Source organism: Anastrepha obliqua, chromosome 4 (genome assembly GCF_027943255.1).
Source record: "Anastrepha obliqua isolate idAnaObli1 chromosome 4, idAnaObli1_1.0, whole genome shotgun sequence".
Lineage (NCBI taxonomy): Eukaryota > Metazoa > Arthropoda > Insecta > Diptera > Tephritidae > Anastrepha > Anastrepha obliqua.
Window position 1 is genome coordinate 89,731,096 of NC_072895.1, and position 72,089 is coordinate 89,803,184.

At 31.8% G+C, this 72,089-nt stretch overlaps 3 protein-coding genes across 3 annotated transcripts; 1 reads left to right on the forward strand and 2 right to left on the reverse strand.

Moving 5' to 3' along the window:
- Nucleotides 1–21,100: 21,100 nt before the first annotated feature.
- Nucleotides 21,101–22,264, reverse strand: LOC129245474 (uncharacterized). The gene is made up of 4 exons (XM_054883653.1): nt 22,207–22,264; nt 21,651–21,823; nt 21,427–21,589; nt 21,101–21,378 (listed from the first exon to the last, which is right to left on the reverse strand). The coding sequence occupies exons 2-4, from the start codon at nt 21,726–21,728 to the stop codon at nt 21,203–21,205; spliced, it is 417 nt and encodes a 138-aa protein (XP_054739628.1). The 5' UTR covers nt 21,729–21,823; nt 22,207–22,264; the 3' UTR covers nt 21,101–21,202.
- Nucleotides 22,265–22,284: 20 nt separating this feature from the next.
- LOC129245475 (uncharacterized) lies at nt 22,285–23,280 on the reverse strand. Its single transcript, XM_054883654.1, has 4 exons — nt 23,043–23,280; nt 22,855–22,982; nt 22,712–22,777; nt 22,285–22,637 (listed from the first exon to the last, which is right to left on the reverse strand). Exons 1-4 carry the CDS (start codon nt 23,104–23,106, stop codon nt 22,422–22,424), a joined length of 474 nt encoding a protein of 157 aa, XP_054739629.1. The 5' UTR covers nt 23,107–23,280; the 3' UTR covers nt 22,285–22,421.
- A 505-nt stretch (nt 23,281–23,785) lies between these two features.
- On the forward strand, nt 23,786–40,115 carry LOC129244268 (uncharacterized). The gene is made up of 3 exons (XM_054881885.1): nt 23,786–23,924; nt 37,772–37,932; nt 39,654–40,115. Exons 1-3 carry the CDS (start codon nt 23,786–23,788, stop codon nt 39,711–39,713), a joined length of 360 nt encoding a protein of 119 aa, XP_054737860.1. The 3' UTR covers nt 39,714–40,115.
- The last annotated feature ends 31,974 nt before the right edge of the window (nt 40,116–72,089 follow it).

Below are 72,089 nucleotides of genomic sequence, written 5' to 3' on the forward strand. Positions count from 1 at the left end.
AAAGCTGTGTGTGGAAGGTGTGTTTTTGTTTAAATTTATCTCAACTACTTTCAAAAGCAATAGCGATTGAGTGGCAGCCTTTTTTGGTAAAAAAAGAGTTAAAAAAAGTGATTAAAAAATGAGTTATATTTTTTTGACAATTTCTATGTCTATTTGCCAGCGACTCGGGTAATACTTTTATTGTCTTTGAACTGTTCTAACCCTTCAACTTACCTGCATACACTTTAATCACGACAAAAACCAATCTAAAGGACTTACCATAAGTTCGGATATATCAATGGCACAGAACCGTGTATGATGGAAGAGTCTTGTCAAGGCCCTATGCTTCCCAGAGGAGTGAACAAGAAAAAAAAAATATCAGTCACCACTCAATATCATCCGTCCTCTGACCATTAAAATTTGTACTCCAAATTCTGGCTCAACTTCTTCAAGCAGAATGTGATAGATGACATTGCTTGTCTGCTTGTGGAAGACTTTCACTCAATTGCCGGTTGTGTGGGAATATTTGAAGATGCTTCAAAATCCTGCTTACACTTGTTCCTCTAATCAACCAGTATAACTACTGAGCTCGCTGGTGATACAAGACATTTGGAATTTCGACAGCACTCTTTCTAAAACTGCAGTTGCTTGCCGAAAAAATTGAAGGCTAACTGAAGAATTGCATCATCTTTGAGTAAAGTACTGAATCGATTATTTTCAACGTAAAGCGACTGCTCTTCGGCGGCACGTTTTTGAATGAAATTGTACTGAAAAAATACCTAAACACAAAAACTTAATTGAAGCGTGACTGTTGAGAATTCTCACATTTAATCAAGCATTCCACTGACCGGCTTAAAATGGCGCACCCTGTATAAATATAAATATAAAATACAAATGTACCTACAAGCGCCATGCAACAAACCATCAAATGCACAAACGTTTATTTTTATAAAATTCTGTAAGTAAAATATTGTTTAAAAATTCATCTGTATTGTCCTGGGGCAGATATAAGAGGAGGTGTGTATCTACTTTCACAACAAGTAGAAGATTGATAAGCACCTAGTTGGCGTTCGTTTCTTACTCTTGGATGTTCGTTGCTGTCCATTGCTGCCCATCTATGGCTCTAAGCATATTGCATGCGCCTATACCAGAGGATATAAATAATTTTTTTTTTTGCTACCGCCTCAACGTAATTTAATAAGGTCGTTAGCCATCATTACCCGCTGGTGTTTTTCGAGACATCAAAGCTGCAACAAATGAGAAAATTACATGCAAGGAGATAAATGAAAATTTAAATGTTTGTGGAAATTTAAGAAAATGAATGGAAATTTTAGCAGAAAAAATAGAGTAAAAATGTAATACAATAAATTATGATAAACGGCAAATTCTGCCATATTTTTAGAATTGCTGCTGCAAAAAAACAAAAAAAAAAAAACAAAAGAAAAAAAAACGCAGAAATTAATTCTGCTTTTAAATAATTTAATTCTGCTTGGAAATAAATTAAGTCATAACTTCACTCCAAGATTCTTAAGTCAAACCGAGCCGAAAATATTTTTTTGTTTAAATTAAATTCCTTGTGTATGAAAATTTGATAGTAAAAAGTAATTATATGTGAAATTTAAAAAAACTTTAACTGAAATAAAAATTTACTACTTGAGCGCGATTATTTGTTCAGTAATGTAGGAAAAAATTTTTACAAAAATGTTACTATATTAATTATGAAACGCGATGTCTCCCAAACTAACTTTCCCGAAGAGAGGACTAGTGTGCAGAGGGTCGCATATCTCTCCACAAGTAGTTGAAGGTATAGCATTTTGACTGAAGGTGTAATTAATTTATTGAAAACGTCACGTCACAACGACTTAAAATAAAATTAGAAGAATTTTATTAGTAGAATTTAACGGGGAGTATTTTTGTAGTAGATTTTAACCCTCTAATTTCTACTTTAATGGGCATTTTGGACCCGTTCTTAAAACAGCTATAATGAAAGGGCATTAAAAAGGCACTTAGAGGGTTGAAATGTTTCATGAAAATTGTAAACAGCCAATTTTACGAGAGGTCGCTGAAGATGAAGAATTCCTACGAGTTGAAATGAGTGCCAAAAAGGTTAGTTCGAGCTACTGTTTATAATTACACTTACTTACATATATTTACCCAAATAAAAAAAGACATTTAAATTTTTTAGGCCTTTTATTAAACTTCTTTTACATACAAAAATGAAAAAAAAAAATTTTTTTTTATTTTAATAATTTAAAAAATGGCGTTGAAGTTGACCGTCCCGAAAAGTTGGACCTGGACGGTGTAGTCGTTTTTGACTCTTCTATTTATCTGAAATACATAAACCAAAATTATTATTATGTCCCGCTAACTGGATTAAACAAAAAAAAAAAACAAATTTGACAAAATGGCGCGGTTTTGAATTTGACACTCTAAAAATCGGGTTTTTTTTTCAATGTTTCAATCAAAAAAATACAAATAATTAAAATAATAATATGATTCTAGTGCGGGCGATAGCCATGATAGTGAACAACATACTAAAATTTCAGACGATTCGGTTGAATTGTGTTTTTTTTTTTTTGGCAACACTAAGCCGAAAAAAATCGGTGAGTGAGTTTGAGGTACAGGAGCGCGCGGGCCCCTCCCTACCTAGTTAATGGGCTATAGAAGCCATAATTTTGGGAATCTCTGCATGAAAATTTCACAGTATACTCTTAAGGTATTATACTTTCAAAATATTGAAAAATCCAAAAATCGATTTTTTGAAATTTCTAGACCACCAGGTCCCTTTAAGAGAATTAGACCGGATCGGTTAGTATGGAATACAATTATTGGGGCTTCTGCGCTCTATGGGCTGGGTTAAAAATCGATTTGAAGTAATTGAATTTGAAAAAATCGCTGAAAAAGCATATAAAAAGGTTACCACATAGGAAGACGTGCCATGCAGCACGACACCTTGCTTTCTAAATAATGAAAGAAAGAGAGTTTTTAGTGTAGAAAATGGCCCATATTGCTTCACGAATGCAAGCTTTACAGATGAATAGAAATAATTGTTAAGCGGCACAGCAAAATCTCGCTTCGTAGAAGCAATAATTTTTCCCCAAATAATTCACGGCACCCATGAAGAACGAGCGTGCGGATCCCTACTGAAGATAAGCTCTCATACACACACAAACTACTTTAAAAATCTATTATTCAGTCTATAAATTTAAAGAGCACCTACGGCGTCCATATGTGCCACACGCAATGGCACCACTCGCTGGCGGCCCTGACCGCACAATGCGAAAGCAAATTGAAATCTATACAAAAAACGCAAAATGAAAATTATAAGTCTGAATGTAAGTACACAGTGAATTCAATTTTCCAAAGAATGTAGCATCGCCATGGAGAACAAGTTATGGTAGATGGCGCGTGGCTTATGGCCGCACAAGTGTACATAAATGCATGCATGCATATGTGTGCGTGTGTTCAGGGCAGTTGGGGGAAAACGATTTCTTGAAAGTGAGCATTTTCAATTGCAAGTCTAATCAAAATTCAATCAGTTCCATGCCACAATAAAAAGTAACACCACAAAATTGCAGCTGCATGCACGTGACAATCGCAAGAAAAGTTTGCGCTATTGAAAAGTAAAATAGGAACCAAATGTAATAAAATCGTCTGTTACATGTGGCAGTTGAGGTGCGAGTAACAATTCTTGAGCCACACGCGCATGCTACCTGCCGCCTGTTAAAGTGCAAATAAGTGTTTTTGCACTTTTTATTTTGTTGAAATGGGAAATAAAGTGTCACTGCATCGATAAATGTTTGTGAAGTTGGCTGGTGTTACAAATTCTTTTTATTGTTGCCACTTATATTTATGTATATGATATTGCACAGCTGTCTGGTCTTGTGCTCGCATGCGCTTTCGTCTTATAATTTCATTAAATTTTCTGTCTTTTCATTCAAACTACAGCCCATGCACGCTGCCACCCTGTGTTAATTTCCATGTCTTGTTTCGCCCCTCATTCATTCAGTCATTCAGTCGTTCAGTCATTCATGGCAAATGTGCATTCATTCATCATTTATTTAACATCAGTGACACCATCGCTCTAACGTCTTCATTGCCGCCCTATTGAAGTTGTTTAATTGCATTAGCCCTTTGAGTTGGCATTTAGTACGTTTGGATGCCTAAATGTAGGCACGGGAATGCTGATTGTTAATATAAAGGAAAAAAGAGACATATGGTATACATAACTGTGAAGATATCTGCTGAATGCGTAGTATGGAATGGATGCTTTCTTTTTACTTCAGGCAACTTTTTTTTTAATTTTTGAGTGCGACTAAAGCACTACTGTCAAATGATTCGTGCTCAAGTGTGCAATTGAGGTGCAAGGTGTTGGTAAATGCTCATTTTTAAGTGGGTAAATGCCGTAAATGCCCAAGGGAGTAAAATGAGAAGAAACGGAATAAAATAATTTTGAATTAAATGAAATAAGCCGTGGTAAAATTCAGTGCAGAGAAATAATTTTTGTATAGATATGCCAGGGAGGCAGGGTAATAATTTATGAAATTGAAGGGAGTAAAATAATTTAAATGAAGTTTACTTTATAGTATTGAAATGATATAGAATGAAATGAAGCGGAAGTTACGGTAGCGAACGAAATGGAATGGAATTAAATATAATTTGGGAAAATCAATGTAATTGAAAGAAAACTAATGGAAAAAGAGAGCAATGAATGAACAAATGAAATGGAATAAAATTTAAATACTGGGAACGAACGTAGTGCAATTGCACGAAATGTAATGCAATAAAATATGCTGAAGTAAAATAAATGTAGTGGAAAAGATAATAGAATGATATATAATGAAATGAAATTGATTGAAATAGAAATTAAAATAACGTAGTGGAAAAGAACTGAATGGAGAAGAGAAAAAATTTTCTGGTGACTGCATCATTCGCTAGGTGCTTGGCCGCGTTTCTTTTCCAATTTGTAGCGCGCGATAAGGGAAAGTAAAGTTTTACAACAAACACCAAATGACTTTTATTAAATTCGCTTGAACAGACCTCGTATATGAAATCAACAGTGATGCACAAACGCACTCGGCTGAAGTGGACATCGGAAGGAAATGGACTGGCAACGAATAAGAAAAATGGAATATAGTGGAACAGAATAAAAGGAAATGAAATAAATGAAACAAAAAAGGTAAACCTAAATGAAAAAAATACACAACGAAATAAGACCAAATGAAATAAAAAATAAAAAGTAAATAAAAATAAAATAAAATGAAATAAAGTAAAAAATAAAATACCAAAAAAAAAACAAAACAAGTAGAGTAAAGTCATATTTATTAAAAAACTAAAACAAGGTAAAAAACTAAAAGGAACTAAAATAACAACAAAAATTAAAAAAATTAAAGAAATCGAATAAATTAGAAAAAAGTAAGAACATAAACTTAAACAAAAGAAAACCGAAATAAAATAAAAATAAATTACAGTAAAAAAATACAAATAAATTATTATAATAGAATAGAATAGAATAGAATAGAATAGAATAGAATAGAATAGAATAGAATAGAATAGAATAGAATAGAATAGAATAGAATAGAATAGAATAGAATAGAATAGAATAGAATAGAATAGAATAGAATAGAATAGAATAGAATAGAATAGAATAGAATAGAATAGAATAGAATAGAATAGAATAGAATAGAATAGAATAGAATAGAATAGAATAGAATAGAATAGAATAGAATAGAATAGAATAGAATAGAATAGAATAGAATAGAATAGAATAGAATAGAATAGAATAGAATAGAATAGAATAGAATAGAATAGAATAGAATAGAATAGAATAGAATAGAATAGAATAGAATAGAATAGAATAGAATAGAATAGAATAGAATAGAATAGAATAGAATAGAATAGAATAGAATAGAATAGAATAGAATAGAATAGAATAGAATAGAATAGAATAGAATAGAATAGAATAGAATAGAATAGAATAGAATAGAATAGAATAGAATAGAATAGAATAGAATAGAATAGAATAGAATAGAATAGAATAGAATAGAATAGAATAGAATAGAATAGAATAGAATAGAATAGAATAGAATAGAATAGAATAGAATAGAATAGAATAGAATAGAATAGAATAGAATAGAATAGAATAGAATAGAATAGAATAGAATAGAATAGAATAGAATAGAATAGAATAGAATAGAATAGAATAGAATAGAATAGAATAGAATAGAATAGAATAGAATAGAATAGAATAGAATAGAATAGAATAGAATAGAATAGAATAGAATAGAATAGAATAGAATAGAATAGAATAGAATAGAATAGAATAGAATAGAATAGAATAGAATAGAATAGAATAGAATAGAATAGAATAGAATAGAATAGAATAGAATAGAATAGAATAGAATAGAATAGAATAGAATAGAATAGAATAGAATAGAATAGAATAGAATAGAATAGAATAGAATAGAATAGAATAGAATAGAATAGAATAGAATAGAATAGAATAGAATAGAATAGAATAGAATAGAATAGAATAGAATAGAATAGAATAGAATAGAATAGAATAGAATAGAATAGAATAGAATAGAATAGAATAGAATAGAATAGAATAGAATAGAATAGAATAGAATAGAATAGAATAGAATAGAATAGAATAGAATAGAATAGAATAGAATAGAATAGAACAGAGTATTAAAACAATTATTTTAAATTAGTGTAACTAACATTAAAAAAAAAAATAGCAATGAAAATTAGAATGAAATATAAAATAAAATATATTAGAATTATATAAAATGAAGAAATACAAAATTTTACCGCCTTAGCCGAATGAGGTCGTGCGTGACTACCATTCGGAATTCACAGAGAGAATGTCAGTTCGAATCTCGGTGAAACACCAAAATTAAGAAAAACATTTTTCTAATAGCGGTCGCCGCTTGACAGGCAATGGCAAGCCTCCGAGTGTATTTCTGCCATGAAAAAACTTCTCGTAAAAATATCTGCCGTTCGGAGTCAGCTTAAAACTTTAGGTCCCTCCATTTGTGGAACAACATCAAGGCGCACACCACAAATAGAAGGAGCAGCTCGGCCAAGCACCCAAAAACGGTGTACGTGCCAGTTATATAGATATATATATAATATAAAATAAAACAAATAAAATAAAATAGAGTAAAATAAAAACGTTTCAAAGCACATATTATCTACCTTCTTAGAGTAAAAATATGCTGCGACCGACGCTTCCAAGCAGATTTGAATGATGGGAATATCATGAAACCCAAAATGAAGAAAAGGTTTTTTCTAAGAGCGATCGCCCCTCGGCATGCAGTAGCAAACCGTCAAGTGTATGTCTATCAGTAAAAAGCTCCTCATTAAAAAAGCCGTCTGAGGATTGGAGGCGGCGGCAAAAAACTGTAGGTCCGTTCATCTCTGACAAAATAAGACGTGTCTCACAAATAGGAAGAGTAGCTCAGCCAAATACCCAAAAAAGGGTCAAGGGCCAATTATTATTATTATTACCAACCATAAATTAAATATACATACACACCTATATATAATTATGCTTTCATTTTTTTTTTTTTTAATTAAAAGCGCCTGTGGCTATGCTAAGATTTTTTGACATTTTGATTGGCATCCCGCTAGGACTCTTGGCATTTTTGACGTTGACCGCGCAGGCACAAATTAGCTAATTTACTAAATAAGTATGATCATTTTCGTGAATATTTTAGATGTAAAGTGTTGTCAGGGACTTTTTCCAGACATTAGAACTCTTCCCTCTTTACCTCTTCACACAAAATATCTTGACATCAATGAAATTTGTAAAATTTAAGCTCTAGCCAGTTGTATATAAAAGATGTTTGCAATACCCGCTCTAGAATTTTTTACCATTGTTTGAAGTTGGGCCCCACTGCTGAATCATTAACTTGTAAAAGAGTGAATAGTTTAGTTCTGACAGTGATTTGTGAAGCTTTAAAGCAATTTAATTAATATATAAATAAGCAGTTTACGCCGGCAGCTTACATAATAAACATGCAACCTTTCTCCGAATATTTGCCCACACACAGCTTTTGCGAAATGGATAGCAGCACATAATTTGAACTACAGATCAGCAACTTCCTTAGAAATTATTGCAATACAATCTTCATAAATCCCCAAACACACACACGCGCTCGTCTGTTCATACGGATTGAATTCCCTGCATGTGTGCATGTATGCATGTGTGTGTGTGTATGAGCAACTAAGTGTGTTATTTCTTTCAAACATTAAAAAGGCAATTTATGTGAATGAGATGCTGCCACTCCATGGAAACGCTATTCTTGGCTCCAGGAGTGTGGACCGGTCACATTGACTGTCAAACTAACTTTCTTATTCAAAATATTGGAGCGCATTCACCAATACATAAATAGCAGTTTAAAAATAGCCAAAAGTTCACGCAAACGAAAGGCAAAGGATAGAAGCTTACGTAGAAGATTTCGTTGTTTATCTTACGAGAAATATATTTTTCTTTAATTTTCTCTTCTTTTTATTTTTTTATTAGTTTTTCATTTTTTGTTTGTTTGCTTTTTATTGCATTTGCTTTTGTTGTTGTTGGCGGTAGTGGCAAGAATCAAAAATTGCATTGAGTCATCGGCATCGCCAACGCATAAAAATAGCAAAGGCAACGGCAACAGAGAGAGCAACAGCAATAACGAGAATTCGGCGTTCGTGGAGCAGCAACGGAGTGTGCAGCAGCCAAAGCCGTTTCTGAAGTGCTCCAGCCAGCGTTGCAGCCGACTTTGACGCCAACAAAATTTTACAAAAATTGGTTGCATTTGTTTTTTTGCAACGCTCCTCTTCCTCTCTCCTCACCTCTCCACCCGCTTACTCACTTACCCGCGTTTCATAATCCAAAGTTATTTTTGTCTTCAGTTTTTGTTATTTTTGTGATTGCCACACTAAAAATGATTCTTATTGTCGGTTTTGCCTATACGCTGATGTTGTTGTTTTTGCTTTTATTGTTATTATTGTTGTTGTTATTGTGGCGGTGTTGGCAGCAACATACATTTTAGGTGGCGCCATGCTGACGAGACAGCTGTCGCTAGGTAGGCGGTGGTTAGCTAAAGCAGCAGCGGCAGCAACACAAACACAAATCGCAAATAAATACAAATCCATACTTATGTATGTGCGTATGTGTGTGTGTGAATACATATTAGAATATAATGTTTGTGTGTATAAAAATATGAGTTTGTGATGCAACTGCACTGGTGCACGTCGCACGCTGGGCGTATTGCCATTTTTGCTTTTGTTTCTACCTCTACTGCTGCTGCTCCTGCTACTGCTGATATATGGCAAAGCAATTGAGAGCAACAAAAAAATAAAAATGTTGCAATAAAATATACTTGTATACAGTTATGTGTTACACATACCCGTACGCTGTCACTGCCCGCGCAAACCAGCCATAAGAGATTTGTTATTTTTAACATTTGCTTAGTAGTTACATGCGCTTTACTACTTATTATGTATTGTGTGTTGTTGTTGTTGTTGGCGCTTGTTTGTTTGCAAATACGACAAAGCGGCAGTTACAAACCATAAACAACACATTCATACGAGCACACGGATGTGTATGTATGTGTGCAATAAGCAAAGTGGACCAGCAGACAGGCACACGACTTAGCAGAGGGCAAAAAGTCGATTGATGTGAACGCCGTGGAACTGAGTTACTGAGTTTGGAAAAAAATAAATTCTTAAAAAACATAAAAAAATGCAAACAGGTTGGTTGGAAAGTATTCAAGGTAGAAATAAGGTATTGCAAATCTCTAAATGGGATTAGTTTTTCCATTCAATGTAATCTTCGCCAGTTTGAAAACATCTATTCCAATAAATATTCAGTAATTTTTTTTTTTTTAATGACAATTGTATTTACAGTTAACTATAAATTTTATTCCATCCCATTAATGATTTTCTGGAAGCTCTGAAATACTGCGCCACAGCTCAATGGCCTCTTCATTACCCAAAAAATGGTTTTCACAAAGGAAGTGTTTAAAATTTCTCAAGAATCAAATTATTTTCCATGTATTCTACCGAATCCCATGTACATTTCACCGAACCTAGGAGGAGCACAGGGCGCCAGAATAAACATTTTTCCACTGTGACGGACTCTATATTGCCATACGTCTATCTAATCTGGGCTGGAACAATAAAGTGTCATTTTAAAGAACTACTGCACAGGTCAGGAGAACAAGTACGTTGAGCACCGCATGTGCCTCTAGAACGATCCCGGACGATGCAATCTGCGTTATAGCTAGCAAAATGCGTATACAAATCTGGGCAAATGTGCAGAAAAGGCTGTACTGTAAGCAGAAAGTTCTACCTCGACAGCTGAATGGTAGTCAAAATGGGGCCAGTTACCAAAAGTCCGGGGACGCATAGGTTAATACCACGTTTTAACGAGTGAAGCTCTCGAAAACAAGGAGACGTTTATTTTTCCTGACGCAGCTATTAAGCTGACATCGCCTAGACTTGGCTGGTAGTCCTTATATCCCAAAATGCTTGGACGTAGAGAAGATTGACGCACAAGTATCTTCTTTTTGCATTCGGTTCACTACAGAACGTTACGGCCTAGCAAATAAAAATGGTATGTCTCTGACGCCCAATAATCTAATAAGTGGAGGGCTTTCGCAACATGAATTATCGTGGAGTTTCGCAACTTTGATAAGTGCCGTATTGATAAAATGCAGCAAGCCGAATAGCAGACGAATGTAACTGACGTTTGAAGTTATTATTCATGACGGCCTCCAGACGTAATTACCAAATCGGTAACCCTGTAAGATAAATCGTCGGACTTGAGGTGCTTTACGTGGAGTTGATACACTGACTAAGGCTTTCGATTGTTTTTACATCTCGTTAAAAAAAAAACTATCAAAGTAGTATTTTCTTCGGCTGAAAGCCTCGTTTTTGTATATTTATGTTATGCAAATTTTAAAATTAAATCAATAGATAAGATTGCGTTTATAGCATCCGCAAACATTAACTGTTTCCAGCTACTTTCTATCCATCTCTATTTCAGTTCGAAACCAAAAAAGTAAACAAGCTACTAGCCTCCTAAAAAAACAAATTTTTTTCCTCCCAAGTTAAAATTGTATCCAAACTACGACTTCTTAAACATAACTCCAATCCTTAGTTGTGTTAGTTCGGGCGTTCTCAAGTAGTTGACGAAATTCTTTGCGAAATAACAGAGAACATAAAATCTGCGGCCGATGAAATGTAGGGTAAAAAAGTTTTCAATTCTAGGAATGAGTGATTTAATTGTCAGTGTTTTAATGCTCGAAATAAAATGCTAGACCACCTTAAGCTCTTAAGAATATTCACACTGGAATCCGATAGAGTAGTATCCGATCCTCTCACTTCAAGTTATATAGTCAAAAGAAGTTACAGTGGCACTGCAGCCAGATTGAGCGTTTCAATACAATCAAAAAAGGCAAAGAGTCGCGAGCTCTCGTAAATTCTGTGAAAAGTTATGTCCAGGGTACATAATTCTCCTACTCTACCTGATTTTACAAACATTTTCAATCACTTTTATACCGCCAGTGTAATGGACTTTTTATTCCCTGATGTATGCCAGCCTTTTCAAACTCTGTCCTAGAGGCTCCTTTTGAAATGCACGCACTCTTATTTGAACTTAAGAAGACAAAAAAAAACTAAAGGACCTGGTCAGGATTGGATTATATATGAATTTTTTAAATCTTCACCAGTAGATTTCTTGTTTAAGACACTAAAAACGTTCAATTCAAACTACTTAAGGAAACATTTTCCCACCTCATTCTGAAAGGCAGTGATGGTTTGTCTATTTAAAAAGGGTGATCCCGGTCTAGCGAAAAATTATAGAGGACTCTCTCTGCTCGGCACGCTACATAAAACTGTTGCTGGGCTTCTGTTAACGCGTATTAATGTGTGGATTGATTTGATGAAAACCTTCACTGAATTTTAAGCTAGTTTTCGCTAGGGATACTCTAAAATAGATAACATTTTCAACCTGTCGTCAATTGTGCATTTGAATTTCAAAGTAAAAAAGAAAACTTTCGCCTTCTTTGTTAACTTTTCAAGTGCCTTTGATATGATACCTAGAAGTATATTTTTCACAAACTAGCATGTTATGAGCTCTTGATCCATATGAAACTTATGACTATTAAAATTGCTATACAGAGACACCTCAAATCAAATTTTGCTCCATTACGAATTTACTCCTCCCTTTTTATGCAGTTCAAGGGGTAAGACAAGGTTGTCTGTTAAGCCCAAGCTTGTTCTCTCTGCACTTGAATAACTTAAACGATTTCTTATCTGGTGAAGTTAAAGTGGCTATTCTTCGTATTTGAATGTTAATGTACGCCGACAATTTCCTGCTTTCTGCTGAGCCTCTGAGTAAGTTGCAGGATATGATCGACGCAATTCGCGATTATAGCCTTGAATGGGGTCTTATAGTAACTTTGACCAAGTCAAAATGCATGCATTCTTACAACTTGAAGTTTAGCAACGAGAATATCGAGATTGTTAACGATTATAAATATCCTAGCGTTCAGTTGACATACAAACTCTCATATGCAAAACACTCAAATGTGAAGCTTGCTGATCCTAAAACCGCTATCAATGCAACTTCGCTTAAATATATATTTAATCCTCGAATCTGCATTTGAAATAAACTGAAAATTTACGATGCGTGCTCAAGGTCGACCATATTTTATGAGGTGATTCAGTCGAGAGACTTCGGCGTTTCTTTAACAATTTATTTTTGCATCCAAAAAGTCATAGGCATCTGCCCAATTTATAAAAATTTTCACTTAGAGCATTTTGGTGAAAAGACGATAGATTTATCTAATATTTTAAATATCTTAAATGGCTGTGATTGTAGAGCTTTGTATAAATATTTACTCTTCTGTTTGATATATAGAGAAAGTTATCTTTTAGAATAAAGAACATAAGAACTAACAATACAGCCACCTAACAAAGCCGATTGTATAAGAGGTGTGTGCAAAAAGTATCACAAATTTTGTGTTTTTTCAAATATTATTTTTTTTATTCATTAATATCTATTTTGTCCCCTTCAAAGTAGTCCCCATGAGATATTATGCACTTGTTCCAACGTTTTTCCCAATCTTCGAAGCACTTTTTTTATCTTGTTCAACTTCTCCTCCAATGCCGTCCATAGTAGCGTCGCGTCGTCCTTTCATGGGCCTCTTCAGTTTCGGAAAGAAGAAAAAGTCACAGGGGGCCAGATATGGGGAATACGGTGGCTGTGGCATCATTAGTGTGCTGTTTTTGGCCAAAAAGACGCGTACAAGCAACGATGTATGAGCGGGGGCGTTATCGTGATGCAATAGACATTTTTTGTTCTTCCACAAATCCGGGTGTTTCTGGCTGATTGCTTGGCGCAAATTGCACATAACTTCCAGATAATATTTCATATTGACTGTTTTACCCTGTGGCAAGAACTTAAGATGCACAGCGCCCCTGCAATCGAAGAAAACGGTAAGCAAAACTTTTACATTCGACCGAATTTGGCGCACTTTTTTCGGTCTTGGTTGGTGCGACAGCTTCCATTAAGATGATTAAGCTTTGGTTTCCACGTCATAACCATAAACCCATGATTCCTCACAAGTTATGACCTTCTGGAGCAAATTTGGGTCGTCGCGGATAGAGTCCAACATCTCATGAGCAATGTTCCTGCGATGCTGCTTTTGGTCAAAATTGACCAGTTTTGGTACGAATTCTGCGGCGACCCGTCTCATGCCCAAATCATTGATAAAAATCGCATGGCACGAGTCTATTGATATGTCTAGGTTCGCAGTAACTTCTCTAACGGTGATTCGACGATTGGCCAATACCATTTTCTTCACTTCATCAATTTTTTCATCTGTTATTGAAGTGCTCGGACGTCCCGGCCTTCTGAGAACATTTTGTACCACCGATAAACGTTGCTTTCGTCCAAAGTAGCTTCTCGTCAACATTCGGAATGCATCCGCGCACTTAATTTCGTTTTTCACACAAAATTTGATACAGGTTTTTTTTTTATCCATCTTTTTGAATAGGTAAAAATTGAAGACGAGCCGAAACACGTGCAAGCAAAGCATCTGTGAACAATTAACTGAACATTCAAAATGGCCGACCTCGTGAGTGGGAGACATGATCGCCACAAAAAAATCGAAATTCGAATATGCGTAACCAGTGAAAATTCCAAATTTGCGATACTTTTTAAAGACAACTCGTATGACATTGCTAACCTCTCAGAGAACAACTCAATAATGCTACCAGGTACTTTACCCAGACATTGCAGACAGAGAAGTTAGTTACATGACTCCTTTACCTTTTGGAAAATGCTCGAGTGTTCATGTCTGAATATCACATTTTTATGTTTTATGAACTCTTAGACAATTTCCTTCTTTTTACGAGGTCAAGAATGTGTTCAGTGCAGTTTTTACTACAGTTTTTTCTTTTGCATATCTGCCCAGAAGTCTAAAAAGTTCAATGGCCCAAAAAAACAAATAGAAAATAAAAACATGAAAAGAAAATAAAATATTAAAATATTATGTTTTAATATAAAAAACTATTAGAATCCTACATTTTTAATATTACCACTCCCTATCTGATTTGCCACATCGGAGTGTACACATTTGTAATATAAAAAAAAAAATAATTGGCGTGTACATTTCTGTTATGCGCTTAGCCGATTTCGTCCTCCTACTTGCAGTGTGCGTCTTCATATTATTCCAATTTTTACCTCCATTTTTTCACATCTTTTATTTGCCAATCTTTTTTCGTTAACTAAACTCTTAAAACTAAAACACAAATTGAACTCGGCAATTCTATAGCTTTCTAGACCCTTCACGTGCGATTTATATGTGCGCCATTCATGCGCCAATATTAGGCACAAACTTAGCTGCGAGGAAGGGATGGCACAAAGGCTTGAAGCCTGGCCGTAGAACTTTTCACATCTATACAGACGGCCCTAAAACTTTAGATGGAGTGGGAGCGGGTATTAACTGCTCAAAACTAGAGATAAGGCAGCCTATCCAGCTGCCAGACCACAGTAGTATTTTCCAAGCGGAAGTTTTTGCTGTGGGGTAAGCCGCGGAGCTAGCCTGCACTGGAACAAGAAAGAACTCAACAATTAATATAAACGTGGACAGTCAAGCAGCAATAAAAGCAATAAGCTCATATTGTATTAAGTCCAAAAATGTTCGACGGAGCAGGGAGGCCATAGAAAGGCTAGCCGCAAACAGTAAGCTGCATATCTACCGGGTACCTGGTCACAAAGGCATTATGGGGAACGAAATAGTGGATGAGATAGCAAAAAGTGCCGTTAAACTAACTTTTGAACAAGAAAACGATATACCAAAACCGCTAAATGCAATATACAATGAAATGAACGACTACATGAAAAGGCGAGTGGAAGCTTGGTGGGCTAATCTGACCACATGCAAAGCAGCAAAAGTCATGTGTAGAACTATTCCATATTCCATCAAGAGAGGAGTGGACCGGGGGCAGCACTTGGGGACAGGGTATCATTAACCTGTTCACGGATGGCTCGAAGTTGGACGGCAGGGTTGGAGGAGGAGTTTTCTGCAAAGAGCTCCCTATCAAACTTAAATTCAGGCTACCGGATCACTGCAGTGTGTTCCAAGCAGAGGTGGCCGCAATTAAAGAAGCAGCTGACTGACCACTTACTTGCGTAATAACTGTTAAGAAGGTAAATATTTACTCCGATAGCCAAGCGGCAATTAGGGCCCTAGGCTCTATTACGGTGCACTCGAAACTGGTCAGGGAAAGCCTGGTCTCTCTCTCGATTGCATCAGAATTCTTCGATATCAACATAATTTGAGTACCTGGTCACAGTGACATTGCTGGAAACTGCGAAGCCGACGAGCTGGCCAGACAAGAGACCTGTGAGGTGGTGTGCCCGCGAAAGGAGAGAATCGGGATCCCCTTGACAACCTGCGCTCTACTCCTGGAAGGATGAGCTTTGCACCAACTCAGCGAGCGCTGGGTAACTACACGAAAGTGTAGGGTCACGAAGTCCTTCTGGCCACGTTTGGATAGGGGGCGTTCGAGGGATATTCTGAGCATGACGAAATCTCAGTTCTCAAATTTCGTGGGCATCCTCACGGGGCACTGCCGGCGGAGTACAAATGCCGTGAGACTCGGAATTATTTTGAGTCCTTTTTGCGTCAGCTGTATGAAGGATGTGGGGAAATTATCTCAGCACCTGCTCCTCAGCTGCCCAGCTCTCGCGGGACTAAGATTCAAGCATCTTGGATCTCACTCCTTTTCTGCGCCTGCTGATATAGCGGGTCTTGATAACAAAAAACTGATGAACTTCATCAGCAGCATAGAGAGGTTAACACAACCGCAGACCAGTCACCGTTCATAGTGCACAAACACTCAACCCTCCCCAACCCTTTCCCTTTCGTCCTATTGTTCTTTTCCTTCGCCTCTTTTTTCCCTCTTGCAATGGTATCACAAAGGATGAACCAAACTCTTTCGTCCAAGTAGGCCCACTCTCTAGGCAACCGTCACTACGTAACCTAACCTAACCTAACCTAACCTAACCTAACCTAACCATGTGTAGAACCAAAGACAAAAAACCGACTCAATTCGTACTTACGCTCTCGCGAAAGGACTGCAGAACTATCATAGGTGTGCTAACAGGTCATAATCTATTGGCTGCACATGTGTACAAGATAGGGATTGCTAACACGGACACATGCAAGAAATGCAGAGAGGATGTTGGAGAAACTTTAGAACACCTTCTGTGCGTCTGTACGGCATTGTTAAAAACGCATTTAAAATGACTGGGAACCTCATTGTTTGAGGGTCTGGAGGACGTCTCCAAAGCGAATCTCCCACCTCTGCTTTGATTCGCCAAAAGCGTTGACATCCTACATGATGTCTACTTTTGGTATTGATAGAGGTCGGTCTCCATCTGGTATCGCTAGGGACCAAAAGGTCTATGCGTGGCTTGTTGCCAACCAGGCTATCCTAACCTAACCTAACCTGAACAAATAACAGGCGTATCTGGGTTAATTTACCAAATCATAGACAACCAGGCCTACAGTTTTCCTTTTAATGAAATTCCCTTTGGGTAACTGATAGATTTCTTATGGATACATGGAATCCTCATGAAACGCATATCTCGTCATAAGTCTGGCATGATTTTACAAATAGTTTCACATAAAACGGCACCACCAACCTAAAATAAAATATTTTCCAGTATCGATATACCCTCGAGGTTTGAACAAAAAGACTCTGGAGAGTCACCTTTTGTGCTTTATTTATATTGTAAGTATGCAGCTTACCTTAGTTCACCGCAGTTAAGAGATCCAGGAAGTAGCAGGAACGTTCATAATATTAAATCGACAAGACAAACATTACCTTGCGTCCACGTAATTTATTATTACAATAGTTCAAGCCAACGTTACCTATAAGCATGCAATAAAACATCACGTTCGGTTTGCTGCATGCAATTGCGTGGGAGGCACCAGCCAAGCATAAACATGCATGCATTTTATGGACGTAAACACATACACAGCTTGCCAGTTTCCGTATTTTTGCAAGCGTGCAACTGTAATTTCACACACACACACTCGAACACATACATACATGCTCGTATGCATGTCAACGTACTCACAGCACAGGCGGCGGCATTACAATATGCAACTAAAGCAAGAACAAAAAGACAAAAAAAAAAAAAACAAAAAGCAAAAGTTGGTGTTGGTGTTGCTATGTCAGTGTCAGTTGCACGGCTACAATTACAGCATACGAGTACAACAATTTTATCTTACAACACTTACAATAATTCTTAGCACAATGTTGCACAAATAGCACTGCAATAGCTGACAACTATTTCCACGCAAAATGTTGCTAAGCAGCAACTTTTCAACTTCTCACGAGCAGCGCCGAAGAGCGGTGCCCAGCAACACAGCAATTGTGTAGTAACGTTGACATAACTGTACTTGCTGGCAGCAGCGCCACATTACGAGCCATTCAGTGCTACGCAGCAGCAGCAGCAGCAGCAGCAGAAGAAGAAGCTGCAGTTGGAAAGACAGGCAAAAAATGTTCAAAGAAAACAAAAATACGCGAAGTTACTGCCCACGCAAACATGAACGAGCTGGAGAAGAAGATGAAGAAACAGAAGTAATAAAATAAAACTTTGCGACTTGCTGTTGCCAAAAAACGAAATGACTCTGACTTGCAGCAGTAAGACGAATATATAACAAAAAACAACAAAAACAATAATAATACGCAGTTACATACAAGCATTTGGGCAGCAACAGCGAAGCTACATTTATATATACTCACACATACATTGACAATTGTTTGTGTGCTTCTAGAGCAGCCAGACTTTCATTCAACCGATTACGTTAGCTTCTTTTTCTATATCAAAATCGTGTGGAAATAAATGTACTGGGTCACGCAGGTCTGAATGTTGTAGTTTCAGCTACCTACGAGCCACGTCCAATTAAGTGGCTTCCGAAAAAATATAATAATAAAAAAAAGTTAGGGACTGGATTTAAAGCGAGAACTAATTTTTAAGACTGACTCATAGTTGGGGTCCCACGAAGCAGAATATTGGGTCCAATCCTGTACATAAATTTTACATACACACCACAAATGGTGTTCTAACCAGTACTTTTGCTGATGACACTGCTGTTATGACGAACGGACTTAAAAATTCCTTAAATAAAACAGGAAATACAAAGTTTAACCAACAAATAGCGAGGTGATCTTCAACCACACCCAAATGAACTGGCCTCTATTGTCATGTCACAATTCCTTGTCTTTTTAAGATTGAAAAGAAAACAGCGATCCCACAGAAGCCTCTTCTAAGCTCCAAATCGGCATGGATAAAATCTCGGAGCTAGCGCTTGAAAGTCGGCGAAAATAAATTTCCATACGTAACCTTTAGCACAACTGGAACCATAAAATGCTAGATTAGTTTAGGTTAGATTAGCCAGGTTGCTCGTCTAAGACAAGACACCCTACATTTGATTTTCATCCTCTAGTTAAGTTGCTTAAACCACTTAAATCTTTTTAAAAAGGTAACTAACTAACCCTCCAGGGAGATATTTGCAAATTTCCACTTAACCCTTTCGCTACATCTTTTTATTGCGCCATCCAAAAAATCCAAATTTTTGTCTAAGTATTTATTTTAGGACCAATAACAATACAAATAAATTTTTTTCTTTATTTTTTTGTTAAGAGTTTTTTTTTTAATGTTGCCATATGGCAACAAATGTTTTGTATTCGTTTCAATCGCAAATAAACTTCTTCTGCAATCTAATGCAAGTTAATACCTTACGAGAAATTTGTTGCCATATGGCAACAAGCTTAGTTTTAAAAATTAGCACAGCTTTTAAAGCTGCGAACGAAAAAATACTTATATGCCAAATGACAGATTGAACATTTTTCTATATACTTTATTCAAAAATTGTTGAAAACATTTGCCCAAAATGCCTCAAAAATCTAAAAATTAAAAATACAAATTTCAGAGTGAGTGTTATATGCCAGAAGGCTTTCTTTAAAAATGTTGAATTACCGATATAATGGGCGGTTATTATTTATTTTATTTCTGTTTAACCATTAAACTTCAATTTTTGAAAATATGTAACAAAAAAGTTGATATTTTTTACAAGAGAGTGTTGACGGCCTTTTAAAGTTTACTGTTGCCATGTGGCAACAATATCGCGAAAGGGTTAACACTCGAAGTATGTAAGTGGTCAAACACGGATTATGGTCATGGTAAAATCCTGGCTGGCACACTGGCCTACCCTTGCTATTACAGCGTTTACGACCCTTCTACCCTCAAGGGAGCAGATGTAAGACAGGGCAAGTTCATCCATGTATACACAGATGGCTCAAAGCTCGAGGGTAGGGTGGGCGGAGGTGTATACTCCGAATATCTGGGGATCTCCTTCAGTTTTCGACTCCCCGACTACTGTAGTGTCTTTCAGGCTGAACTGATGGCAATAATTAAAGCCGCGACACTAATACAGTGTAATGCGATATTCGGAAATGATATCTATATTTTCACTGATAGCCAAGCGGCGATAAAATCTCTCACAAAACAGTCGTCAACCTCCAGGTGGTAGCCATGAAATGCTGCACATCTCTTAACGAGATGGTTGAGACAATTCACCTAAAGGTAACATGGGTTTCTGGCCATTGTGACATTGAGGGTAACTGTAGAGCCGATGAACTAGCGAGAACTAAATTGACCGATGAGTATATAGACGAGGACAAAGGGATACCATTACAAACATGCAAGCTACTTATCCTTGAAGAAATCATAAGAGCAGCGAACGAAAGATGGAGTAATGAAAGCACCTGCAGAATCGCCCGACAACTGTGGCTGACTCTCAGTGCTACACGCACAGAGTCTCTGCTAAGCCAAAATAAGCATACACTCAAAAAAAAACTTCTTCGGTTCAAGTTAAAACGACTATTGAAATGAGGAAATATGGGAATGATTTGGCGCCTCTGAAAAGGCATCCTCTTTTCAGTATCTGATATTTTCTCAAAATGAAGAAAAAATGTTTACATGCTTTCGAGAAAAACTTTCCCGATTTAAGGAATTTGTTTTTATATTTGTAATAAATTTTATGTTTGAAATAGATAATATTTTGCTAAAAGAAAATAAAAATATTACTCATTTCAGACTAAAATTTGCTGGAATTAGGGAAACTGTTATTTTGTTTCTAGTAAAAATTTACTAAAAGAAAAATAGCTTTTTTCTCAATTTTAAAAAATCTACCTGAATTTTCAGATTATGAAATGTTTTAAATATTGAATTAAAAATGCAAAAAATTTGGTTTTAGTTTTTTATTTTTGCATTTGTAAGCATTGAGAACATTGCACGTGTACAGCCATTCCAATTATTTCTTATTTTAAGTCTTATTTTGTTTTTTCAAATCATTTAAAATTGCACAAATAGACCCATTTTTCTCGCGAGATTTCAAGGAAATGTTATAGAAATACTGCTGGACAAAAAGCCAAATGGACCTACATTCGGGCGGATACTCAAGGTTAAGTACATGGAATATTTTAAAACACACATCAATACACTTGATTAGGTTATCGAACTTATAAAATATATCGGCGAAATACACATAATATTCCTTGCAATAAAAATAATCCAATCCAATGGAACATATAATTGGCTGAATCGTACTTTTATCCATATAATTTGCATCTACCATTAATTTCAATTTTGACTGAAGTTCACTACATGTCGGTGCCCACAGTAAGAAACTATTTCTTGAATCTGCAATAGTGTACTTGATGAAGTGTTTTTTTTTGTCTGTTTGCATGTTCTATATGTTCGGCCAGTTGGAATTAAGACAGAGTGTAGAAGATAAAAAATGACTAAGTCTTTTGCATCTGAAATTAGATTGTTAAAAAAATGAGGGCTTAAGACATATTAAATACCAGCATTGATGCTTCCTTCTTTAAACTGCCTCCAAGTAGTTAAGCTGTTTGAATCTTTAATGTAAATTTCTAGCAAAGGTGGAATCGCTTGGCAGAAGCTCTCCCATTTATCAAATAACAAATTTTGCTTTTCGGGGTACAGCTTCTTAAAATCCAGTTCTATCTAAGATAGGAATGAAGAACAATAAATTATTTTTTATGTAAATAAAACTCACGAATTATACCATTAAATGTCCAAAACTCTGCTTATACTGAGGCCATTCTTCTAAAATTGTATTTAAATTGGCATCTTTTTGTAGCATTTGTCGTCGCACAGCAAAAGTCGCTTCCCATTTTAGTTGAACTTCATCGAATGGTTCAACGTTATACTTTAACCATGATTTTTCTTGAATGCAATCTAAATGTAATTTTTTTATTAAATGAAGGTTACATTAAATGCAGATTATAATATTTAATAATCTCTCATTTAAAATTTAAATTAAACCAAAATATACTCATGAGTTAAGAAAGCCATATCGTCGTTGCGATTGCAAAACTGCATAAAACCAAAACGAATTGACCAAAGAAACTGAAGTTTCACGTACAATCTTTTGCAGAATTACTATTTGTATATTGATCTCTGTCATAATATTAATAAATTATAAGTTCAGTGAAAAAATTGAGCTATACTTTTGTAAAAAATCAGTTTTCTCTTCCTTCACCACTTATGTAGTTTTGTATATTGGATATACGCGGTATTGCTTTCGCAACGACGATATATGTACCTATGTATATATATACCTGTTACGCAAGAATTAATCTCCGTTCCTTTTGTTGTTGGTTCTACATCTCTTTTGGAAATAAGGCCATCCCGTCTAAGTTTCAATAATACACTGTGGTACTTAGCATACAGAGATCCACCTGGCTTTTTTCCTTTCTTATGAATGTAATATATATCCTGTGTAAATGAAATCGAGGTTAGAAAACTTTTTTTTAATAAAAATTTTAGGTTGTGATCAGACTTTAGATTCACTCGTAAATAAATCCACAATTTTATTGGCGAAAGCTTCAAATGTTTTAGGGTTTGGATGTACTTCAGCAGAAATAAAATAATTTGCAACTGTTGCAGCTAGAAGTTTCCTATACTTTGGAGTGAGACACTTTTTTTGCGCATAGTATTTCAGGATTTGTGATCCACCCGCCGACTTACTGAGTATTGCTTCAAAAGATTCCTTATATGAAGTACAGAAATGTATATTTAAAATAAATAAATAACTAAAGTAAAAGTAATAAAAAAAACATTTACCTCGCCACGATATTCATTTGCCAATAAAGCGCATGCCTCAGTGTGAATGGCTTGTGTTTTTATTCCCTAGTGAAGTAAAACGAAGATTATGAATTTTTGCATGCATATCTGTATGTGTGTATATGCACAAAATAACAAAATACCTGTTGCGCTTGCCAATTGAGCAGATTATGCTCAAAAATTACCCTTGGTCCAAACTGCGATGTGTCGATCAATGTATCCAAATGGCTTGGCTTTAGGAGCTTCAATGATTCCTTAGTTAGACCGCTTTCTATAATTGAAATGATTAGCAATAACTAAAATGAGCAAAACAAAATATCCATAAACTTACCAATAAACACGTTCAAAAACGGTTCGCCTTCCAACTCAATTAAAATTTCTATTAATTCATCCATTGCACGACAAAATATATAATCACGAAGAAAAAAAACAATCAACTACGTATGTTCGTAAAAGCAATGAGCATTCGATAAGATAATTGTAAGTAAAGTAAAAAATAACAAAGAAGAATGTAACATCAAAATGAGGACTACGGGTTTATGTTTCAAACACATTTATAGTCATTTAAAAGAAAAAATACTCAAAAGCGATAAAATTTAATGAATTTGGAAGAGTTCAAAATAAAGAATGGTTTTCTTTATTTTAGGGAGGGAATTTTTTCTGAGTGTAGTCTTAGCGTCTTAGTGTCTGAAAAGAGATAGGGGGCTTTAGGAGAGATAGCGACAAGCCCCCCTCGCGGCATCATAATGGGCTATGACCCTGAGTGTGTACCACAGGACAATCGCTTCAACCTAGCCTTACTTAACCATAGACATTTCCGAAACGCTGTGAGTATTTTGTGAATATGAATTGACCATAGAACCCTATAGAATAGCCAAAGTCATGCCGCGTTCATACAACGCTACAGCCACTCTCTACTAACATTCGAAAGTATAGAATATAAATGAATAGTCGGAATGTTTACAGGCATTGTCATACACCATCCCAGGTTGCAAAAATAAGCCTAATGAAGTGTGTGAAGGCTTCCTCCGCGAAACTACGACGAAGCATTCCAGATGCTAAAATGCCCTTAAAATGCGCGACTCGACAGTTGAAGATTCATTCTCCTACTGCAGTGGGTTCAATGTTATCGAAACGACGCGATGGTGGCATGGCTCCGGCAAGACTATTCATATATGTTTATGTGGCTACCACAATAACAACAACAACAATAGTAAATTTGTATCACTAAGTGATAGAGTTAACACGATTTTTTATGCGGAGCTCTTCGCCATAACGGAAACAGTGGAAATCATATCCAAAAGAGGGTTCGAGAAAGTAAAAACAAAAATACTTTCGGACAGCCAATCGGTTTTGAAAGCTTTGAATAGCTTCACATTCAAGTCAAAAGTCCTAATAGAGTGTACCAATGCACACAACAAACTGGCTACTCATAGTCAGGTCTCACTCATGTGGGTACTAGGATATGAGGGACACGAAGTAAATGGGAACGCAGATTTTTATAACAGAAAAGAGGCAGAAGACACCAAATTACTGGACCAACCTAATTTTTCGGCTTTAACAAAAATACAATTAAACAGGGAACCAAAAAATGGACTCAAAAAAAAAAAAATCAGGGAACACTGGAACCACACAAGAGGCCTTAATCACTCCAAAAAGTGTGTGAACTTCAATGCCAACAGAGCAAAATCTGCTCCAAATCTATATAAAAAGGGCCTCAGATTACGTTCTGGAACACTTACGGGTCATTTCGCCTGTAATAAACACTTTAACACAATAGAGTTATCCAGTACAAGATCATGCAGGTTCTGCTGTGATGAAGAGGATTCTATGGAACACTTAACAATCAACTGTGAGGTATTAGGGCACAGGAGGCAAAGAATCCCCGGGCTCGTACCTACCAGAGTAGGAAGACCTACAATTGTCCCTCCTAAGGAGCTGGTTCGATTCCTCTGTATACTAAATAATTATAATTAAGTAATTAGGGGTGCACAATAGATCAATCTGGTCGCAGTGAATAAAGGCTTTAGCCGAACCCATACAACCATTACCACTACCAAGTGATGGAGAAGTACAGGATTAGTTCGTTTTTGGCGTGCTTAAACACCAGGCCGTTCATTCCGGTATCCTTGATCAGATAATTTTGCGGTTGCCAAATCTGTAATTACGTCTTGAATAGCATTCCACTATCGAGGAAAATACGCTCGAATTCAGTGCCCACTGATCAACTGTCGGTACTGTCAAAACTGCAGGCACTAGAGAGAGATTGCCAAACAAGTTACTTCGCCATCGTTGTCGTGTGGTTCAAGATTGGCTGTCTCCTAGTACCTAAGATGGGCTAGCAGAAATTGTGATAATGGGTAAAAAATTTGCTCTATGTCTAAGAGAAACTCTTCACTCAAACATTCACACCGGCCTTCTGAGATTTAAAATCCACTACATCTTTCACTTACTTTACTTACATTTTTAATTTATTGCAAAATTTGGAATATTTACTTATTTTCAATTTATTTATTTTTTACTTTTCTACTATTAAAAGTCAAATGAAAAAATCCTTACAGCAAAAACCATATAGCTGAAAATTTCCAACTTGCAAAAATTTCAAATTTTCATCCAAATTTAAAAACAATTTTTACTCTTTGTAAAATTCTGCGTATGCAGTTTTCTAGTCAATCGATTTTTGATTTTTTCCCCCTTTTTCTTGCTGTCCTATTTTGCTCGTTCCTAATTTTTGAAATTCTTTTATTTTTTATTTGATTGCATGGAATGAAATAGGCAACACTGTCTACAAAAAAAAAATGCCAAAAATCAAGCGAGCCTTTTATCCACTTCAAACTTGAACAATATTACGCCAAGTGTATGGGATATACATAAAACTGCATATCTAAAAGCTTCTGAAAAAAGTTTGCAATTTTTATGAAAATTTTTTGATTTTTTTTTTAGTTTTCAACAAAGTTAGCAATTTTGAGTTATATGGTTTTTGTTGTAAGATAGACTAAATTGTTTCCAAAAACAAAATTTAATAACTAAATAAATGGTCAAAACTGTTGCACTACATAAGGCGCCAACTGTAAATATTAGGAAAAACACGAGAACTAGGAGTACTCGCAAACAGATCGATATCTGAGGCTGCTTTATTGGAAACAAATATAAAATTTAAACTTTAGAAAATTTGTATTTTACATGTGCCAGAGAATATGCTGAATTAAAAACTTCAAGTTTCGTTATTCGATTGGAAATAGACATTTTTTGTTTAGTTTTGAAATTTTTTTTTTTAATTTTGAAAATTTAATTTTTTTAATTTAATATTTTTTTTCTTAAATCATCACAAAACCGTTTACTTTCAAAATTTACACTTAAATATTCAACACAATACATGAAATTGTGCATTTCGTGTTACAGAAAGAAATAACTCTCAAGCTGCTGCTGCTGTTAAGGCGATTTACCATCATCCCGTTTTATGCGAATTCGAGCAAATAAGTCACTCATACGCCCTGGTTTCCGCAAACGACTACAAACTTGCATACGAGTCTTACAGTTCAATTTAAATTGTAAAGCTTGCATTTGGAAAATCAACACAAATAATACATTTCGTTTATCCAACAATTTATAGAAAATTCCACTTAAAGCATTGCCGTGTAAATAAGCATAAAGAATAAAACGAGACAAGGCAAAAAAGTTGCGCCTAAAAGCCTGCCATACTCTTATTGAATGCGTCCTACATAGCAATGCGAGTCTTATGCCCACTGTGATTATTCAGTTTGCAGTGACACGCAAGTGTATGCGTGCAAGCGTGCGTAATGCGATGAATTTGATATGCACTCTGATTTTTTGCCCACATTTCTACTTTTTCTCCGTTTTTTCTATGGATTTGCGTGCGCGATTGCTTGCCGACTGGCTGGCTGTAAGGTGGACAATCAGTTAAGCAACGACATGCATGTTTACACATTTGGGCGGAAATTTTATTGCACGCAAACGTTCGCATTTGCAGATGTAAATGTATAATCAAAATAAAATATAAGAATTTCGAAATGAAGCAAAAGTAGAAATGAAAGCTTTCATAGTAAAATTTAGTATAAGATTATACGCATATGCCTGCACACAAACATAAGCGCGAAAAGATTTGCGAATTTCTTTCTACTAATTTGTTTATATTTTTATTACGCAAGCATTCACTTAATGTACTTCATAAGCATACTAACTTACTCGTCCACAAAACATTAATCCTGCGCTTTTGTATCTATACATAATATATGAGTGTGTGCGTGTGTATACAGTGAGGTAAATTTTTCGACATGTGACATAAAAAATTGTGCCAAAAAGCATAAATTGCCGCCAACAACCGGTCGACTAACCTATCCGCCTAATAGTCTCCGGTAATGTATATGCATGTGTGTGTGTACACCATTGAAAATTTAAACATACATAAGCGAAAAACTATAAAGATATATAAAGATATAACAGTAAAAAACTATAAAGATATAACAGTTATGCCGCTTAGGTTAGGACCACACCAAGCGTAAATTAAATGGATATATCGAGAGATTTTTTCTTGAATAGAGTAGACCTGTTCCAAAAACAAAATAATATAACACAAAATAAGTTATCGTGGAATATATTCGAATAATATAAATTAATGTAAGGAAAGCTAGTTTAATTTCTTAAAGAAAACAAAATAAAAAACTAAATAACGCATACAATTAAACAAAGGAAATATAATATAATCAGACAGAATAGAATAAAAACAAAATGGTGAATAAAGAAATATGAAATTAAAATTAAAAACGTAATCAAAAAAAAAATAATATTAGAAAAAAGAGTAAAAAAGTATTGTAGTAAAACTAAAATAAATTAAAGTAACACAAAATAAAATAAAATCAAAAATTTAATAGTAAAAAGCACTGTGTAAAAATGTTATATAACTCAAGTAAATTAACACAACATGAAATAAAAAAAAAATTTAATCGAACGAATAAATAAAATAAAAAGTGACGGAAATTGAAGCAAAATTAAGTAAATAGAATAAATAGAATAACTAAATAAATAAAATAGAGTAAAATAAAAAAGTAAAATAAAATAAAATAATGAAAAGTACAAAATAGCAGAACTAAGGTATATTAAAGTAACATAAAATAAAATAGAATAAAATAACTGTTAAATATGATATCAGAAAAAATAAGAAATAAAGATATATTAAAAAAAATTAACTAAATAAAGTAAAATAAGTTAAATCAAACTAACTAAAATAAAATAAGAAAACAAGTGAAATAAAAAAATAAAATTCGAACAACAATCAACTAAACCAAAATAAAACAAAAGTAAAGAATAGAAATTAGAAAAAAACTAAAAATAAAAAAGTATTAAAACTAGTTAATTAAGGGGACAGATACCTGTAAAATTTCGATAAAAACTCGAAAAATTAAATAAAATAAAGTATTATATAGTGAGAAGAAATAAAATTAGAGAACTAGGATTAAAACTAAAAAAATTACAAATTTTTAATGCACTAAAACAACACAAAATTAAGAACAATCACATTTAATTTATTTAATGAAATAAGAAAGTAAGTAAAATAAAATAAAAGAGTGAAATAAAAAAACATAAAGATTTGAAATTAGAAAAGAAGAATAAAAAAAAGATTTAAAATTTAAGCAAACTGAAATAGATGAAAGTAAAAGATACAAAAATAAAAAGAAAGAATAAATAAAAATTATAAAAATAAATGGACTTAAAAGAGTCTAAAATAATAAGAGTATAAATTAAATTAAAAAACTAATATAATAAAATAAAATAATAGAAACATTGAAAAATATTTATTGAAAAATGTATGTAAAAAAAGTTAAATAAAATACAATAAAATAAAAAAAGTATTATATAATAAAAGGAAATAAAATTAGAAAAGAAGAATTAAAAATAAAAAAATTATAAAATCTGTATGCACTAAAACAACACAAAATTAAGAACAATAAAAATTGATTGATTTAATTTTAATTTCAATTAAATTAAAAGAAGTTAAATAAAATAAAAAAGTGAAATAATATAAAGTAATAGCATACAATTAATTAAAATAAGATAAAAAAAAAATATAAAATTTAAATAGAAGATAATAAAAAATTAAAAATAGTGAGAAAAAACAAATAAGTTATGAAAATAAATGGAATTAAGAAGCATAAAATAAAGTAATTTAAGACAGAGTCCTGAAATCCTACTTCCAACAAGTGCCACTTTGGACTAAGTAGGCAACTGAGTACAAAATTCCTCACTCGACGAACAAAACTAACACTCAATAAGGCTCTCATCATTCAGGAAGCGGAATATAAGACAAAAAAGCAAAATATATGAGCAAAAAGGCATTAAATAAAAAATAAGAAATAATAATAACAATGAAATGAAATTAATATTAACCAAAATAAAATTAAAAAATTCATAGAACAAAATTCAAAGAAAAACCAAATGTGCAAAGCACGAAACGAAATGAGAAATAAAATAAAATAAAATAAAATAAAATAAAATAAAATAAAATAAAATAAATTAAAATAAAATAAAATTAAATTAAATTAAATTAAATAAAATAAAATAAATAAAATAAAATAAAATAAAATAAAATAAAATAAAATAAAATAAAATACTTGCGATAAAACACGGTCTCTTACAAGCAGAAGTCTTGTATTTTAAATATCAACCCAAGGCAATATTGGAAAATGCAAATTTTAAACTGTACTGGGACAGATTTATTTCTACGGATCAAACCGCAGTTGCCAACAAACCTGACATCATCTTGTTCGACAAGATAAATAAAACGATCGAAGTAATCGATATAGCGGTGCCCCTTAATCGCAACATACTCCACCAAAGTATCGAAGTATGCAGCTTTGGCCATAGAACTGAAACAGATGTACAAAGCGAGGGAAGTGAATATAATTCCAATAATTATATCGTCCACTGGATTAGTGCCTAAGCATTTAATAAAAAACTTGAAGAAGTATGACTGCCAACACCTCTTAGAAGACATGCAGAAGTCGACCATACTGGACACATGTGCAATAGTTCGTAGATTTTTAAATATTTAAGCAATAGTAATCGCATGGGCGTAGAACTTGGACTACGCTCCACCAGAGCACAATCCCTTGAAAACTTTATCCGGGATGTGTAATCTCCGGCAATAGCCGGATAAATAAAATAAAATAAAAAAATAAAATAAAATAATATAAAATAAAATAAGATAAAAAAAAAAAAATAAAATAATATAAAATAAAATAAAATAAAATAAAATAAAATAAAATAAAATAAAATAAAATAAAATAAAATAAAATAAAATAAAATAAAATAAAATAAAATAAAATAAAATAAAATAAAATAAGAATAAAAATTAAAATAATAAAAATGAAATGCAATAAAAAAGAACACATTTGGTCGCAAGTGCGCATTGTTTTTATATTATTTAGCTTTATTCTATTAATTTTCGAATTTAATTTATAGCATTTTTATTTTATACTCTTTTAATTCCATATATTTTTTTTTAATTTTTTCCTATTTGTTTCGTATTTATAATTTTTTTATTCTTTCCGTTGCATAGCGTATTATTTATGGTTTGTTCTTATAATTTTACTACCCACTGTTTCACTTTTATATACCCCTCTACAGTTATAAACTTTATAGCTTTTCTAGCTCTATATCTCACCTACAGCGCTTATGCCACCGACCAGCATATGATGCTAAGAGCGCATAAAAGTATACTTCTAAATGTGTTTCGGTGTTTTATGTGGACGTAAATCTCAATAATAGAAAGTTGGCTGATAGCTCTGCTATCGCTCTATATATCGCTGTATTCACACAAACATACGTGTATATGTTGTATATGACCAACATATGTATATATAAGTATATACATATATGTCACTTCGATATATTGTATTCCATGATGTATGTATGTGGAGTTATGAATATAGTTTGTTGTTGTGATAATAAATGCTTTATACCTTGCGTTAAATTACTATAGCACAGTTTTGACAACATATTTGCATCTTATTTGAACTTAATAATTTTGCTAAGAAAATATATATAATTCATTCTCCTACCGAAACCATAAACCAAAGTTTCAAACTTTGCGCAAATAAAAAAAAAAAAAAATATAAATTTCCATCCCAACTAATTACTTAATTTTTAATCAAAATTAAAAACAATTTTTTTATATAAAGTCCCACTTTGAAGTGGCTCAAAATTTTTTTTTTTGCAATTTCTTTGTGAAAATTTAAAAAAAAATCCAACAAATTTCCATCCCAATTTCTAAATTTTTAATCAGAACTAAAAACAAAATTTTTGAAACTAAAGTTCAAGCTTTGGTGGCTCAAAAGTCGCATTACATTTTAATGATTTGTTTCCATTTTCTTTGTGCATATTAAAAAACAAAAATGCAACAAATTTTCATCAAAATTTTAACCTTTCTTATCAGAATTAAATTTTTTAAATGAAATCTAAGCTTGAGATGGTTCAAAAATCGTGTTAAATTTTAAATATCTTTTTTTTCTGACGATGCTAGGTTGTTTTTATTGTTCATATAAAAAAATGTCAAGCACTTCCAAACTCCTCTGTAATTTTTAATAAAAAACACACAAAATCTCTACAGTTTGGTTTGTAAAAAAACTATTTAGCGAGTTTTCTCTAGTTCTATAGCTCAAATCAAAGATTTTTAAATTTAAAATAGTTTTGGATAATTTCAGATATTTTTTTTTAATTAATTTAGTAGTAGTTGGCCTCTACTTAGAAACTTGACTGCTTTTAAGGCTTCTAACGTAAATTCTTCAGCCGAAATTAAAGCCTCTGATAGTTTTTTAAGCGTTGATTTATTACATTTAATGGCTTTTATAATAGCCGTAATAGAATTCTAGATTTCGTGTTTTTTTCCAATAACATCAACTGCACTTTGTCGGAGGGTATTGCTCCCATACCTTTAACAGAAAAACATCAGGTTCCTCTTTCCCGTAAGTTGGAATTTTATAAATTTTCTGAGGTATTCAATGAGTCTAACAACAAATTCAACTACAACTCCTGCAGTTTCTCAATTTTTGACAAAATTCTATTAAGTATTGACTGGGATAATGCCTTCCACGACACTGATGTCACCTCTTGTTTTCTTATCCTTAAGACTAAGGTTTTTGAGCTGTGCTTGAAGTACATTCCTACTTATCATAAGAAAAGCTTAGGCATCAAAAGAATCTGAAACATAAATTTTGCCAATTGTATAAAAGTTCTAGGGTCCCAGCGTATTATTCTAAATTTCAGTGCCATTTAAAGGATTTTAACTGTTTGAACCAAATCTTATAGAGAAATCACATCTTGAATTTTGAAAACAATATTATTTGGAACTCGCCGGCCCTTTGGCAATTCATCAAATCAAAAAGGTCTTGATCGACGGTGCCTAACAATGTTTTTTCATAATAGTAAAAATGCAAATTCTGCCACAGAATCTGCCAATTTATTTGCTGACTTTTTTTGCTCTAATTTATAACTCAACTTGGACTTCGGTTCAGGTTTGCCCTCTAATAGTTTTTCATTTCTTACTTTTGGGTCATTATGTCTATCTGTTACTGATGCGTTCAAAGGTATTACGAAGCTCAAGGCCACATCGAAAACTGACTTGGATGGCGTCTCGCTTATCTTGCTCAAGAACTGCGTGCGACTTGCTGAGCCTCTTACAATTATATTTAATAAATCGTTATCCTCTGGCATCTTTGTTGTTTTAACTGTTGAGATTACATAAAACGAAAAAGTTACTGATACAAATGTTAGCTAAAATACAATATTTCCATAAACCGTCTAAATAGTACTATGAGTTACCAGAAATTAAAAACTTTTTTTTCATTTCTTTTTTTCACTGCGTTATGAGCCTTTTCTCTTTCCGAAACCTTACTCTACCATCATCATCTAATCATTTCCTTTGCATCTCACTACAGAGTCATACCTGAATTCTGGTGTTTAGCTCTTTTCTGTTTTTTTTTTTTTCTTTATGCACCAACACATTCTATCTAGGCGTAATTTTGCTTTATTCCCTATATTTTCAGATTCTTTACATCCGCATTCGTAAACTTTTTTATATTCCAAATCTTTGGCACTTTGGCGCCTCAGCACTATAATTGGAATTTAAAAGTTTTCACTCATTCTATTGCAACTTTTAGCATTTCTCTGCACTTCCTCTTCTAGCGGTCACTACGCTTTCCTCTCTCCGTTTTTAACAAGTATAGGTGTACTTGAATGGCGCATTTCACTACGCTCTAGCCGCTCTCGTAATTTTTACACTGTCATTCTCTCTCTTATTTTGCTTTCCATTCAAATTTTCAATACCTCTATTATGTAGTTCTCTATTCTTCCCAACCTCATTTTCTATCTCACCAGAATGTCTAGCCCCTATATCTACTAGCTCACCCTCCGACACGTCTGTCTGTGTGGAGAACACATAAGAATAAATCACTTGTAGGACAAGTTGGCGCCTCCGGTTTACTAGTTTTAGTAACTTTGTTTTTGTTTTGTTTTTTTTGTTTTACAATTTCGCATTTTTCGATTTTCGTTTGCTCACAAAATGTCTCTGGCTCTCCCATTCAGCCGTACACATACTCGTATATACATATGTACGAGTATGAGTACAGCACAAATACACATGCATGTCTCCCGATGTTCTCACTGATTTGTTGTTGTGCCTTTTTGCTGCTCTATACTTGCAAATAACTATTTATAGTGACAGTTATTTTTATTCGGAATTTACTATCCACTTCTCCCTTACGAATTGACTGCATTGTTGTTGTTGTTTTAACTGCAAATATAGTTATATTTAAAAATAGTTTCTTTTACTTTATTTTAATTCAAATTTATATTTTCGAGAGAAATTTGTTTTCAACTGCGAACAAATGCATTTTTCTTACTGTCTATATGGGAAGCAGACATCGGTGATATCAATGTATATGTGCATATATGCGCGTAGTGACTGCGCTCTTAGCAGCGCAAAGTCAACTACATTGGTAAGACGAAAAATATTTGTGGATTTCTCATGGGAAAGCAAGCAGTTGGTGATTTCTATGAATAGAAAATTTTTTAACCACTTAGTAGGTAACAATTGATTTGGTTGAAGTTATAGGAATACATATGTATACATACATAGACACATATAAGCGTGTGTTGCAAGTGTTAAGGCACTTTATATTTTGACTTTAACATTTCCGTCCCAATATGTTTTTGTGGCGTGTTTGGACATATTATATATTATAAAATTCGTTGCATTTTTATTTTTTATTCGTTTTTCTTTGTGCTTTAAGTTTTTTCTTCACATTTTTCCCTCATATTCGTACTATGTCGCTATTTTATGATGCTATTCGACAAGCATATCAGCGCTGTGAAAACTATAGAGAAACAGTTAATTATTCATTTAGTAGCAAAGAATCAGGACTTGCACCAGGAAGAACGGCATAATTCGATCCAGATTTTAAGCATGACGCGACTGTAAAATTGATTTGTCTAATACATTTTTATAAGTATGACTATAAATAAACCTTTTTTTTACCGAAATTTCTTCTTGAGCCAAATTGACATTATTTCAAATAACTCCGAATCACTCCGAAATACTCCGAATAGTCCTAATTTATAGAAACATGTTTCATTTCCCAAGCAGCAACACGTAAAAATTCGGGAAATATGTTTAGTATTACTAGACCTCTAAGTTCCTGTAAAAGTGATTTTTCTAATAAATTTTTATAAGTATCACTATAAATAATCTTTTTTATACCAAACTTTTTTCTTGAGCCAAATTCGCATTATTTCAAATAACTCCGAAATCTTCCCAATTACTCCTAAATACTCCGAATAGTCCTAATTTGTAGCAAAATGTTTCATTTACATAGGCACATAAGTATACATAAATATCTAGGAATTCCATGTTTTTGGTGTTACTATAGCTCCAAGGCCCATTTCAAAAATTGGTTACTCATTTTAGGTGTTAGTGACCAAGATAATGTTTGTGATATATGTATTTAATAACATATTATATCATTTATGTCGCCATACGACTAATTACTCTGAAAAAATCGGAATTACTACGAAAAAGTCGGGAAACCACTAAATTGCGCCTTTATTTATATAAACAATCACAAACAAGTATGTGGAAATTATTTTTTATACACTTTTATTTATACAATATTTGTAATTTTTCTGAAATATATTTGAGTTACATTTCATATTATGTTGAATTCGCAATACCCCAAATACTTCCGAAAAAAATCGGAATTGCTCCGAATTAGTCGAAAAACCCCGAAATTGTGCCTTACTTATATAAACAATCACAAACAAGTATTTGGAAATTATTTTTTAAGCACTTTTTCTGAGTATTAAAAGATGGAATGCAGTAATCACTGAACATTTTTAATTCTTCTGCAGTATATTTGCGTTATATTTAATATTATGTTAAATTCGCAATACCTCAAATCATTCCGAAAAATTCGGAATTACTCCGAACCAGTCCGAAGTTTCACAAATTGTACCATTATTTATGTAAGCAGTCGCATCGAGTATTTGGCAAGTATTCTTATACACTTTTATTTTTAGTACTAAAACATGGCATACAGTAATCATGTAATATTTTTAATTTTGAAGCAATTCTGGAGATAGAAGTTAATCAAATATGAAATGAATATCTCTTTCTACTATTACAAATTTCTTGGTTACTCCTTTAATTATAAGGCCTCAGGTCAAGTAGCGGCCATAGTAGCGCGTGACAAAAGTTCGATAGTGCCGGGCATGAAACACCAAATAATAGAAAAAGTTTTTTTGCGCATCATAAAATAAAATTCTATAACTTCCATAACTTCTATAATTTCGGCCTGCGTGTTATTTAAAGTTACTTTGTTATTTTCCTCGACCTTGAATTATTCTACTGAGTGAATACTGATTCAAGTACCATAAGAATTGTATCTAAGTAGCTGGACACTGGACACATCTAATACTTTCCCGCCCCTTTATTAATAGTCATTTTGCAGGTAGACAGTTTTTCAAATAATTCAGCCACAATAACACAAAATCCTATTAAAAATAGTCCAGTGCAGGTATTACATTCTTTGACACAAAAATAGGCCATTTAATCGCGTACAGTAACCCCGACTGACACCATTTGACCACTGACCTTGCTCACGCCTATACCGCAATTCCTATACTAAAAAACCTAAACAAAAAACCCAAAAAAAAACAAGAAAAAACCAAAAAACAAAAAGAAAAAGAAAACTAAATACTACACCAAAAGTTTTACACCCAAGAATACCTTTGTAGCGCCGCAAAGTATGCAATGGTGGCTCTGCACACAATTCATATTATTTTACAAATCACCTAAATTACCAAATAAACTACGTCGGACCAACTTGCGTCAATGTATGCTACACACACACGTACGTTTAGTGTGATTGGCGACGTGCGTATATGCGAGCTAGCCGTTGAACACAAATAGTTCAGCAAGGCGCCTGGCAAGGGGGACGATTTGGTAGTGGTGTTGAAGGTGTGTATGTGGCTTTAGTTTGCCTCCAGCCACTATCATAGTTCTGACATTTGATTGTGGAAAAGTGCAGTTAAGTGGACGAGTGGTTGCCACAGCTAGCTCAAGGTTATGTACCAAATTGCATGTCGACTATTTCTAGGCACACACGAGGCACGAAAAATCAAGTAGATGGGGGTGGTATTCGGTCAGTAGACTGTTGAAAAAATTAAAATGGTTGAAAAAATGGAAGCCTATAGCAACCTTAGAGAAAAGAGAAGAGGCGGTATATAAACAATTTTATAGGGAAATAAATAATATTTTTATAATATTTCGTTATTTTTAGTATTGAAAAAATATTACGACTTGACGTTTGATACGAATATATTTCATATTCGCATGCCTATTGAACACATCTGCAACCCAGTTCTTTGTTTGGCAGAAAATAAAGTATGCAATAAACCTCTTAACCATTGTCAATACGGCTCCCCCATTAGCTGAGCCCAATTAAGTGCTGACGTCAAAGGTAAAACGGCAGTAAATTGCCGTGACAAATGTCAATATGTGATATGCACAAACACCTTCACACACATACTTATGTTACATGCACACATATTTGTGTACATGCTTACAAATATCAAATGAATAAGCAACAGGTCTGCAGGCTTTTGAAAGAAGTAAAAAATGTTTGCGCAAATACACTTACGCCTTGCCTGCTGGCAATGGATATGCAATAGCTGGTTGTATATTTCTTACTTTCATGCGAGGGCTGAGCAAATATCACTTTCTCCTTTATTGCGCCCAACCAATTTGCGCGAGTCTACTGATCTCATGGTAGCATGCAACATCGTCATTACGATTTTCTTTCATTTTTGAGGTGACATACTGCTTGAGCAAATGAATACAAAAAAACATCAAAAAATCCAAAGACATCACAAACAAAATCCAGAATTAAAAATCCTGCGGGGCGCTGAGCTCACAAATAAAAAAATAAGCAAATTAAAAAGTTAAATTTATTATCGAAGCCTCAAAGCAGATTAAGGCGCGAAAAATCTGTATCATATCATAATCTGCTTTGTATAAAATGAAATCGGGCATTCGCTTGAAGGGGGAAATCTCTGCAACTATTGGACCTATTATCATATATTTTTTATGTTACTATCTTCAGTAATTGGTGGATACAAGTAATTAATTATAAATATTGCAATTTTGAATTAGTTCAGCCGTTCCTCAAGTATTTGAATTTTTGTATTAACCATTTCATTGCTACCCGAGCAGCGGAATAACTAAACACGTCTGCTGCGCTTACTAATTCCTTTTTGTGTTTTCTGCTAACTTTCACAGTTGGGCAGGCATTTTTGGTGCTTCGTTTTCTTCAATAAATTAGGAATGACAAAAGCCCAACAAGGGAAGCCAGACAGATTTGGCACTACGTTGATATATTTATGCACATTTTGTTTCCTTCTCACCTCCTCAAATATGAAATAAATTATTTCACATCTCTTACCATATCATTTAGCTAACCATTAATTGCGTTTGTTTTATATTTTTTCTAGAATGCCCCGCTGCCATGGATGGTATGGAGCGTTTCGCGTGTCCCACACCCGATCTGCAGGGTCGGTATCGTTGCATAGACGATCATGTGCTATGTGATGGATTCATCGATTGTCCGGAGGGTGAGGATGAGGATCGGAGGTCGTGTATGTTCTACAAAACGGTAAGTAGCCAAAGCAACATGCAATCGCTGATAAATAAATAATGAAATGCTCACCTCGATAGCACTTAAGCTCAATTTTGCAGAGGTACTTAGTTAGATTGAATATTCGCTGTGCTTTTGCTTAGGGTTTAGTTAGTTCACAACTTCTGAACTACATATTTTGTGCAGGAGTACAGGTGGCGAAAGATTTATAATTTTTGGATATGGCGTCGAATGTCGATCATATTTGACACTTCTGAACTAGACAAGCAATGGAACACTTGAAGGCCAATATAAAAATGTCCAGCATTCAAAATGTCCTTTTGTTTATTTATTTAATAAAAAAGTTAGGCAAAAACAAAATTGGATTACTAATTTTACGCCACCTTTTATATAAATATATCTTTTTTTAGCTTTTTGAGCTATTTGAGTACTATAATTTTAATTCAAGACTAAAACCGAAGCAGCCATTATTAAATTTTGCAAAATTTTTAACAAACACAACTGCAAATTGATTATTCCGAAAATTTTCGTACTCGGGTTTCGTAATTCAGCCGCCACAAGTGAACTAAAATTCGGGTTTTATAATTCCGAATTAGTCCAAAGAAGTTCGACACGCAGTAGAATATGTTTCGCTTACTCCGAAAATGTGTCACTCGTATTTTTGCTGCACAACAGCAGAAATAAACGCAAGCTATATATTATATATATAGAAAATATCGTTTTTAAAAACTTGAATTACCCCGAAAAAGAAGGATGCCATTGAAATTATATGCTTTATGTGAAATTCAAACAGCGTTAAAAAATTACTGATACTCTGGCGTTTTTACGAGATAATTCGAGATATTCCGAATTACTCCTAAAATATTAGTTCCACTTTTTATGAATAATATGTATTACGTCTGTTTGTGTAAAAGGCGTTCAACTTAGATAATTCTTGATAGACTGATGCTCTATTAAGCTACTCCGAAAAACTCCGAAAAAAAATTAGCGGCATGTGAAATATATTATTAGAAAATAAATAATATTATTACTTTATATAGTTATTTATAGTATTGCAAAAACAATACAAACAATACGACTCGACGTTTGATACAAATATATTTGATATTTGCATGTCTATTGGACACATTTGCAGCCCAGTTCTTTGCTCAGTAGAAAATAAATACGACTTCCACATTGGCTGAACCCAATTAGATAGAGATAATTCGAGATATTCCGAATTACTCCGAAAACACTAGTACCCATTTTTATACATAATATTACGCCTGTTTTTTTAAAAAGTGTTCAGCTCAGATAATTTCTGATAGACTGATGCTCTAATAAGCTACTTTGAAAAACTCCGAAATAAACTGAACAGCCCACTTTGTTGAAAAATATAGTTACTTTCATGTTTAATATTTGTTTTTACAAATTTAATAAATTTTATAGTTTTTCTTAGTCGGAAAAGGCGACAACACTTCAATTGCCGGTGATTTGTATGCCCCTTATTTTGGTCTTTCATGCCTTCATATTGTATAATACATTAATTTACGGCTTCATATGGCGGTGTCATGGCGCTCTGTCAAAAAATACACAAAATTCATGTTAATTTTGAACAAATGACATACATAATATTATTGACAAAATTGAGCAATCCGCTTTAACTTAGAAAGTTTCTCAGCTCGCCTTTACATTATTCAAATTCTTCTATTTATTTCGTAAAATTACAATGTATTTTGTTTTCTCTCTCTCTTTTATAGGTCAAAGCCCACCTTGATGTATTAGCGGATGCGTTACTGCGCTGGGCGCGAGGGCGTTAAACCACTACAATAACACACATAAACTAACACAACATAACTCTCGCCTTCCTATGCATTATTGCAAACCAAACCAAAAAACTCACGAAAGCAACATGAAGACATAGTTGCAAAACAGCAAACACACAAACATCTACAAACCAAAAACAACAACGACCACCACCACCGCATATGAATAATAAATATGACCAAGGAATGGTTTACAAAACCGGAAAAGAAATAAATATTCCTGCAAAATCATTAAAACCAACTGAATCAATGTACAAGTGTATAAAAAGAAACCGTATGTTTGCATGACACTGATGGACACATACTCTTATAAGCATTCATACACACAACCACACACACACAAACAGATACGAACACCACATATGAAAGCCCACAAGTAAGAGAGAGAAGGAGAAACAAAGGGAGGGACCATGTCGGAAAGGAGCTACAGGATGCAGTAGTATTGTTTGTAAAAAGCTGTCATAAGTAAACATTAATAAATAATAGGAAAATAGTAAAAAAATACAAGAAGAACAACGGAAAACATAAGGAGATATAGAGACACGAATAGATGTATGTAAATTAGAAACAGATGCAGAATCTCTATGTGAGTTTCAGTGAAAGTATGCAAATGTTAAAAAACCACAAAACAAAAAAAAAAAAAAATAAAAAAACAAAAAAAACTGAGAGTTATATGATGAGAACAAAATGAAAACTTACATACATACTTATGTTCGTAGTAAACGTTTAATGAGAATCAAGGCGTAACAAAAATTTAATGTTATGCATAAAAATTATGATTAAACTTATGATTACTTATTACTTAATAATTATTATAAATTACTGATTATTAATTATTATGATTATTAAAATTATTATGAAATAAACTATTATATAAATTATAAAAAAAACTACTATTATTAATATTAAAACAAACAAATTATACAAAAACACAAAGCCATATACACACAAGTACATACATACATTAAAATAACTGATTAATGGTAAAATGTGTTTAACATTTATGTAATTACTAAACCAAATAATTGTAAAAAGAGTGTTAAGACAAAAACCGAATGTCAAATTAAATACAAATTAATTAATGAAATACTAAATACCAAAGAAAAAAACAGCAGCAGCAGCAGCAGCTGGGTGTGAATTGTATTGTGCTCTTGCATAAAAAACAAAATGTCTACCCACCCCCAAAGTCATGAATCGGGCACAGAAATGGCTAGCATTCCACAAAAGTGAACGAGATAGCTAGAAAATGTGCAAAATATGCCGTAATACGAAATACCTGTTAAATGTTTAGGCAAGATGCCAAAATTAATAACTCCGAAAAACACTCCGAATTTTCGAAGTTTCTTCGAAACTCAGAATTGTTAACTTATTTGCCGATTTACGGCAAAACCGCACTCCCAACTGCATCTGTGCGTAAGATAGGAGTAATAGTACTGTTGTACGTAAAACTTTAAAGAGTTTTTCTTTCAAAGAGATCACACGGCCACCGCAAAAATTCTTCTATTAATAGATTATAGAAACATCTAGCGTCCAAAGGCGGCATACCACTGCAGTTTCCTCCATATGTGTGGAGCTACATTAAAATGCACAACACAAATTTAAGAGACAGTATAGCCAAAAAACCCATTTCGGGAAAGTTCGTGCACGTATTGGCATACTTCCTACAGTAGTGCAAAAATGGGATCTTCTTCGAACTTTATTAAAACGAAGTACTTTTCGGACTCTGTTAAATAAAATTAATTTTCAATTATTAATCGTCCGTTTGTCTGACTATAAATTCGGATTTGGTTTTTTCTATGCATTAATAATTTAGAACATATATATGTAGTGTAGAAAAATGTATATAACAAATTTTGTTCAAATAGTACGAAATATTCAATAAGAATAATAATATTCCGAAAAATTCGGAGTCTTTCCGAAACTTTTCTTAAGATTTTTTTAATGCTACTATTTTATGATTTCAGTTTCTCCGAAAAGTACCGTGTTGCAGTTTAGCGTGACATAAATTCTTTTTATACTAATTGCATTGTAGAAGTATTGGCCACTTCTCCGAAAATTTAATAGCATATTGCAGCCAAACTTGCTGAACTGATTTCATTTGAATTATTTATATTCTAAGGAATGTAGTTGTGTGAAAGCAGTAGCTTCTTAAAATATTCCGAAAAAATCGTAGTCTCTCCGAATTTTTTTTTAAAGATTTTTTTTAAGATCAGAGGTGTTTTGACTATTCGCTGCAATGTTTTCTCCTTAATATACTCCAAAAATTGTGCTAGATTAATGCTGTTCTTCATTTAATTTGAATAATTTGTATTCTGATGGAGGTAGTTGTTCAGAAGCAGTTGCTTCTTAAAATATTCCGAAAAATTCGGAGGCTTTCCGAATTTTTTTTAACATTTTTTTTTGTAAGATTAGAGGTGTTTTGAGAATTCTATGCAAATATAATATTTTCTCTACCCCTTAATATACTCCGAAAATTATGCCTATTTAGTGCTGCTCTTTTATGATTTTAATTAAACTTCCTCAACTTAATTCGTAATTAAACTTCTTCAAATATACCGAAAATTCGGAGTCGTCCCGAATTTTTTGTAGGATTTTTTAAGGACAGAGGAACTCTGAGAATTATCTGCAAATGTTTTCTTTTTTCCTTAAGATACTCCGAAAAAATTCGGAGCCACTCCGAAAACCTTCCCAACTCTAACTCACCCAACTCTCTTTAAAGACAGGCTCAAAGTTATTCCGAAATTTTTTTGCGGTACCCAATTATGTACATAAATGGAAGCAAAGAATGACATGCTGCACTTCGGAATTTTTCAGCAATTTCTTTAAGCTACATCGCTTGAAACTGCAAAGTTAAACCTGTACTAGATTCATGTCTTGTGCCTCAGCGTAATACATATTCACACCCCAAAATAAAATATATGTATATGAAGCGCTTAAAAATTGTAAACAAAATCGTTAGCATTGAAGGAGTTATTCTATATACATGTACACATAAATAACCTAATATATACATACATACATAACTGCATATATAAATATACATGCGAGTATATAGATGAATATGAAATTATTATTGATATGTATTAAAAGTTTAAAGGCATACAAACAAATATACATAAAGAAAATACAATAATATGAGCTGTATGTGCAATGGCATTACAATAAATGAAGAATGATAACAAAAAGGAAAAAACAAACAATAGAAAAAAGTTCAAGTTCAATAATGCAAAACTCAAACAAGAAAACAATTACATGAAAGACTAAATATTACTAAAGGTTATAAGTAAAACTTACGAATTAAAAGATATATATATATATATATATATATTTAAAAAGAAAAAAATGCTAAATTAAAAAAAAATTTACGCTGGGTTGCAAACTCTAATTTATGCAATGGAACTATTTTGGTTTTGAAATTTCCAATTTACTAAATATGTATTAGATTTATTTTCTATATTTTCTTCAAAGCGGGGTCCAAAAGTATTTAAAAGGCATTGATCGGCCAACACGTAATAACATATTTCTATTTGATTAAATTAAACTGTTTACTTCGGTCACTCAATTGTTGCTTTAAACTAAATAAAGACAAAACATTAAATTTAGGTGGAATTAAAATTTTAAATCATTCATCGACTGGATCTTAGTAAATATACATATGTATATAAAATTGTGCATAGTTTAATTAGATGTTATTTTTACTACAAAGTACATATGTATGTGCATTATTCCTCTTAAATGAAAAGAAGCACTCGTTTAGTAGTACAGAGAAAATGTCGCCTAAAGATATGCTACATTGCACGAATTCGATGCGTATGCGCATAATACTGCAGGCCCACTGAATGTGCGTGTGTGGCGTACTTGCCAGCGCACTTTTCTGGAACTTACAAAAAAGTTAACTTTGCAAAAAACAAACAAGCATATAAAATTATTGAAAATTAGACAAAAACCACATATTTTCTGTGTTATTAAATTTTGTATTTTTAAAGTAAAATATTTCAGTTTCACATGTAAATTAAATTGGATTTTTTTATTCAAAGCGAATATAAACATTTCACAGAATTCATTCACACCCACATTCATCTAGATCGTCTTCATATTGTATATGTGTGCGTGTTCACGTTCATTGCATGTATGTATTTGTATTGTACTTATGTACTTTCCTTTTTATATTCATATATACATACATATATATACATATATATATCAGTAAATAAACAGATATATATATATGTATATATATACATTCTCTCAATACAAAAACTACGTAATTTATAAAATTAATGACAATTCGCTTTTGAAAAATTTTTAACAAACAAGTTATAAACATATATAAGTATTGAATTAAATTTAAATTAAATGGAAACAATTCTCATGGATATGGCAGCTATTGTAGATAAGTAAATTTATTTAAATTAAAAAACAAAAACTAAAAATAAAAGTAAAGAAAAAAATCAAAACCAATTTAATTAAACGATTTAAAAATAAACACATAAAAACACAACAACAAAAATATAAAATATCGAGAAGAGAAATTAAATTATTCCCAACAGAAAATGATGCAAACATAACAAAATTATTATGAAAAGCGGGGGGTAATGTAATGGAAATGCAATTGAACTGTCAAACCCAAAGCAGAGGGGTGTCAAAAATGCACTGAAACAGTATACACACATAAAATTAGGAGTTGATTTGGAGAAGCGCGTGTAAAATTGCTTGCAAGTATTAGAAAAACAAAAACACGAAAAGAAAAATGCAAATAAAAATAAAACACAAAAACTACTTATAAATTAACCTAAATATAAAATTATGACTAGAATGATAATTCAACGTCTGAAGGGAGCGGAAAATGCAGAAAGTGTGTAAAATAAAGCGTGAAAAACTGTGAAGCATAAAAACGTTGTTAGTTTTGTAAATTCCAATAAAAAGTGAAATAAGAAAATAAATAAACTTAAGTTAAAAAAAACATTAAAAACTTAAAGCTATTCTTGTGTTGCTTTCTTTGGTACTTTCCTTTTAGATTTCGTTTCTTTCTTCTTTACTTTACGTTGATACTCTACTTCAGAAAAGGAGGATACATTTTTTGGTATAGAAACATTTTGTTTTTTCTTAATGTGCACTTTACAGCTCCAACTATGCAGCGTTGAAATTGGCAAGGGACGTTGGCTAGAGACGTGGCAGAAAAAGAATAAGCAAAGCACGAAAGGCAAGGATATGCATGATCTGGTTTAGGGAGGAGGGTATGGGTAAAATATTTACAGACGCGCTTCAAAGAGGTGAAAAACTGTGGCCAAATAACTGACCTAAACAAAAGTCTTCGAAGTGGTGATTTTGACTGCTTCGAGGGTTTGAAATTAACGCATCTAATACAAGCACAAGAAATGGGGAAATGCATGATTAGCTGCAAGAATGCGCGCGCTTAAGGGAAGCTTTGTTTTAACTATAGCACCAATCTTTCTGGTATAAAATTTCAGGATAACTAAGTAAAGAAATAATGCAAAAGTGATTCAGAGCACAAAGATAATTCTCAAGCGGTCACGAAAATGACTGTGAAGGTGTTGAAGGCTTGAAGCTGGAGAAGTTATGAAAGTAATTTTTTTGGATGCAGCTTCTTTCTCCTATATCCATAAAACCAACTCCAATTTGTTTTATAGGCAAAAAATTCTATTCAAAGTTTACTTAGTAAACAACTTGGCGTTGATCTGCAGACTCGAAAGTTGCGTTAATGACTTGCAAAACCGCTTTTTTTTAAATAATTTCTCAAATGTAAATCAATCATGGAACCTTTATGAAGGGATCGGGCGAAAAGTATTAAGAAACCGTCAGAGTGACAGAAAGCTGACATTTTAACGCCACTACAGTTGCCTTGGTTGGCTATAATAGGTGCAAATTTGGTGCCCTCTCTGTTCACTAGAATCTTCAGGCATTCAGTAGGAAAATAAATAAATATACGAGCAGTCAATCTCAAAAGCAAACGAGACTTGATTAGCAAATATTAAAATTATTAATAATTTTAAATATTTTTCGAATACATAATTTTCGAATAAGAATACAACTTTAGAATAATTAATTACGTTCGAGTAAAATATTATTTTCGACTAATAAATAATTTTCGAGCAGTATGTAATTTTCGAGTAGTATATAACATTCGAATAGTATATAATTTTCGAGCAATATATAATTTTCAAACAAGAATACAACATTCGAATAGTTAATAACTTTCGAGAAAATATTATTTTCGTATAATAAATAATTTTCAAACAGCATGTAATTTTCGAATCGTATATAATTTTCGAATAGTATATAATTTTCGAGCAATATATAATTTTCGAACAAGAATACAACTTTCGAATAATTAATAACTTTCGAGTAAAATATAATTTCCGAACAGCATGTAATTTTCGAATAGTATATAATTTTCCAGCAATATATAACTTTCGAAAAATAGATAACTTTCGAACAATGCATAATTATCGAACAATATATAATTTTCGAGCAATATATAGTTTTCGAACTTTCGTAATATATCATTAATAAATAGTTTTCGAACAGTATATAATTTTCGAATAGTATATAATTCTCTAATAATATATCATTTTTGAACAATATATAATTTTCGAACGATATATAATTCGAAAATAAAATTTTCTAATACCTTAAAATTTTCGAACAATATATAATTTTCGAAAAGAAAATTTTCTAATACTTTTAAATTTCCGAACAATATGTAATTTCTAAAATAGAATTTTCGAACACTAGAATTTTCGAACAAAATATAATTTTCGAAAAATAAAATTTTCGAATATTATAAAATTTATGAATACTATAAAATTTTCGAACGATATATAATTCGAAAATAAAATTATCTAATACTTTTAAAATTTCAAACGAAATATAATTTTCGAAAAATAAAATTTTCGAACACTATAGAATTTTTGAACAATATATAATTTTCGAAAATAAAATTTTCGAACACTAGAAATTTCGAAAAACATATAATTTTCCAAAATAAAATTTTCGAACACCATAAAATTTTCGAGTAAAAATGTAATTTTTCAACAAAATATAATTTTCGAATAATATGTAATTTTCGAACAATGCATCACTTTCGAATAAAAGGACTATTTTCAATTAAAAATATAATTTTTCAACAAAATATAATTTTCGAATAATATATAATTTTCGAACAATGTATCACTTTCGAATAAGAGGACTATTTTCAATTAAAAATATAATTTTCGAACAATATATAATAATCGAATAATATATAATTTTCGAATTATTTACAATTTTCGAATGGTATTAAATTTTCGAATATATATATTTTCTTAATAATATACAATATTCGAATAATATGCACTTTTTTAATAATAATACAATTTTCGAATAATTTATAATTTGCGCACAATAATTATTTTTCGAATAATTAACATTCAACTCAAATTAAAGGTTTGAGTCAAGAAATAAGAGGTGGTATTGTGACTAAAAATCAGTTAAAAACTAATTTTTCAATTCTATATTCTAATAAATGCTAACCATGAGTTGAGTTCATGCAACAACTATTCCATAAATTATTTAAGCTTTGGCACCGGTTGAACTGGATTAAGCTGGATCAGTGTACGGATTCTTAAGCTTTTCCAATCAGTTGTTGTACCAACAGCAATGCAAGAATATGGATAGTGGCTATACTGATTTTTTCCAACATCACAAATTACGAACATTTAAAGCCAATGTACAATGAAACATACGGATTCAATAGATCACTGCTAGTCATTTGATCATGCACTTTATGTGAGCTCGTATTCAGCTGACCAGAGTCGTAAGCAGCAATTCAATCAGCTCTGCGATCAACAAATATTTAAAAACTTAAATGCAATCCAATTACTTAGAATGTCTAATCATGGAACCAAGTGGTCCCTCTTATCATTGCGGGTAACCAACTGTCCTAATACGATCATATAAGGGCACCTAGATCAGAAAAAATACCTGGTTTTTATGATTTATAGAGCGCTCATAGTAGCCATCAGGTCAGTTAATAAATTAAATGCACTGACTCAGAAAAGCTTTGCGTGCATAACATTTTCTGCTGACAGTTTTAATATCATAAAAACACCACATATTAAAAAGTTTTAACTATTTATTTTTATAACAATCCATGTTTCCAGCTTTTTACAAGACTCATAAAATTCGACAGATTTTCCTAAAAATTTCAAACATTTTAATCGAAATTAAAAAAGAAAAATTAGGTACGCAGTTTTATAACTCATTTAATTTTAGGATACGAAAGTGGAAGCTTGAAGTCGCCCAACATTACAGCTGAATTTTGATAATTTTTTTCCCTGAGGCTGTTGCGCATTTTTTCCGTATAAAAAAATGTCTTGCTTCGATGCATGGGAGAAAATACATAACCAGAAAATACCAACAAAAAAAATTCAAAAATCCACGCGAATTTCAAGACGCTTAAAAGTTTTATTTTAGTATACGAAAACGTAATGATGTATAAAACTGCCTACCTAAACTCGTTTAAAATATCAAGATACTAAATTAGGCCCAAAATAGTATTGGTTAACAAGTATGAGAATTTGCTGAAAGTTTTTTTAACTTTTATGAGTTTTGTATTTACAAAGCTAGAAACTTGGATACTAATCCATTTTTACAAAATAAAATACATTTTTTTAAGAAGCAAGTGAAAATAAAAAATAAATAAATAGTCAAAACTTGTGAGTATGCGGTGATTTTAAAATTTACTACGGGAAGTGTAGCATGTAAGCGAAGGTATTATTTGTAATTTTTCCACTTTTCCAGAAATAAACAATCAAAATAATTTAAATTCATGTAAAATATTCAAATTACAGTGCAGCCAATATTAGAGTGCATTGTGAGAGAGTAGATTATGCAGAGAGTAAATTATGCAGCTACAGTAAAAATAAAAAAATTTTGGCAGAAATTAGCGCGGAAATATTTAAAAAAGGTTCACCTTGAGCAGCTCAGATAAAAAATATTTATAAAACAGTTACCTTGAGGAGCTCAGTTTAAAAAATATTTCTCAAAGCTGGTTAATAACTGAAGAAAATGCTAGAAAATTAAATATAAGTCCAGTTAAACCAGATTTTATTACCCAAATACAGGCAGCTCAGTTTTCCCACACTTGACATAAATTCAATCGAAAAATACTAATCCGTTAAGCTAAAAATCACATAAAAGCTTCAAATTGCTTTTAAATAAGATGTGATCAGCAACTGCTTAGACTATTTAGTAGATAAGATTTACTTCTCGACTTACTCTTCACAGCATTTCCTAAAATTAGTGCTGCTAGTAACGGAAGCAAAGCAAAGTCAGTGAAAGCCACTACCAATTTTGTCGGAACGAATACATTTTTAAGTCAATAAACTTCAATTTATTCGATGTCGTCACTATTTTAGTTCAAAGCAGAGTAGATCGCATAGAGTTTAAGTTAATAACCTTCGACTACTTCAACGCAAAATAACTATACAGATCGCCAAGTTCACCCAGTGTACGGGTAATCTATTAATACAGTAGCCAGAAAGTGCGTGGTAACAGTCAAGCACAAAAAATTATCTCAGATTAAACCAAATATTTTAGCTGTTTTCAACAGCAACTATTTAAGAGCAGATAGAGAAATGTTGAAAGATTGTGTGAAGCTATTCTGAAATATGAATAAAAAAACCGAAAACAGCTACTTAGATCTTTCTAATGTCAACGACAAACTCAGCCTGAGTTGAGCCATTAGCGGCCTCAATGGCTTGAGCAGCAACACTCACATACTGCGATTACATTTCTTGGAGGGAAACACTACAATTTAGAATCAAAAAAACATTCCAAGACTCTTCACGCATGGTATTTAGTTAAAGCCTTAAGCTAATGTGCATAACTATGAAAATAATAAATAAATAAAAAATAAGAAATAAATAAACCGATGATTAATCAGCAAAAATCGTTGAAACTAAACCATTTACGCTCTGTTAAAGCAATCGAAGCTGCAACGAATGGCAGGTAACGAGCTTATGGTCGATAGACGAGCTTATGAAACAAAAGCGCACAGGAAGCAGCCACTAAGTTCAGTCACGATCAGTTCTATTGTTTAGAAGTTTAGTGATAAGCTGAAGTGTTGCCTGTTTTCATGCACCCAAATTCAGCTGTGGCTGTAGAGAGAATGAAAGAATGCGCCAAGAATGAAATTAAAAGTCATCAAATGTTTAATGTTGTGCACTTCAAACAAATCCACGGTTGTGTAACACAAAAATCAAAAAGAAATAAACTTTCGCTGGCTCAACAAAAAATTCTTATATATAAGTATTATATGGAAAATTTTCGGCTAAATTTTGAAAATAGAAAAAATACCTGCATTTAAGAAGTACTTTCTCTATAAAACTACTTAAGCCGCACATTTTTTTGTGACTCAGAAATGTTTTTTACGCTTTATGTTACTTAAAGCGGCTAACTTTCTTTAGAATTTGATGTCTGTATTTCAGCGAATTTTGTTTTTAGTTTTTTATTTAGTTTTTTTTTCTTATTTGCCATATTTAACGATCTTCAAATTGGAGTTGAAATTATGTATGTGTTATATACACACATACATACGTATAACATGAAAACGATCCATAGTTGCAAAATAACCCACCTTTACGAATCAAAAACGGAAAACTCTAACAAATTATTACAATTACAAAATTACAAAAAGATACAGTTATGAATAAGTACGCGTATATGCCAGTAGTAACTCAGTAAAGTAAGAAAATAAGAAGCTTCGATATCTGTATGCACTGTTAGAGTTTGAGTGACGTATGTACAAGTAAGAATTAGCTGTACTGTTAAAAAATAAGCTTAAAATATCTATCATCTGCGGTGAAGGATAAGCGCTTAGCCACAGTTTCGAAAATAAACAGGAAGTAGTTAGAGTGTTAAAGTATAAAAATATATGAAATAATAGAATTGGGTACGATAAAACGAAAAATAAAAAAATTATAATTCAACTAAACCGGAAAACAGAAACCAAGCGCACGAATTATTAAAGAAACCTAAAATACTTAGATGCCTAACTACAAGTAGATACATACATAGACATACACGCTACATACTTACATACATACAAAACAGATTTAAGAAATCGCCTAGTAATAGAGATGCAATGTTGATAATGAATGTAAGAAAACGTTAGCAAATGAAAACAAGCAAAAGAGCCATTATAGCATACTTGCGAGTATATACATATATACATATATGAATGTGGGAAAGGAATAGAAGGTTTTTTAAGTATATGCAAATTTATAACAATAACAATTCAATAGAATTTGCAAGGAGGCAGCAAACCACTGTATGGGGTAAAGGAAATAGAGGAGCTCTTTGCGAAAATTTCATATGAAAAAGAAAAATTCTGACTATAAAAACTTCAGACAACTGTCCAAAACAAAAACTATATAACTACATAAATACATACATACATATATTTTTGGCCTATTTTTATATAAATAAAAACAACATAAAATCTATGAATGGTTAGGCAGGGCCTGCATTTAGAGTGCCGCATTTTAACATAGCATTAGAACGTAAATAAAAATTGGTTTTGAATAAAATAAGAATAAAAAAATTTGTGCAAATAGAAAGGGCAGTATTTTTCAAAAATACATACCTATACGTGGTATATGGATGAAAGTTAGCGGAAAACAAGTGGAATAATAAGAAAACAGTAGGCGGTTAAAAGTTAGAGGGTGAAGAAAATAATAATAAGAAGAAGGAAGCCCAGGCAAACCAGTAAAGTTTTATTACGCTTAAGATTTGTGAGCACAAAATTTTTCATATAAAAAAGTTAGAGAGTGAAAATATAATAAGAGGAAGGAAGCGCAGACAAATCAGTAGAGTTTTATTGCGCGATAGATTTGGGAGCACAAAATTTTTCATGTAAAAAAGTTAGAGAGTGAAAATATAATAATAAGAAGGAAGCGCAGGCAAGCCAGTACAGTTTTATTACGCGAAGGATTTGTGAGCACATAATTTTGAAATTTTTGAGAGTGGAAAAAAAAAAATAAAGGAAGAATCAGTAGAGTGTTATTACGACAAAGATTTGTGAGCACGAAATTTTTCATGTAAAAAAGTTAGAAAGTGAAGAAAATAATAAAAAGAAGAAGGTAAAGCAAGCACGTCAGTAAAGTTTTATTGCGGCAAATAAATTATTCATATAAGCACACTCAATAAATCTAGCTCTGATTCTCATTTTATATATATTCTTGGAAAAATTCCCAATTTCAAAACTTTAAAAGAAATTTCCAAAACATTTGCTTCTAAAATTACTTTAAACCAGGGACGCGAAGCGCTTTTGAACCGCATTAGCCACTTTTTTGCGAATCAACTCAACCACTCAATGAAACATAATAAAGTTCATAAACACTTTAAGGTTTATTGCGCGTTTCGATTAATTTTTAATACACAAATCTGCTCTTCACTTTTTGATCTTTTTTTTGTTTTTGTTAAATGTGGTAACACCATTCTCGTTTTGTATATAACAATAGGATATGAATGGAAGGAGGTAAAGTCTAAAAATAGATTATTAGTAGAAAAAATCCAGTCGTTTAATAGCAGCTGGCGTCAAAACTGCACGTTTTTGTTATCCAAGGAAACTTTTATACGCGGAAGAATATAAATATAAATTTTATAAAATGAAAACAAATCTATAGAGAAACACGCTATAAACTGTGAAACAATTCTTATTTGATAAAAAAAATGTATTTACAATGATCGGTCGAAAGTGATGAGAGGAATTAAAAACAAAAAAAAATTATAATAATTGACGTGTACCCTTCTGTTAGGTGCTTGGTCGAGCTCCTCCTCCTATTTATGGCATGCGTCTTGATATTGCTCCCCTCTAGCAAGTACTTTAAATATTTTCTCACAGACGCAAGCGCATCAATTTAAGATAGGAAAGTGCCGGGTTGTTGGAACACCAAAAATAATTTGAACTATTTCAGTTAACTCTTCCGCTGCGCAGTTATTGCAAAATTTTAAAACATCGATGGTGTGTCAAAGCCGCTTTATATTGCACCATGCGATCGTAAAAGTCAGCCAGCAAAATTTTTATATCAATTTTATTTCAAACTAAATGATAAAATAACTACTTTTTCTATAATTTATTGTTAATAATTCCACTTAAATAAACAAATATTAGCTCGAAAAACATCATTTTTCATGAAATTTGTTAGTAATGGAATATTCCTCATTTGCTTGCTTTAAAAATCTTAGTTAAATAAATTTAAAATTTGTTGTTAATTAATGATGTTTCATTTACTACATTAAAAGAAATTTGATTGAAAAAAAATGTTCAGTATATAAATTTTTTTTATATATTTTTTCATTAGCCGAAGATTTTTCCTTTTTTGATGTAAAGAACATTGCAAATTACAAAAAAAAATTTTATTTTTTAAACGAAAATGTTTTATTAATCCGCCCTATGTTCCGACGAGGAACGATACTAAATTGAAATGTTACATAAATCTTGTTTTTTGTACTAAATTTATTGTCAAAGAAAAAAAACAACAATTATCTTTTATAAAATTTGTTAATATATAAATCGACTATTTTTCATTTTGATTTCATTAATGTTTTTTCATTTACGTGAAATAAAAAGAAATTAGTTAAACATAAAATATTTTTAATAAATTTTTTATTTGCCTCATTTAAAATTTATCATTTAAACAAAAATAATTTTTTTCTATTTTGTCGTTAAATAACAATGTTTCATTTACTGCACTAAAATAAATTTATAAAAAAAAAAAATATTTAAAAAAGAGCTACTGAAAAGAGAATTATAAACAAATTTATAAACAAAATTCTTTTTTATTAATTAATTAAAAAATTAATTAATTAATTAAAAAATTATAACAAAAATATTTTTTTATTAATTTTTTTTTTAATAATCTATTACTTTATTTTTTTAATCTATTATTTTTATTAATCTTGATCAAAAAAAAATTATTTAAGCCAAAAATAAGTTTTATAAAATTTGTTAAAATTTATTTTCTTGATTGATGAAAAAATTATCAAAACAAAACCCTATTTTTTAAAATTGATGGGAATTAAATTATTGCATCAAAAAAAGTAGTCTCTATAATTAAAAAAAAAATCGATGATCTTGCATTTTCTTGCGTTTATGAAACAACAAATTCTCATTTATTTCTTGAAAAAAAAATATTAACAAAAAATTATGTTATAAAAGTTATTAGAAATCGGATTTTATTTATTTGCTCGATTAAAAAATTATCAAAAAAAAGAATCTTAAATTTGTGGTAAATTGGCGATCATAACAAAATATAAAATGTTTTTATTACATATTCATAATTTAAACATTTTTTAATCAAGCAAGTGAAAGATCATCGATTTATAAAAAAATTCAAATAAATTAAATATAATTAAACAAAAACTAATTTTTCAAAAGTTATTATAAATCGAATTTTATTTATTTGCTCGATAAAAAATTTATCAAAAAAACGTACTTCTGAAACTTGTGGTAAACTGGCGATCTTTCACTTATGAGATTAAAAAAAAGATTGAATGAACAAAAAAAAAATAGTTTTAGTATAATTTTTTTATGAATTGAAATTTTTGTTTTATTTTTCAAAAAACATTGGCTTTTCATTTATTTAAAAAACAAGTTGTCAAACAAAATTTTTTTTTTAATTTCTTAGAAATCGAATATTATTTATTTGCTTGATTAAAAATTTATCAAAGAAAACCTTATTTTTTAAATTTGTTGTGAATTGGTGATTTTTCATTTGTCAAATAAAAAGAAAAATTTAATGCCAAAAAAAAATGGTATTTTAAAATAATTTTTTATAAATCGATGATCTTTCATTTGCTTGATTAAAAATTTTTCATACTATTTTTATTAAAAATACCATTTAAACAAATTTGTTTTTATAATATCGCTGGTTAACGATGGATTTCATTTGCCTTATTAAAAGAGAAATATACATACAAAATTTTGTTTTTATTAAAAGTACCAATTAAACAAAAATTTCTGGTTATTATCGATGGTTTTCATTTACCTTATTAAAAAAAATTAAAAAACATTTTTTTTTTATTAAAAAAAATTCGGTACAAAAAAACTAAGTTTTTAAAGCAAAATTATGTTATAAAAAACTAGATTTTTAAGATGTTTAATACAAAACTTTCACTCAAAAGAAAAAGTTTATATATACAATAACATAAATTTTTATCGCGCGATAACTTATCATTTATTTGATTTTAATGGTTTTTCTCATTAATTTGTTTTTTTTTTCTTTTTACTACAAACTAATATTTTTCTATTTATCTATTTAATAATAATTTATTGAAAACATTTTTAAACTAAAAAAATTAACGTATTGCTAAAATTTTGAACACAGACTTTGTTTAAACTTTCACAATTTTCACAAAATTTCAAATTCCGCAAATGTTTCTAACAAGAAGCTAAAAAATAGCATTGAAAAAAATAGCATGCAACATTTCTTAAGTCATTAAACAGTAAATTAAAACAAGGAAACGATTAAACCTGGAATGCAAACAATTAAGCAATAACAAAAACGTAATGAAAGTGATTTTAAAGGAGTACATATATATGTATTTTGTCAATAACTGTACACCCAAACATAAGTAAAATGGAGTTATAAGTTTTTAGCTAAAAGCGAAAAGGCTGTTGAGAACAGCGACTAATTCATAGCAGCTAAAAACAAGAGCCATGGTAAATTAAGAGTACACGAATACAAAAATCGGTGTTAAGCAAAAACTATAGAACTCTTAAATGCCGAGCTGCACTTAATTGTTTAAGTATTTTGAAGATCGTTAAGTGTTTCTTTACAATTTTCGTTTTTTTTTTTTTTAACTTTTTAATTTTTTTAACAAATCATTTAATTTAAAAATAAAGACACATAATTAGGCGATTGGCAAATAATGCTTATTGCTTAACGAATGTGTTTTTTGTGGTTTTAATTTTTTTTAACAAATCTTTCAGCCACTTATTCCAAACGAGTAATGCCACGCCACTTTTGTATGCATTTTAATGATTTTCCGCTCATGTATAATATAATAAAAAAAATTAAAAGAATTAAGAGAAATATTACATTTAGTGCGCTTTTAATTCTCCAACTGTTGTACAAAAGTTATAAAAAAGCAAATGTAAATAAATAAAATGAATAAACTAAAAATAGAAAAAAAAAAACACAAAGTAAAAAACAGACCTAATTAACTAGTTGCCAATGGCTAAATAGCAAAAAATGATATGTAAAAATACGTTGCTTTTTCTCATTAATTTCTACCATATAAATTTCCCAGTATGATTTAACACTTTTAATTAGTTAATACGTTAAACGTTTTTACTGCACAAATATGTATATGTATGTGTATTATACACAAAAAAAAAAAAGGGCACTGATGTCAGCCAAGCAGTATTTAGTTCAAATATTTAAATGGCAAACCTGAAATCGTCATAATAATTGCAAATTGAAAATTAAACAAGCAAAAAATTTACAAAACATAAACAAAAGCAAAAAACGAACGAACAACAAAATTAAATAAAGTAAAAGTTCATGGGATCAGTTGAAGTAATTAAAATTTAACCCAATGAAAAATGACCGAAAAACACACACACATACATGCTTACCCATCTGACCATAAAACAACAACATGCTTTGTTGTAAAATTACAGCAATTATGCTTAAAGCAAAAACAAAACCCAATATAAAAGAACGGTATTTATCTGTGTTTGCGTACACAAACCGCTATGTGAACTAATTGCACATACATACGAGTATATGTATGTGTATGTATTTGTTTATAAGTTTGTTTAGTGTTAACGAAATTTCTACAAAAAAAAAAAAACAAAAAAATACTACTGAGCCTGGCAGTGGCCGAAGTGGCTGGAGAGGAACGCTCATGGAAGTAATATTTGGTATTTCAATATTTCAGTTAAGTTTTCCAATTGGAAGAGCTAAACAGTTATTTATATAAATACATTTCAGCCAGCAATTTTATTTGCGTATTTATGAAAATAGACAAAATTATTATTTTTAATACACCCATTAGCAATTATCGCTTTTTTGCGGAACAGTTTTTGTGAATTAAAATCTGAATTCCTCCTCGTATATATTTTTGTACGTAAATTTTTATTTTTATTAATTTTTTTTTCTACGTCAATTTTTATTTTTATTAATTTTGTTTTCTACAGCTTTGAGTTGTTTTGCGCTTTTTACTCAAAATATATGCCATTTTTTGGTTCTGGAAACAAAAACTTTAATTCCTCTTCGTAAATGGTTTTGTACTTAAAGTTTAATTTAAAAATCAAGTTTTAATAGTTTTGAGTTGTTTGGATATTTTTTGCTAAAAATTTTATTTAATTCTTCCTTTTTCTACGGTGCTTTCTATCTACTTTTTAATGTAATTTGCTTGCTTATAAATTTATTATTTTAATAATTTAATTTTAGTTGAATAAAGTAATTTAATTAGTTTTTAATCCTTTATTAAAACTTATGAGGATTTCGAGTCTTTTTACCAAACACTTCTTTGATTTTTTCACCCTGAAAGTGCGTTAATTAAAGTTTACCTACAACAACATTGATTCACTTAAACTTTTTTAACTTTTTTCTGTAAAAGCCTACTGATTCCTACTTTAAATTTTTAGGAGAAATAAATTAGCTAATTTTTTTTATAATGGTGAGTTTTGGTTTTCGATTTGGTTTTGGTTTGCGTATTTAAGGAAATATTATTTATATCTTCTTTAATTTTTTCAAAAAACAAATTCAGAGCAAAACGAAATAATTCCATTCGACTTAACATAAATTCATTTTATTTTATTTCTTTTTTTTACATCTCTCTTATAGCTACTGCTGCCGTAATTTTAATTTTAAAGCATCTGACAAACAAATTTTTCACCTTTTTCCAGAAGGAGACCCAAACATTAAACATTTTTTTTTTTTTTTAATTTTAAAGCATCGGCCATAAAACATTTCTCACTTTTTATGTAATATGCATTTCAAATCACATTTTTTCCCCTCTTCTTTAGGAGATGTAGCAAAAGTATAAGAATAAGCGTCAACTTTTTACTTTTTTTTAACTTTAATAACAAATATTTAACATTTTAAAGAAGAAGAGAAATCTCGAGTAGTCTTTTAAGAAACAAAAAAATAATTTAAAAATTGATTGTCTACTCTAATTGTTTTTCTCTTTCGATTTAAATTAAAAAAATAATACTTTTCTCAATCCAATTTTAATTAGTTTTATATATTTCTATCTCACCTCCCACTCATATGTATGCAGTAAAGGCCAGAGTTCCATATGTACCTTATACGAATAAGGTCCCACACTTGAAATAAATTGTAAAAAACATTTTTTCCATATTCCAAAAATACAATTTTTTCCAAATTCGTCAAAAACAGGAAAAAACCTAAAGGAAGCTGTCACGCATTAAAAAAGATTTCCACTTAAGTAAGCTAAAGGGTTCTCTCTGAGCAAAGTTTTTAGGCTTAATGCTAAACTTTGTTTCCCTTTATTTGCTATTTAAAAAAATCGTTGTTTAAAATGTTTATCAAATTCTAAAGACAGAAATCTTCACTATTATTATATATATAGCAATGTAGATTTCTGGAATGTAGATTTCAAATTTCAGTAAGGACTTTTTCGTACTTCTTTATGATAAGATATTGTATGCTGAAGAGCGATCTCCATATAAGAGACTTTTTGGGAGCAAAAAAAATTGAATCTTAGTTGCTTACACGTTTGCTTCGGTGAATGCATTTTTACGTATTTAATGTACTTTATTTCTTAGAATAATGAATTTACTAAATATTTTAAACAAAAGATAGTTGTTTATATATTAAAAAAAAATTTAATGTTTCCCATCTCTTTCTAACTTATTTATTTATATTTATTCATTTATAAATTTATTTTATTCATTTATAAATTTATTTTATTCTTTATAAATAAAGAAATTTGCGTTTTTTTATTTTTATTTTTACATTTATTTTTTACATTTTTTCTGTTAAATTTATTGTTTTTTTAATCAATAACTTAACTTTCAATTTTTACCTCATTTTACGTTTTAGCAGCGTATGAAGCAGAGGCATAAAATTTTGTTTCATTTTATTGCAAATTAGAAAACAACTAAAGAAAAAATTGGTAACTCGCAAAATTTTTACTTTTAATGTTATTGAAAATTTTATAGTAAATTTGAACAAAAAATTACTGAAAAATATTCCAGACAATACCTAAATATTTAAAAAATTAAACTCTTTTAATTTTTTAAAATATTTTTTTTTAATTGTCGTTAACTGTGAAAGCACTTTTCTAAATTCTTTTTTTTTTGTTTACCTTTTTGTTTTTAATTCTTAAATTCTTAAAAAAATGTTATTTTTCAGAAATGGATCTAAAAGTGTTTCGAAAAAACAAAAAAATAAAAAAAGGAGCTTTGAAAGGTTCTTTTCTCTAAGTTTACTTCATTCGCTTCAAAATATTATATTATTTTTTGCAGAAAACATTAAAAAAAGGCCTAAACACATAACAAAAAATAAAAAAAAAAATTAATTTTCAGCATTTTAAATTTAAAGCATTAAGATAAGGCAGTTAGATAAAACTTCTTTTGTTTTTTGTTTACTTTTTTGTTTTTCATTCACTTTAAAATATTAGATTCTTTTTTCCAGAAAAAGACCTAAACATTTTTAAAAAACATTTGTTTTTTAAATTTTTAGGAACTCTGAAAGCATTTTGCTCTAAGTTGTTTTGTTTTCCTGTTTTTCATTCACTTCAAAATATTATATTATTTTATAAAAAAAAATACATAACAAATTCGAAAAAAGTTGTTTTTATCTAACTTCTTTTGTTTTTTGTTCACTTTTTTGTCTTTCATTCACTTTAAAATATTAGTTTATTTTTTCAGAAAAAGACCTATACATAAAAAATGTTTAATTAAAATTGAAAAAAAAAATTTAATTTAAGTTCTTTCTTTAATTTTCATGAAGTTTGAGGGCATTTTTTCTCAAATCTATTCGGGTTTTTTTCTACTTTTTTCATTCAGTTCAAAATATATTACTTTCCAGAAAAATATCTAAAAATTAAAAAATTTAATTAAGAAAAAAAGTTTTTTCAAAATTTATAATTTTCCAGAAAAGACCTAAACATTAAAAAACCAAATTTAATATATTATAATTAAAAAGAAAAAAATGTAAAGAGGGTTTTTTCAAGATATATTATTTTCTAGAAAAAGACTTAAAAATTTAAAAGAATTGTTTTTTTTTTAATTTTAAGGAACTTTGAAAGCATTTATTTTCTAAGTTCTAATTTTTTTTTACTTTTCATATGCTTTGGAAGCATATTTTCTCCAAATTCTTCCATCACGAAAAAACTCTAGAAAACTAGAAAAAAAACGACAAATTCGCTTTTTCAGAAATTCAAAAAAAATTCTTTCTTAATATTATATTTAATTTAAATTTACACAGTTTTTAGACAGGTTTTGGTATTTTTAATATTAAATTATTCCCAAAGTTTGCTTTAGATATTTATTTATATTTAATCTGAATTTTTGTAAGCCCCAATAGGTAAACTTTGCCCATTCGGTGAACACTGCACTCTCCTTCCGTTCTTCTCGCCACACTCTTGCCAAATTGGACTCCCTTTCTTTCTGTAAATATTTGTTTTACTCAAGTGAAATATTTGCTCAAAATTATTATTATTTTTGTTTTTAATTTTATATTTTTAATGCAACATATTTTTATTATTCCAAATTTTTCCTCTCAAAACGGGGGTACTAATTTTTTTAAATGTTTTTAAACAAATTTTTTTAGTCTATAAAGTTTCCAGGAGTTCTGGTTTTTTTAATTCCGAATATTGTTTTAAAATAATTATTTATTCTAATTTTTTATTTAATAAAATTTTTTTTTTAACTTTTAAAAACTACAGTGTTCGAAATTTTTGTTTCTTTCTTTCTTTTGTTTCTTTGTTTAAAATATTCCGCAGTAAAAGTTCTCCTGCTCTAAATGAAATATTATTATTATATTTTTAACGCAACCGTTTTTAATTTGTTTTTATATTTTTCTCTTTAAAGCTAATTTTTTTTTAAGTTTTTAATTAATCTTAAGAATATTTTATTTGGAAATATTATTTGAAAATCATTATTTATTTTATTAGCCTTGGGAAACCAACACATTTTTCCAAATTTTTTACCAATTCTTCATATAAATTTTTTTGTACAAAATTTTGTTCTGATACACGCACGGCGGCTATGCTTTTAGTTTATATTTTATTAACATTCGTAATCGATTCATTTTTATTCGCACAAATGATTTGTTTTTTGTGGCTTACAAAATTTACAAACATTTATTTTTACCCTGGAGGATTTTTGTATTTTAAATTGAATAACAGGTCAGTCAGCGTTTTATGGAAATTTCTACAAAATAATGTTTATTTTTTGTGGCTTAGTAAAATTTATTAATATTTATTTTTACCTTAGAAAGTTGTTATTCATAAATTATTTATGGTAATTTCTACAAAAATCGATTCCATAAATTTCTTAAAACATGTATTACAAGAAATAAATCTTAATGTTTTTCACTGAAGTTCTTACAATTAAAAAAATTTACAAACAAATACAAAATATTACCCAAGCTGAAAAAACCGTATTTGTAAAAAATGATTTGCCAATTTAATTTACTTCTTCATTATTCTTTACTGATTTAATTTTATGCAATTGTATTAAATTTATTTAATTGTTTTTTCACATTAATTTTTTGCCCCCAAAATTTATTTTTTCCTGTTCCCTGTAGCGCGCTCGGGTTTGCTACTCCAAAATCGACCAGTCGACAGCATAGCAAACATCATGAATCGGCTACTTACCGTAATGAATTTATTGCTACTGTGTAAATACCAAAACATTTTATACCATTTTTCTTTTCAAACTGTCAACTTTTGTAAACAATGACTTGTCAAAACCCACACCCACTTAAAGTAGCTCATACACAGGCCTGCTCGCGCAGTAAAAGGAAGTCATTATTTGCCATTTGCGCCACGCCTCTTTGTTTTCCATTTGTGTCTCATTTATACATTTATACATATATACATATATTTTTATATGTTTACAATTAATTAATATTTAATTCATGTATGCATACAGAATAATTACAAACATACATAAGTAAATTAATTGAATAACTATTTTTAAGTAAATATATACATACATATATAAACGTACACTTAAGTCCTTACAGTTAAACAAATAAACTACACACAAGTAATACAAAAACAAAAAAAAAACATTAACATTTTTTATTCATCTTTGGTAGTCGACTGGAATTTTGGGTTCCTATTTAACTTTTCATCAATTTTTGTTTGTTCTTTGGGTTTTGATTTTTGACTTCACCTTCACATGAATTTCGCTCATGCGCGTCATTATCTTCTGCAAGGTAGCGCCATTGGCGATATACCAATACTTTGAAACCTTCAACCGAACTGATTGGGTCATTTAGATTTATAAAGTAGTGCAAATTATGATTGTAGTGTCATTGCAACCTCGGATGCGGCACGCTGTGCTTGACCGCAAGCCTATAATTGGAGGGTTCTGATAAATTTGAGTACTATAGCGCCTGGCCTCTTAAAGTGGCATAAATAGGTATATGTACACTGGCATACTTTTTGAATGTCATTATTTCACACTATTCCCTCCTGCTCTGTTTTAAGCTTAAAGCTTAACGAGGGTTGAAGTACTTCGCCTTCTGTTTGCCAGTAACGTTATCTCATTCTTGTATATATGTATTTGTCGAGACTTACATGGAATATCGACTTGGGATTGCTTTAAATAGCAATGAAGTGTATGAGAAGAAGTCAAGCAGTGATAAGGTAGATTTAGGTTTATGGTAAAAGAGAGCTGGCATCAGTGAATACCTGGCAATGTTTCCTTACCTACGATCACGTTCAGAGCCATAGGTAATGGTGGCAGCCAACTTTGGATCCACACAGATTCGTGTTCTATTCAATTTTGTTCTTTTTATTCTTCTGTTTGCACTCAATAATTTAGGATTATTATGACCAAACTAAATTTAAAACTTATCAACATTATCGTAAACAGAATTTGAGTCTTGCAGAATTACATATCTGGGCGTGTACTTATCACAGTAATGGTTTGTAGTTCTGAGTTGTTGTTACTTACTTACTTATGTGGCATGATCAAGGATTAAAGCCGGCTGTAACGAGCCTCCCAAACGTCTCTGCTTTGCGTGAGCCTTCTCCATTTTATTACACCAAACGATGATAGGGTTCCCTCAACTTGCCTCCATAGGAGGCATGTTCTTCCATCCGAACACCTTTCTTACTGGAGATCTTGCATCCATACGCTCGACGCGGCCAACTCAAGCGCTGAATATGGATGCGCTTCACTATGTCCACCACGTCGTAGAGCTCATACAGCTCTCCGGTTCTCTGCAGTACCTCTTCCATGAGGAAGTTGAAGAGATCGCACAATAGCGGACCGCCTTGTCTGAAACCTCGCTCGGTGTTGAATGGTTCGGAGATGTCCTAACTTGACAGAGCTGAACGTGTTGCTCCGAGTTGTTGTTGCACTTTTAAAATATTGCATCCATTATACTATAGGAATCTGCAACTATTTCGTCTAAATAGTCAAATATTGTCAGAATAATACTGAAATATTTGTAGCCTTTGAGATGGGCAGACAAATTCATTACTAGATTCTGCGATGTTTCCTTAGCAGCATAATTTAGAATTACTAATGCTACTAGCTGCTGGCAGTTTAGCAAACAAAAATATATATTGGAGGGGTGAAACTAGAAAAATTACTTGAGATGCATCGCGACTTAAGTAGACAATATAATTAACTAAAGTATTGACTCAGGCTGCACTATAAAAGTTGTTTTGGGGGCTAAAGGGCACCACGTTGTTATCCCATAAATGTAAGGCAAAAGTCTTCATTTTCAGCGTCAATGGCTACCGTAGAAGGTATCAGTGTTTAGCAGTATTTATATGGAGAAAATTTCGAGCACTGCCGCCTACCTCCAGGTACGCTTATAATTCGAATAAATATTTTGTGTCGGTGGTGATGTAGACGTTTGACGTAATAATCAAAGCAAGTCTGTGGTCGAAGTGGTGCTAAATGTTCTCCATTTCTATTTTTTGGCTGCATTCGCCAGTCGTTGAAAGGGAAGCTCACCTTTGTTCTGTGATTTCTCAATAGACAGTTTCTTGTTTATTATATCAACCGCAGATGGAGAGGGCGTCAAGTTAGATCACAGATTTAGACCTTTTTTGATGCACTTCCGACCAAAATCCGAACCATTCTGATCAATGGAAGTCAACCAAAGCCAGCAGCTCCAGAGAGGTGGTTTAATGTTAAAATTTTGTATAGTGTTGTTGTTGTTGTTGAGGTGGTTGAACATTTCTGAGCTGAAATGCTCCTAATTAGTGACCAGCACCGTTTTACTACCACTGTCTCGTGTGATGGTGATATTTTTTTTTGTTTGTTTTGTTTCCAAGTCAGATCCATTTAGTGAGGTCCAAGTATAGGAGCAAATCCTTCACCTCGATGACTGAGATCTCCTTAATTTGCTGTAGGAAAGGCTTACCGAAGGATCAGAGTCGTGCCCTGGCTAGTCCCGGACATTCACATAAATAGTGGAACAGACTTTCCTTCGCCCCTTCCGCTTGACAGCTTCTACAGATAGGATTGAAGGGTAGCTGCATGATCCCCTACTTTCCAATGTCCTGTAAGGGTTGCTGTGATACGTGGAATGTTTGGCCGAGAACATCCTAGCAGGTTATTCGTCCTTTGGATTTTGTATGACGGCCATGTGTTTTTTGTTGTGATACATGTAGGTATTTGCTTCCATCTTCTTTCGGCTAAAGCTTGATAGTGTGAAGCAATGGATGCTTTTAGTGTGTTCAGTGGGGTGGAGACTGCCACCGCCTCTGCTATGTCTAGGGTCGAGCCCTTTCTTGCTAGCTCATCCGCTATCTCATTGCCCCATATGTTCCTATGACCGGGAACCCATATCACAGTAATTTCAAGCCAATGGCTGAGCAGTTTCAGTTCCTCTCTACACTGTAGGACCAGTTTGGATGAAATGTAGTTGGAGTCTAAAGCCTTAATAGCTGCTTGACTGCCTGAGATGATAGCTACTCTTGCACCAACCACCTTGTAGAGTTCTAGGGATTTGCATGCTTCTCTGATCGCTAAAAGTTCTGCCTGGAACACGGTGGCATAATCAGGAAGACGAATTGATTGAGATAGGTTGAGTGGCTCCGAATGGTAGCCAGCTCCCACACCACAGTTCATCTTAGAACCATCGGTATAAATAGTGTAATTCAATTTCTTTCTTTGCTTAGTAATGCGTGACGCAATGTCCAGGGATATGCATAACTACCCGCATTTTGAAGTGCAGTTATCTCATTCAGGTCCACCTTTGGTGAGAATTAAATTCCATCTGCATGCGACTTGGAATTGTTTTAAATGGCAATGAAATGTATGAAAAGTAGTCAGGATATAGCGTCATATTTGTAGTGGTCAGGTAGATTTAGGTTTATGTTAAATGAGTGCTGCCTTGAGTGAATCTAGCTATGCTATCTACGGTCGAGTTCAGAGCCATAGGTAATGGTGACAGACAGCTTTGAACCTATGTATATAGTTTACGTGCCGTATTCTGATTCGTTTTTCGTACTATAAACACAAACTTTTGAAGCTTCCAGAATAGGTATCCAGAACTTTCCAGCATTCAAATTAAAGGTATCTTCAAGGTGAAATTGCATGCCACGACAATGCAATGCAGCTCGACGGAAATTTTGCAGAAAGGTGCATAGATATAATAAGAATAATGGAAACTCCAACGCCTTTAGCGCTGTGAAAGGCAAATCAGATTATTCTTAGATAACTGAGAAACCCTTGTGGAAATTTTCTCTCCAAAATGGGTCAGAAATAATATAGCAAATGAGCTTCTGTAGATTTCTGTAAAAGTCAAATCTGCTTATTCTAACAAAAGCGGGACACCCTTGTGGAAATTTTCTTTATAAAATGGGTCGGAAATATTACAGCAAATGAGTTTCTTTAATTTTGTTTAAATTTGGATAGCTTATTGGCCAACACTGGTCGAAGGCGACGGCAAGGGAGGCAGCAAAAATTTCGGTTTTGTGAAATGTAGAGCTGTAACAAACAGTAGAACTTTTTTCTTGATGATAAATAAACTGAACTCTGTTTAAGGATCAATTTTTTAACAATCTTATAAATTTGTTTTTTTTGTTTTTTTTTTGTGCTTTCCATAATGTAATGAATTTTATGAAATGAATACTTTTCGGAACTTGAACTCTCTTGCATTTCTTTTTCAAGTTGTAACTTTTTTTCAAGGCCGAATTTTCAGCAGCAGTTTCAATATACAGTGACCTACAACTTTGAATTTTTCGAAATTGGTTTTCTAGTGAAACAAACGTATCTACCGAAATATTTCAGATATTTTACCCACTTTATTTTAGTAATATTAAGCCCAAAGATAATTTTCCTTCCAACGAAGGCACCAACACGAGTAGTGCAATCTCCATAACGAAAGCATAATTTTTGCTTTGGTGCAGGGCCAAGTTAAACAGATGTTTCTTAAACGGCGAGATCTAAAGCTGTTCAGCTACAGAAACATTTTTTATTGAGGTTGCTAATCGAAAACATGTGAATGTGATTTGGACATGGCATTTTTCATTTGTGCTCCCAGATCATTAACGCGTACACTACTCAACTGGCTGTTGCTGATGTTTTTGTAAGCATAAATGTTGCTCATAAATGCGTGGAGAATGCTAATGAAGTGACAGTTCTTAGCCTTTTATCAGTGCGGATCATCCTCTTAAAACCGTAGAACTGACCGCTATAGGCCTTGCTCAATTGAAGCCAGATGAGCTGCTCAAATTCCGAAGATATACTAGAAAAAAAGAAAAAAAATTGCCTTAAAATGTAAAAAGCTGCTTCTGTCCTTACCTCTAAAATGCGGTATTTCTATGAATTTTTTCACTTTCTTACATTGTGTTATCGTATGTATTGCCTACTCAATAGTCTTGCCTGCCCTCAGAACCACATAGCAAGTTGAGAAATTTTAAAAACCAATGCTGCCTCCATATCGCAGCCCGAAGGCTTAAAAGTCAATATATTTACTGAAGAAAAAATACGCGCTTATGGCTACCAGTCTTTTGGCGTCAGTCAATATTTTTTAGAAAACATGCCGTTATTGCAATTCGAAAAGTAATTAATTTGCGGTTAATACGTTTTTGTTATGTGTGCGCACGGGTGAATTCCGGTTTCATAGGTATACACTTGGTATATGGATTGTTCTCACACTTTCTCATGGAAAGTGAACAGCTTTCGTGTGAATGCTTGCCGTTGTGCGAAATTTTGTGACTGCTTTATTGCATACATACAGGCCTCACATACATACATACATACATTCTGGCTTCACATACTAACAGGCCGAATGTGCTAACGCTTTCTTCCTTATTTTCCACTCAGCACTTGGCTGAAAAGTTAACAAATTTTCTCATAGTTTCACATAGTTTCACATTTTTCTCCTCCAATAATTTCTCATACGAATATATAAAAAAAATGTATTACATGACTTTATTTCACATATTTACTTTTCTGGAGCAAATGCACACCTCACAGGGTTCACAAGCCTCATGCTAATGCTTCAAAGTTTGAGCAAATCTTTTTATAAGTTTTTCTTAACTTTCTGCAAAAAAATAGCAGTGCACAATAACAATATATACATAGCCGCTTAAATTGCGTTCTTACTCTTTTATGCGTAACAAAAATAACACTTAAAGCGATAAACTTTTTTTACATAGTCACAAAACACTGCAACTTAATGCGTTGCCTTCAATTCAAGCGCAGCATTCAATGCATAGAAATCTTCGAGTTCGTACCCACAAAAAACAAAAAAAAAAAAAACTGTTTGTGAATACTTCCATGTGAAGTAAGCAGCATAATTTAAAACATTAAAAAAGAGTAAATAGAATAATTTGTAGCAAGTAATTTTCAGGCAAATTTGGTAGTTGTTTAAGTGGTCGTAAATAGATTTTATTATGACAAAAAATGGAGTTCAACTTAAGGAACGAATATCACTAAAAACAAAGCTATGCAAAGTAATGAAAATTTATGCATTCAAACACAAATATAATACTATAAATAATACAAAAACAAAAAATTTGTCGATGTTTTTTAGATGTCAGTGTTGCACATTTGTTTCAACATAATTTTCTTTTATCGTCAGTAAACAATGTAAACTTACAAAGTAACAGAGATGCAAAAGGGAGAGAAAAAGAAAAACAAAAACAGAGAATACAAACTGGTAGCAAACCAAAAACAAACCGTTTAAGGGTTTAAACAAACCAACACACACACACACAAAGACATAGCATTGCACTTTAGAAAAAGTGAATACTAAAATATGAGTAATAGTAGGAGAGAAATAGTGGAAGAGTGCGAGTACTTAAGTAGGTGTAGTAGCAAAAAGTAGTGGCTTTAGCAATGGTGTAGCGTCTGTATTTTTATGGTAGATTAGCGTCAACAAACGCGACAAATTTTAGTAGCAGCAGCAATGCAAATATTAAAAAAAAAAAACAAACTGTGGAGACGGAAAAGGGTGAATAAGGTTGGAGATTTTATGGGAGAAAAAGTGTTTTCCCCCAACACAATGCGTTGAACCACGATTGCTTTACGGTTTTCATGACTATGAGCATGAAGCGCGGAACAGCAAAAGGGAAGTAGCGCAAGAAATAACTAACTAAAGGAGGCTCGAGGATTCGAAGCTGCCATTCAAGATTGGCATGCAATTTTTTGGCGTTGGACATTTAAGGCGGGGTAAAATTTTGTGGAAGAGGACGCAATTTACGCACCTCACGGAGTAGGAAATACAGAGAGCAGCGAGGGGATTTTTTAGTATTGTCAACAATTTTGGCAGTGAATTTTGATTGTAGAATAATAGAAAAAGTAATAAAAACTAATATGGAAAATATATACAACAGCACCCCATGATGAAAAGACAAAAACAAAAAAAAATAAATAAATATTTGCGCATTTTTACAAGTTAGGTGTTTATTATTGTAGCACGACGCAGCAAGAAACCAAAAAATTAATTAAAAAAATAAATAATAAAAAAAAATTCATAAATAAAAAAGATTGATTTTTCAGCAACTCTAAAGCAGAACAAATAGCACAAAACACAATTTACTTATTTGCAATAACACATAGCGAAAAAAAGCAAACCACAACAAATACACACCAGCAAAGCCAAGAAGACATAAATTCGGGGAAAGAAAAAAACCAAAAAAAAAAACAATTAACAAACTCAAAAGTGCTGAGAAATAAAAATGCAGCCATTAGGAAATTGTCTAAAAAAATTATAAATTGATATTTAAAATACATTTATTAGCATTTGGACCAGTCTAGTCATACATATGGATGTGTACGTGGAGATTATTGCTTTTGAGCTGAACACTCAAACTGGAATTCTAGAGGAATTTCTAAACAAGTTTCAATAGGCCACAGCGTTATTGGAGCTTCGAAAATTTGTAGAATTATAAGTGAGCATTTCCTGCTGGGGTTAGGTGAACATGTAAGATTTCTATTGCATACTTGCTGGCGCAAAGAATGGCTGTGAGCTGTGATGCATAAAATGAAGAGAATTAATGGAAATTTTTAACACTAAAAATTTTATTAAAAAATTAAAAAGAATTTTATTAGAAATTACAAATTTTTTCAAAAATTTTTTTTGAAGTACTGCCCGAATACGCAGCAACAAAGTAAATTTGAGACTGAATGTGAAGCTAATTTAATTGAGCGTAACGATTTTATTGAAATTTATCTGGATAATTAGAAAAATTGATAATGCATGAAACAAATTAATAATGAATTATGAATAATGAATTATGAATAATTAATAACGAATAATGAATAATGAATAATGAATAAGGAATAAGGAATAATGAATAATGAATAATGAATAATGAATAATGAATAATGAATAATGAATAATGAATAATGAATAATGAATAATGAATAATGAATAATGAATAATGAATAATGAATAATGAATAATGAATAAGGAATAAGGAATAAGGAATAATGAATAATGAATAATGAATAATGAATAATGAATAATGAATAATGAATAATGAATAATGAATAATGAATAATGAATAATGAATAATGAATAATGAATAATGAATAATGAATAATGAATAATGAATAATGAATAATGAATAATGAATAATGAATAATGAATAATGAATAATGAATAATGAATAATGAATAATGAATAATGAATAATGAATAATGAATAATGAATAATGAATAATGAATAATAAATAATGAATAATTAAATAATAAAAATACTATTAACTAAATCTTATATCAATACTCATTTTCCAAGCTAAAGTAACAAAACAAAGTAATAGTAATTAAATTAACTGATTCCTCACCAACAAATGAAACTGAAAATGCTGCCTAAAGTGTCTGCCTAAGGTGCGCGCGATTGTTGCCGGGTGATGTGCGTTTTCGACTGTTAGCTTTTTTGCTTTAATTTGTACCATCCAATACAATAATTCAAGGAAATTTATAAATATTTTCCAAAAGCTCAAACATTAAAATACTCCTTACTGGAAAAGCTCACCTCAAATGCACATCCAGAGCCAACGGCATAAATCTGAGGTACTTGTTGTGAAAAAAAATGAAAAAAAATTACCAAAAGTACTGAAATAATATTCAAAAGTACTTCAAACTAATTGGAAACAAATAAAAGTACTTTAGGATATTAAAGAAACAGCAATTGAAACGCACTTAAAAGGCACTTGATCGTCAGAGTAATATGTTTGCGCATCTGCGAGTGCCAAGCATTTTCAATGAAGCATTTTCAGTTTTATGTTGTTGCTACTCAATACGGTTTGGTTTAATTTTAATTTGCATAGAGGAAAAAATCTATTAAATAAACTTCACATTCACTTTATGTGCGTATACGGCCAACACTTGAAATCAGTGTTAAAAAAAAAAAATATAAAAAAAACTTAAATCAAATTTTAGACTTAAGCAGAGCACAGTGAAATTCGGCAAGTATGAATCACAGCGAGCCATTCACGGGTTACTCATACCATAAGGCGTACGCAAAAGTTGTAGTTAACTTAAATCATTTGAGTTATTCACAGAATATACACAAACACACACACACACACACGTGCAGTTTATCTAGCTCATTTTCCTAATTTTTCCATGCACCTGTTCGACTGTTCGTTGTGACGCTGGTGTTAATAAACTTTAACGCTTCTCAATTTATGCTTTGAGGAATTTATTGCTTTTAGTTAATTAAAAAACTCTATAATGAGTGGAAAATTTTCCATTTCGCAGCCTACAAACGCACTGAACTACGTATGCGTGTAGCATAAATTTGTATGCTCTGAATAGTAAGCGTTATTCCCTGCTGCTTTTTGCGCCATTACTAAGTAATGGTAAAGTCTAACTCGAAAGGGTTCAAAGCACACTAAAGCACACAATGCAAGTAGTCTCACGAAAGGCTAAGTAACTATACACTTGTATATATATATATATATTTATAAGTTTTAACAACAACTAATTTGTCAAATAAGCAGCCTTTGCTTTGACAACCAACAAATATATTGACTTATACCTTGAATTTGGGGGCAATTTGTTCCCGGCATATTTTGGTTTATGAAAGTGGCAGCTAGCAAAACACTCTTCCACTTTATTTGGACATCTTTATTTTCGTTTATGTTATCTACTTGTTCCAACTTTTGAGTAGCTAGCACCTTTAAGAAAATAAACTTACGAAAACTTTCTGCTAGCTTAATGAATTAAATTTTATTATTATAACCTTTAAAGTACACAAAAACAAATTATGAGATTCTCAGCCCATTTTGGTATCACACATTTGAAAGTATGTGGCATTTAGTGTTCGAAAGTGATTACACTTATATGTAATAATTCGTACTTTTTAGCAACCTCGGCACTTGCATCTTATAAAATCATTTTTGAGAGTTTTGGTATGAAAGCTTTTCATGCGTTTCATTATCTAGTTGACCCGGAGTGCTAGTTAGCTTTCACTTTGGCTCAATATCGCATCGGGCATCCAAAACGCAATACTAAAACGGATTCCCATTATGTAAAGGTGACTTAGCCTGCACGCAGCTAAGATAGCAGCGTAGCTTACTGGTTAGCATCAATTAGGTCCGCTTGACTTTGGATGGTCAATTGATTGATTCTCTAGTTACTTTCAACCCATCTGTTGAAAGTACAATGAAAAAACCTTCACACAAACCCACACAAATGAAAGCCAAATGTTGGGATATCACACAATCTTG

Bases quoted from the DNA above. Each gene is read 5' to 3' on its own strand.
- LOC129245475 (XM_054883654.1), bottom strand. From the start codon at position 23,106: ATGGATGAATTAATAGAAATTTTAATTGAGTTGGAAGGCGAACCGTTT. The intron at 22,983-23,042 runs GTAAGTTTATGG...TTTCAATTATAG, and splicing joins GTTTTTGAACGTGTTTATTG to AAAGCGGTCTAACTAAGGAA. The intron at 22,778-22,854 runs GTATTTTGTTAT...TTACTTCACTAG, and splicing joins TCAATTGGCAAGCGCAACAG to GGAATAAAAACACAAGCCAT.
- LOC129244268 (XM_054881885.1), top strand. From the start codon at position 23,786: ATGCGCGACTCGACAGTTGAAGATTCATTCTCCTACTGCAGTGGGTTC. The intron at 23,925-37,771 runs GTAAATTTGTAT...TATTTTTTCTAG, and splicing joins CAATAACAACAACAACAATA to AATGCCCCGCTGCCATGGAT. The intron at 37,933-39,653 runs GTAAGTAGCCAA...TCTCTTTTATAG, and splicing joins CGTGTATGTTCTACAAAACG to GTCAAAGCCCACCTTGATGT.
- LOC129245474 (XM_054883653.1), bottom strand. From the start codon at position 21,728: ATGCTACAAAAAGATGCCAATTTAAATACAATTTTAGAAGAATGGCCT. The intron at 21,590-21,650 runs GTATAATTCGTG...TTCCTATCTTAG, and splicing joins AGAGTTTTGGACATTTAATG to ATAGAACTGGATTTTAAGAA. The intron at 21,379-21,426 runs GTATTTAATATG...ATCTAATTTCAG, and splicing joins AGAAGGAAGCATCAATGCTG to ATGCAAAAGACTTAGTCATT.